The sequence below is a fragment of the Mustelus asterias genome, chromosome 4 (genome assembly GCF_964213995.1).
Source record: "Mustelus asterias chromosome 4, sMusAst1.hap1.1, whole genome shotgun sequence".
Taxonomy (NCBI): Eukaryota; Metazoa; Chordata; class Chondrichthyes; order Carcharhiniformes; family Triakidae; genus Mustelus; species Mustelus asterias.
In genome coordinates this window covers 59,435,058-59,507,146 of record NC_135804.1, presented here as the reverse complement: position 1 = coordinate 59,507,146, position 72,089 = coordinate 59,435,058, and positions in this window count along the sequence as shown.

Sequence of the window (72,089 nt, the reverse complement as noted above, 5' to 3'; positions counted from 1 at the left end):
TTGTTTAATTCTTTGGATAGACTTTGGTCGCAGTAAAGGTATAAAATGTATAACTGAGTGAATTTGTGATTATGAAACTGCAATTGTGTCTGTGATTCTACATTCTACATTCGATTGGCTTTTGTCTATATCTATGCATCCTACTCAATTTCCTAACTGTGAAGAAAAATAAACATCTTCGTTCAAAAAAAACAAAGAATAATTTAGGCAGTTACTTTCGACACGTCAGCCGGAATAACGGGATAATATCTACGGATATCACCGTGTGGTATTGAGTTCTCCTGAGAACTGCCAGGAAACTGCCTATCTCGCAGATAGGGCGTGTCCAGAAGAATATGACATAAACCCCGATTTGTGATTATGTTAAATATTTTTCAAATTATTACAACACAACTAAGTGTCCTTTTGTATCCATAGGTGCCCACATAGAACAATTCTATTTCTTACAGTTAATGGATACTATGGAGCGGATGCAGACAATGACCAGAGGATTTTTTAATTAATTCGTAGGGCATGGGCGTCGCTGGCTGGCTCGCATTTATTGCCCAGGCCTAGTTGCCCTTGTTCAGGGAACAGTTGCGAGTCAACCACATTGCTGTGGTTCTGGAGTCACATCGAGGCCAGACCGGGTAAGGACGGCAGATTTCCTTCATGAACCAGATGGGTTCTTCCACCAATCGACAATGGTTTCATGGTCATCAGTGGATTCTGAATTACAGATATTTTTTATTGAATTCAAAGTCCACCAGTTGCCGTGGCGAGATTCGAACTCGGGTCCCCAGAACATCAACTGAGTTTCTGAATTAATGATCTAGCAATAATACCACTAGGCCATTGCCTACACTGTCAGTTTAAATAAGTTATAGCGATCAACACAACATGCTTGAATTTAACAGCAATTTTAATAAGCAGCAGGATGGTTGTGGGAACAACAATCACCAAGTACGCTAATCAACGGTCTGATGCTTAAAGATGGTGTGCGAGCTGTTATCGAGTACAATATAAAGTAAATGCTATCACACGAAATATATATGTGTTGAGACTTCAACCTCAAATTTATTTCAAAGCCTTTTAGAAAAAGGCAACGCAATTTTCAATCAATCAGTAATGAAGCGACGTCCCCTGTACCCTTCGGAATCTTCTTCATACAGAGGCAGTATTATATTTTATTTATTTATCTGATCTAAGATTTATGGGGATCACTTGTTTGCAATTACCACCCATTTAAAAATCGCATCAGATTCCAAAGACTTAACCATATTGGAAGAAGGATCACTCTAAATGGCGAGTACAAAATGTTTATTAACTATGAAAAAGGTAAAATGTCAGAAAGATAAAAGGCAAAGTGCTAATTAATAGCAATGTGCTATTAGTAATGAGCAATAAACGGAGAGAGCTTATCTTTAACAATTGAAGAGACTTCTTGTCACCCTTCAAAGGCCATGTTCTGAAGTGACGACTCCGAAAAACGTAGAAAATAACTCTCAACGCCTAACCATCAAACGCTCTCTCTCTCCCTCGCTATCCACATATTTCAACATCTCCTGAATCAAGTGCCTATTCATTCTTTCTAGACAAGATTAACAAGTCATGTTATCTCTTTTCATTCTGCGGCCTGAGAAGTACACTAGATTTTTATTCCCACAGCACTTTAAGAAACTGTATTAATAATCAAGTGTTAATGATTTGTTCATAATTATAAAAGTTAGAAAGTTTTCTTTTCCAAATTACATTTCCAGTATTTCTAGCATTTCTACTAATGAACTAATTATTCCTTAATTGTCACACAATTAAGGCTGTCCCCTGAACTAACCTGTCTGGTTTCCAATAATCCTGGTTTTGCTTTTGTTAAATGGCTTCATCAATTTGAGCAGAAAATGCTTCAGAACATATTAATCAAACTACAAAAGGATAGTCTTATTACACTAATGATTATGAAACTAACAATAATTTGCCGAAAAAAAATAGAAAGCAGGAATACCGAGAATGCAAAAAATGCCTGTTGGAAAATTCAGTCAACTTCCAAAAATCGGAACGCACTGAAATGGTTGCTTCTGCAAATGTCGCGCGGTGAACAAGAATTAATTTGCTTTTGTAACAGGCTTGGATATTGAACTATACACTTTAGTTAAGCTTTTAAAATCCAGAAAAGACAATTGACTGGATAACTATAAAGAATATCAAGATTATGTTAGTACTATTTCTTTTGCCCTGCTAATGCATACAGATTTGACATGGACATTTGCCATTAAGTGTTGGTAACTAGAATTCTATCTCTAAATTTGGTGCTTGCTTTCTTATAAATATCCACTTTTATTCACCTTGGAATGTTCGCCTTTAGCTCTGAATTTTCTGTGGTCTGTTTGTTATTGTTAGAGATCCCCGTATTTCCCTTCATATTATTCAATGTAATAATCGTGCATTTCAACTGGTCAATGACTTTTTTTTGGTCAAGCCACGGTTTGGGGACATATTTTCTTTTTCCTTACTGGTTGATGGTTTGTTGCTCAAAACATCCATTTGCTTAAGATGGAATACTCGATCCATCTCAGCATAAACCAAAATGCTCCGGTGCCACATAAATGCAGGACAGCAGCTTCAAAGTTCCTTGGAAACTCGGCCTTACGTAAGCATACACATTTTCTCTCCTCGTCAGTATTATCTCCTGCAACTTGTTTCAGTGTGATAGAATTCAATACTTAACGCTGCTCCATTGATGGGCTGCAATTAAAACATTTTAAGTCAAGTGTTTAGGACATTTTGGCATCCGTTTGCATGATGCGAGCCAAACATTGCTCAGCATGAGCAGTACAGAGTGCGAAGACGGTGGCTTAGTGGTAATGTGGCTGACCAAATAATAAAGAGGACTGATTGTAACGATTTGGCAGCATTGGATCTAATACCAGCACGCCAGCTCGTATTTAAGTTATTGATGTATTTGACTGCAGCTATTTTATCCGGAATCTAAATTTACTATCAGTGATGGTGACTATCAACATTTTGTTTCAGTAATGCCCTTTAGAGAAGGAAATTTGCCTTATTGTCCAGTCTGGCCGGCACGTGATTCCAGATCTACAACAAAATGGTTGATTCTTGACTATGCTCTGGTAGGGCAATTCGGGATGAGTAACAAATGGCGATCTTTCCAGCGACATCAACATCCGTGAAGGAATAAGGGAGAAAATGGTGCAGTGACCATAAATGTTTCTCACCTATGACTGCTTTGCTAATCATCATAAATGTGCGTGTTTACCTTACAAATCCTAGAAACAATTTCTCCATTTACTTCTGTAAAACTACTCAAAGTTTCGAAAACTATTGTCAAATTTATTCTTCATTGTTTCTTTTCTAAAAAGAATGTTCCCAGCGTCTCCTGCCTATCTGCATAACTGAGTTCCGTGAAACTGGGCACAATCTCTCCCATTTCCGAACTCATCTTCACACCAAGAGGGTTGGCTCTCTCAGTTGGCTGTGCAATTTTTATCTCGTTTTTCACCATTCATCTTGGTGTTCTTCTCCCATAGCAGTAGTTAATCTTCGATGTGATCCAATTCACATCGAGGTACAAATCTTACATGGAAAAGAAAAAAAAAACAGGAAGCAAGAACTGGCGAAGGAAAGGTCGTTTTACGAAGCCGTTGCGGCCACTGAACACCTCATCTGAAATGCCACGTCTCTAATATTGTAGCATTCGCCTTGCAGAGCAATACCTTGCAGTTCAGATTAACTGTTGAAGCCTCCGGAGTGAGGATCCAACTCATAATCGACTGTGCTGGAAATGAGACACCAATGAGTATGTAGCACGCTCTCTGGTTGAATAATTGTATCCAAAAATTACTTTGAGAGGAAGCATGCGACAATAATATACAAGGCAATTTTCCGTGACGACGAACAGATTATACAGCTGTGTAGCAAAGTGTCTTTCTGGGATGCAGATTGGAAACAGTGCACTCCTTGAATGAAATAATTTGGAAATCTGTTGAGAAAAAACAGGAAATAAAGAGTAAGCGCACGTAGTCAAAATAAATGCCTCACGGTCTCGAATGCTTACTGTAATAATGGCATAGCATTAACCTTCGCATCCTCAATTCCAAAAGGATTGGCTAGGTCTTACAAACAACTGGTCTAACCATCCAGAGCCTCATCTGGTTAAATCAAGAGAAGCTTCCCAAAGTCTCACCGTTCACAGCCACTACTGCTCATTACTGGATAATTATGCTGGAGAGCAACGATAACTAATTATTTGTTCCCTTACACCCCCACTCCCACGCTCACCACAAGCAACCCACCACCCCGCACATTCACCCTCCCTATCCATCCCCCAAAACCAAAACCTTCTGCTTAAATCTCTCAACTTTCCTCGCTTAGCGAATATTACAAGAAGCTCAAGGAATCCCTCGTCATCAAATTATCTTCCAGCCAATGATTTCTGCTGCTTCCTTCTTTCCACTTATCCAGCGAACCAAATTACTACTCGGCATCCTACCATAACCGTGAAACTCTGTAACGCAGAAACATCTCGTCTTCTTCCCCAAACATACTCCAAATATTTATTATCCAAGAACCATTTCCTGTGCCATAATTTATACGCGAATGAACAACTTGTCGCCCACTTTTTCAGTCCCCATCATAGCTAGCATGCTAACTGGCGGCTTATCTGATGACTTTATGCCCATGGGTACCACTGTCATCACTCCTTCTCAAAAAACTCGTCTTCGACTGTGGTCTCCTTGGAAAAAGCCACCATATCCCCAACCTTCTGGTCCTCACTGAAGACAGTGCATATGTTGTCAGCTCACAGATCATGTCTCTTCATGAATTTGTCCAGCTCTTGTGCAATATAAAAACAGCCAGACAACCGTCCCTAATTACAATACGTCTGAATATGAACATGGTGCGTATTCTCAATTTATTTTCGTTCACAACCTCCCTGATGTCCATCGTGGTTACAAAACCATTACCTGTCAGGAAACAAACCAACCCCGAGAATGTTCGTAAATTCAGCGTTAGAAAATCTATATTCCCCTTGCTTTATGCTGCCCGTAAAACATGTCATTCCAGGGAATTTAATAGTTGCAAAAATTAGAAAATCTCACTTAAAAATGGAACTTTAGTTTCTGAAACCTCACTTTCCGGATGTTAAACGTCACTGCGACGCCTCTGGTGGAAAACTAACAGCAAGCTATTTTTAAAAGTTGTAAACTCGCAGTTACTACAGAGAGGCAACTGTTGTAAGCCTTGCAAATGATGACAACGATCATGGTGCTTCTGTACTTGATCCTCCGAGGAATTATTCATACAGGCACTAGTTTTTTACTTGCCATGTTACTTTAATTAATAACTTCCGAGGAAGTAGTTTTCATATTAATTTAAAGAACCTTATTTCCTCTCTCTAGATCATGCTTTCACTGTTCTACCTTTATGTTGTATCTAATGCAATTAACCTGTGTTTGTCTATCTTTCTGACAGCTGCGGACCACACTTCGTTCAAAGTGTCTCAAGCACCAGAAGAAACGACTGTATCCAGAGGGGGAAACATCACATTCTACTGCATATTCCCCATTTTTCAATCCCAAGCCTGGATACGGGTGTTATGGTGGAAACATGGTGAGAATGAATTCCTGCATTCAAGCCCAGACAAGAGAAAAAGGTTCGGTATGGAAAGTAAAGTGAGCGGTTTCTTTCGCTTACTAAATGTGACAGTGCAAGACTCTGGAATCTATCACTGTACGGTGATCCGTCAGGGAGTAGGTCGAGGAAATGGAACCGGATCACATCTAATTGTGCATGGTAAGATTGGAATACAGGCGAGCGAGATCGCCATAATATATCAAACACAAAAATCGGGGATGTGCATACTTTCTGTCAGTGAAATCATGTCTGTGAACATATTTCGCGATAAGTTAGTTGTATATTCGCGTCCTCTGCATTAAAGTGCTAATTATACCTGCAATGCCACTCGGAGAGTACTGAATATATTAGTAATATTTATCAAACACATCACAACGATAAAGTCAATTTATGCACCAGATTTACATTGGCGGCATTCAGAATGAATTCCTAAAGTAAAACTAACAGAAAATCTTTTATACTAATGCTCCATTCCCAAGATAAATATACAAAGCTTTTGGCTTAGTTTTAATAGTCCATGAATACAAGTATTCCTTAAAGTAAATTTCAAAGAACAATACGGCGCGTATTCAAATACTCAATGTTTGTCTAACTGTTGACCAAATCGATTTACTCAACAGATTGGAGTTTCAGACACAACATGGCTGCCAGTTCACTAATTTTCCAATAAATAAACAACACAGAGAGGCTGTTTCAGATTCCAGCATCCGCAGTATTTTGCCTAAAATTTAACAGAGAGGCTGTGTTGGTGAAACTTCGGCAGATTCAACTGAAAGTTATTTGTTTAATCAAATGTCAAGCTGCGGCGTTAAAGGAGCATTAAAACGCTCATTTCATCATCAAGAATATGAATATTATTCGTCACTCTGTCATGTCGTTGCACATAAAACACGTAACAACTCAGCGAGACGACTGTCTCATCAAGATTAAATTCTCTGGGCGATTTAAACAGAACGTTGATTAGCAAATCACTTCACCTTGTCCGACAAGGAATTCAAAAATTATTGAAATTGATCGAATGCCGGACTTTATATAGATTAGATCTACACTGATCTTGTGTGTAATATTCAAATACAGGAAATAGGAATTGCCAGTGAGTAGGAATATTAACCGAACGTCAAAAGTATATTTAATTTCTCCAAGCCGTGCACAGTACGTTGTTCATTTTCTGCTCCGCAGCGGCCCCAACCCCACTGAATCTTGTCTCCAGGACAACTGAAGGGAATTCGACTGCGCCTCTGACCCTCGTTTGTAAAACGGCTGCATTTTATCCGGAAAATTTCACCCTTACTTGGTATAAAAATGGCGTCGAAACTGCATCAGGAATACACACCAGTAAAGTGCAGAACAGAGAGGGACTGTATGAAGTTTCCAGCACTTTGGTTGAGATTCAGCCTGTACCGAAAGACGGCAATTATACATGCCGGGTATCTCATGTCGCCCTCAAGACTCCGGCTATTGTGGCGTACACGATTCCTAAACCGAACCGAGGTAGGGGAAAAACTGTTCTAAAAGGAAAGCCAGCTATAGTAGAATTCATAGTGAAATTTTTCGTAAGTTTTATGCATATTAATAATCACGGAAATGTCACGGGAAATTTCAACTTTAAAGTGCCTTTACACTGAATTTAATGCAATGTGTTGAAATCGATTTACATAGCCAGCCATGCACTCAGGCTGGTAATCAATCTGAGGACATGGATTCACATCCCACAAAGGCAGCTTCTAGAAACATAATTCAATTAATAGCTATGGAATATCAGGCTCGTCTTAGTAATGGTGACCATGTAACTATGATCGATTGTGGTAAAAACCAATCTGGTTCACGAATGTCCTTCAGGGAAAGAAATCTGCCCTCCTGACTCAGCCAGGTTTACATGTGACTTCAGAGCCAGGGAAACGTGGTTGACTCTTAACTGCCCCCTGCAACTCTCTAGCGGGCCACTCTGTTCAGGGGCAATTGGGAATGGCCAATGCTGGCTTCGTCAGCAATGCTCGCATCCCATACAAGAACAAAAATCCAACCGGATTTGCTTTCAAATTTCTCTATTTCTAACGGAACAATATTAAACAGCCGTTCATATTTTCGAGTGTAATATTTCTTAACCTGAATGTTATTAATCTTTTTCACTTGCTGTTTAATTTTTTTGAAAATGCTTTAAACTTGACCGTTGCGAACTCGTCTTGCTTGAAAACTATTATTATGATCTGCAGGTACGTTGTTCGCGCAAGGACTGATTGCCGTGGGATTTCCGATATTGTCACACGTTCGGTTACGTTCAGTGCAGAGTTTTGGAATAACCAAATGACCAACTTCTCATCCTACTTACAGATCATGACGGGTTTAACTGAAATCAGTCTTATAAATCTCATTTAAACTGTAACCGGAAAAAACGCTGTCTGTCCGGTTCACTGCATTTTTTAAAGTAAAGTCTTTCATGAGATGTGAAAGTTGCTGGCTAGGCCAACATTTATTGCTTATCCCTAATTGCCCTTAAACGGAGTAGCTTGTTAGACCCTTTCAGGCGACAGTTAAGAGTGAACCATTTGGTTGTTGTCCGATTAACTCCAATGGCATACTACTAATGGAAGATAGTGACGAGATTTTAATCTCACTAGACTATTACTTAAGAGGTGCAGGCTAAAGCTGTAAGGATATCGGTTCAAATCACATCATGACATTTAAAACCAACTAATAAGTACTGAACTAAACATTCGTTTTAGTAATGTGTCATGAAACTATAATTCAGACGCAAAAACAGATCTGGCTCTCTGATGACTTTTAGGAAAGGAAATCAGTCATCCTTTCCCAATCTGGCCTACATGTGACTCCAGCCGTTTAGTCTTCGTAGATGAATCAATAACGCGCCAAATGTTCGAGGAAGAAGATACTGCAGATACGTAGCTGCAAACAAGCTTTTTATTCAAACGTTCTCCTTCCGTTGAATACTGCGGGACTAGTGCAGCCATCTCGATAGTTTAAATAATAAACTATCTTGGAGACTATTTTTGTTGATTTAATATCCACTATTACCTCATGTTACAATTAATCTTGCAGAAAATATCCCGAAATTTCCTTACTATTGGATTCCAGTGTGCGCGTTGGTTGGATTGTCGTTCCTCGCGCTTGCGATCGTCATTACGAGGCGGCAACAAATGCTAAAGAATGAAGGTAAGATAACACTTGATTTTCGTACATACCCTTGGGACGACTGATAGTTTCCAGGGAACACAACAGAAAGAACAGTTCGGAATTAAAGTTGGAAAGAGTCGTATTGTTTTGAGGAAGCACTAATTGTTGAAAATATGTTTTAGGACATAGAGAGAAATAATAAAGATGAAAGCAGTTATCTAGATGTTTCCAAATACATTTCCTTTTGGAGCCAGATGAACGAAATACACTGTGACACAAAATTAGTTTCCAAACCGCTGCGTGGTGGAGTCACAATTAGCTTTAACTGTGGCTCTGGTCCGGGAACGGTTGTGCGCAGAGCTACAAAACAAACAGGAGCAGTAGTAGGCCAGATGACTCCTCGGGCCTGCTCCGTCACGCAATCTTACCATTGCTGATGTTCGGCACTTGCCCGCCTTCTCGTACAATGCGAAATATTACCGTAGTTTCCGCGAAATATTTTAAAGCACCCGGCTGCTGGTAAGGATTTCAATTATTTTCCGCACATTACGAAATTGGAAATCCTCTTGGGCATTTGACCATAGATGTAACTTTGCAATCTCTGATGTGAAAAATGACTTGAAAAACAAAAAATCCTGGACAAAGTCAACATTTCCGATAGCGTCTGTGTAGAGGCACACAGAGTTAACATTTCGGGTCCGTAAGACTCTTCTTCAGAACTTTTTTCTTTCAATATCATTAAATTTCACTTATTTCCAGGTAAAGACGGGCGTTTAACAGGAGAGAACCGGAGCGAGGAACTGGTACGTTCATTCATTTACAGGCAGTTTGCTGAAACACCAGGAAAAATTGATATAATGGAAACTTAATATAATCACGTCAGACAAGTTTAAGTCCACTGAACAAATGTACTTGTTTTGTCTCAGGAAGAGGTCTCACAACACCAGGTTAAAGTCCAACGGGGTTTTTTTTGGAATCACGAAGTCTCGGAGCGCTGCTCCTGCATCAGGTGAGTCTTTATCCTGGTGCTGTGAGACTTCTTACTGTGCCCACCCCAGTCCAACGCTGGCATCTCCGCATCTTGTTTTGTCTCAATGAGATTCTACATTTCAATCGGATGTGGAAATTTAGTTGCCACCGCGTGCTTTTATTGGCAAACAGTGATAAACACTTCGAAAAGAGAACTGCTTACCTCGTTGAAAATCCAGTTAGTACGTTTTCATCAATTCATTTATTCATTCAGATCGAAAATAAGTTGTACGTAATGAAGCTGCCGCCTGTTTCAACATTTGTGTAACAATTATGTCGAGTGAAATTGGCGGGTTTAAATATTTGGTATCGGAGTGTAAAGTCTAGGGTGTCTTCGGTAAATGTAAATTAATTATATTTTGCTCACGTCTATTCGATCCCAGGTTAATCCGCTCAATGTTTGACCAGAATTACTGTAAACTGCTGAACACATTGAACCAGCTGCGTAACAAAAAATTTCCGTTTTGTCCAAGCAGGAAAATGCGTCTGAATTTGTGCATTATGCCGCATTAGATTTGAGCAAAACTCCAAAGCATAAACGTGACGAGGTGAGTATGCTCAGGTGGGGCCGAGTAACCGATCAGGGAAAATAAGTACACCAGTGTAAGATCAACACCCATGCGACAAAGCAGTAAATATGTCTCTGTTGACTTCATTGTTCCCAGGAGCAGGCTGAGGGTAAGAGACTGGGTTTTCTGACTGTAATTAATTATTTATTTTTTCAGTTAATTTTGGGTTTAAAATCGGAGGTTTTTTTCAAAACCGGAAGTCGGGCCAGGAGGGGCCTGGGGAAGTTTTTGGAGGGTTTCAAAAGGGCTTACCTTGGAGGTTCAGCTTCATTGTTCCCAGGAGCAGGCTGAGGGTAAGAGACTGGGTTTTCTGACTGTAATTAATTATTTATTTTTTCAGTTAATTTTGGGTTTAAAATCGGAGGTTTTTTTCAAAACCGGAAGTCGGGCCAGCAGAGGCCTGGGGAAGTTTTTGGAGGGTTTAAAAGTGCACCAAAGTATACAGCGGGCAGCATCGTAGCGGGCAGCAGAGTGAGTGGGAAGTTGAGTGAGCTGTCAGGGCTTTGGCTCACAGGGCTTGGACGAGCAGGGGTGAGTTTTTGTTTCCTTACACTCTTATTAACTTTTCACTGTCTTACTTGACATAAAGTGTCCAGTATGAGTGTGAAACCAGTGTGCTGTTCCCACTGTAGGATGTGGGAGGTCCTGGAGGCATCTGGCCTCCCGGACATCCACATCTGTGAGGGGTGTGTCGAGCTGCGGTTCCTGAGGGACCGTGTTAGGGAGCTGGAACTGCAGCTCGAGGATCTTAGGCTGATGAGGGAGAATGAGGAGGTGATAGACAAGAGCTATCATCAGGTGGTCACACCAGGGCCACGGGAGGAGGCCAAGTGGGTGACGGCCAGGAAGGGTAAGGCTAGGGTGGTTGAGAGCACCCCAGTGGATTTGCCCCTACACAACAAGTACTCCTGCTTGAGTACTGCTGGGGGGGACAGCCCGCCTGGGGGAAGCAGCAGTGGCCATGTCTCCGCAGTGGAGTCCAGCCCTGTAACTCAGAGGGCTAAGGAAAAGAGGAGGAAGGCGGTATTAATCGGGGACTCGATGGTGAAGGGGACAGACAGGCGTTTCTGCGGAGGCAGGCGGGAGTCTCGCATGGTGGTCTGCCTCCCTGGGGCCGGGATCCAGGATGTCACTAGTCGCGTCCCGGAAATCCTGAGGTGGGAGGGAGAGGAGCCTGAGGTAGCGGTACATATTGGTACCGCTGATGTGGGTAGGAAGGGAGAAGGGGTCATGAAAAGGGAGTACAGGGAATTAGGGAGACAGCTGAGAAAGAGGAAAGCAAAGGTAGTAATCTCAGGATTACTGCCTGTGCCACGGGAAGGTAAGGGCAGGAATGGAGTGAGGTGGAGGATGAATGTGTGGCTGAGGGACTGGTGCAGGGGGCAGGGATTCAGGTTCCTGGACCATTGGGACCTCTTTAGGGGCAGGGGTGATCTGTATACAAAAAACGGGTGGAACTTGAATCACACGGGGACCAATATCCTGGCCGGTAGGTTGGCTAAGGCTACTGGGGAGAATTTAAACTAGATAGGTTGGGGGGAGGGGAGCTAGAAGAGTTGACTAGGATCAAGGAACTAATTGATGGGGGGGAGGATGCAGGGGTAAGGGGAATTACAAAATTAATGGTAGAGGAGAGGGTGCAAGTGAATGAAGGCGGTAATTTAGATAAGGGAGTAGAGGGAGAGGGTGTTCGCGACTCATCAAAGCGGGTCCAGATAAAAGCTGGAATAAGGACACTTTGCCTGAATGCACGAAGCATTCGGAACAAGGTAAATGAGTTGATGGTGCAAATCAGCACAAGTGGGTACGATCTAGTGGCCATTACAGAAACGTGGCTGAAAGGTGACCAGGACTGGGAGATGAATATCCAGGGGTATCAGGCGTTTAGGAAGAATAGACAGGAAGGAAAAGGTGGTGGGGTCGCGCTATTAATAAGAGATAATATCAGGGTAGTACTGAGGGATGACATAGGCTCTGAGGAACAAAACGTGGAATCATTATGGGTAGAGATGAGGAATAGTAGAGGGAGAAAGACACTAGTAGGTGTGGTATATAGGCCCCCAAATAATAATGTTGAGGTAGGGAGGGCTATAAACAAGCAGATAAGGGATGCGTGTAAAAACGGAACGGCAATAATCATGGGGGACTTCAACATGGACATTGACTGGCAGACTCAAGTCAGTAAGGGTGGAATGGAGGAAGAGTTCTTAGAATGCTGTCGGGATAGTTTCGTTGAACAGCATGTTACGGAACCGACGAGGGAACGAGCTATTTTGGATCTGGTATTGTGTAACGAGGTAGGTAGAATTAAGGATCTTATTGTGAAGGATCCTCTTGGGTCTAGTGACCACAATATGGTCGAATTTCTGATTCAGATGGAAGAGGAGAAAGTTTGGTCCCAAACCAGTGTCCTCTGTTTGAACAGAGGGAAATATGATAGGATGAGGGATGAATTGGCTAAGGTAGACTGGGAGAGCAGGCTGGCAGGTAGGATAGCTGAGGAACAGTGGAGGATTTTTAAGGAGATCCTTTTCAGTTCTCAGCAAAAATATATTCCAGCAAAAAACAAGGATTGTAAGAAAAGGGAGAACCAGCCGTGGATAACGAAGGAAATAAAGGAGAGTATTAAAATAAAAACAGCTGCGTACAGAGTGGCCAAAAATAGTGGAGAAACAAGTGATTGGGAAAAATTTAAGAAACAACAAAGAGAGACTAAGAAAGCGATAAAGAAAGGAAGGATAGACTATGAAGCTAGGCTAGCAATTAATATAAAAAATGATAGTAAAAGTTTTTACAAATATATAAAAAGGAATAGAGTGGCTAGAGTGAATGTTGGACCCTTGGAGGACGAGAGGGGGGAGTTAATAGTGGGAAATGAGGATACGGCTGAGTCTTTAAATAAGTTTTTTGTGTCGGTCTTCACGGTGGAGGACACAAATAGTTTGCCAAATATTAACGATAGAGGGTTGGCAGCAGGAGAAATACTTAATACGATTAATGTTACCAGAGAGGCAGTGCTGGGTAGACTAATGGGACTGAAGGTGGATAAGTCCCCGGATCCGGATGGAATGCATCCCAGGGTATTGAAAGAAATGTCAGAGGTAATAGTGGATGCGTTAGTGATTATTTATCAAAACTCGTTGCATTCTGGGGTAGTGCCGGTTGATTGGAAAACGGCTAATGTTACGCCGCTGTTTAAAAAAGGAAGGAGACAAAAGGCGGGTAACTATAGGCCGGTCAGCTTAACGTCTGTAGTAGGGAAAATGCTGGAATCCATTATTAAAGAGGAGATAGCAGGGCATCTGGATAGAAATGGTTCGATCAATCAGACGCAGCATGGATTCATGAGGGGAAAGTCGTGCTTGACGAACATGTTGGATTTTTATGAAGATGTGACTAGGGCGGTTGATGGAGGAGAATCGGTGGATGCGGTGTTTTTGGATTTCCAAAAGGCGTTTGATAAGGTGCCCCATAAAAGGCTGCTGAAGAAGATTAGGGCACACGGAGTTGGGGGTAGTGTGTTAAAGTGGATTGGGGACTGGCTATCCGACAGGAAGCAAAGAGTCGGAATAAATGGGTGTTTTTCCGGTTGGAGGAAGGTAACTAGTGGCGTGCCGCAGGGATCGGTACTCGGGCCGCAACTGTTTACCATTTATATAGATGATCTGGAGGAGGGGACGGAGTGTAGGGTAACGAAGTTTGCAGACGACACAAAGATAAGTGGAAAAGTGAATCGTGTGGAGGACGGAGAAGATCTGCAGAGAGATTTGGACAGGCTGAGTGAGTGGGCGAGGATATGGCAAATGGAGTATAACGTTGAGAAATGCGAGGTTATACACTTTGGAGGAAATAATAACAAATGGGATTACTATCTCAATGGAAACAAATTAAAACATGCTACCGTGCAAAGGGACCTGGGGGTCCTTGTGCATGAGACGCAAAAGCCCAGTCTGCAGGTACAACAGGTGATCAAGAAGGCAAATGGGATGTTGACTATATTGCGAAGGGGATAGAATATAAAAGCAGGGATGTCTTGATGCACCTGTACAGGGCATTGGTGAGGCCGCAGCTGGAATACTGTGTGCAGTATTGGTCCCCTTATATGAGGAAGGATATATTGGCATTGGAGGGAGTGCAGAGAAGGTTCACCAGGCTGATACCGGAGATGAGGGGTTTGGATTATGAGGAGAGGCTGAGGAGATTGGGTTTGTACTCGTTGGAGTTTAGAAGGATGAGGGGGGATCTTATGGAGACTTATAAGATAATGCGGGGGCTGGATAGGGTGGAGGCGGAGAGATTCTTTCCACTTAGTAAGGAAGTTAAAACTAGAGGACACAGCCTCAAAATAAAGGGGGGTCGGTTTGAGACAGAGTTGAGGAGGAACTTCTTCTCCCAGAGGGTGGTGAACCTCTGGAATTCTCTGCCCACTGAGGTGGTGGAGGCTACCTCGCTGAATATGTTTAAAGCGCGGATGGATGGATTCCTGATCGGTAAGGGAATTAAGGGTTATGGGGATCAGGCGGGTAAGTGGTACTGATCCACGTCAGATCAGCCATGATCTTATTGAATGGCGGGGCAGGTTCGAGGGGCTAGATGGCCTACTCCTGCTCCTATTTCTTATGTTTTTATGTTCTTATGACTTTGCCCGTATGCTGTCTATAAGATGATCTGCGTGTCTTTCTGATGAATCTTTTGAATAGCGGACTTGCGAAGCAACCAATAAACAATGTTTTCAAACATTGACCTTGCAGACACAACAAAGGAAAGTCGGTAATGACCTGATATACGCACGTGTAGCGTTGACTGGCTCAGACAAAGGCAAAGCCAACGAAAGGTGCACTGAATATGCCGAACTGCGGAGAGCAAAACAAAATGGAGTAAAAGCGACTGGCTATATGGAGGCGAAAATCAATTAGCCATTGAATTTCGACGCAGAATTCACTTCTCTGGTCGACACTGATCGCGTCCCTTTGCCCTACCGCGAGCAGGAGTATTTGTACTGTATGATACCGTGTCTATCAGATAATGCAGTACATGGTAGTCACTTGCTACTCAGTTATTTTAAGAAGTTTATTTTCGTTGCTTTAGGAAGAAAGTAACTTTCTTGTCATACATTATTGTTCAATGAGTATTTTTTTAAATAATGACAAATATGTTCCTTCGGCTACAACGGTACATTGTGTCTTGTGGTACCTAATTACCTGTATAGTAAAGTAAAATTTAAAAATCGGTTTTCTACGAATTCTTACAAATTAACGATCAGTGTTCACTTTGTTCAGTAACGCAGAAAAACCTGCGTGTAGATTATTCATACGTCCCGTTATCACGTTGAGTACATGCCAGTGCGTCACATCCAGCTCAGCTGATGCTCCTGATAGAAAAGGGGTGAAGCTGAATACTTGGATTTCCCTATTAACTTACTGAAAGTAGGTTCGGGTTTGTTTCTTGCTTTACAAACATCCATTTCCACATGACACCATGTCGAATTATGGAATCCTGCATCTGAGAAGGCGACCGTTTGATCCGTGCTGGCAATTTGACAGCATTGCCCAATTATTCCCACTCCTGATTTTTTCTCCAGAGCAATCAAAGTTCTCCTTTATGGGTATGCATCGAATTCCGTTTTGCAATAAAGTCCTAACATGTAATTTTCTGACCTGAAAAACAACAGTTGACTCAATGCGGAAACAAAGTAGTGTAAATAATTTTGATGCTAAATTAACCCAAATAGTGGCACCTCTACTTATGGTATGTAAAAGATTATTGCGTTGGCTCTTTATCTGGATAAGCTGATAACGTGCAAACCAATTGCTGGGGGTTTGTAAGTTTCTGTTTTGAGCTGCACTTATACATTGCTAAATAGTGACAAGGCGTATTGACGATTGGAACTTGGCAGTGGACGTATTTCACTCGGTCTTCTCGAAATGCGAACATGTCGGTTCTAAATGTAACAACATTGCAACACACTGTGGACGTATCTAGTATTCAATAGCAGCAGTTATTTTACATCGCGTTTCAATCTATAATTATAGCGACACACACGTGCAACGGATGTCCTATTTTACACGTCGCTGTACCTTTCCGAATTGCACTATCGTTACAACAGGAATAATCTAACTGTTTCGTCTATTGACATTTAATTATTCAATTAATTTCTTTCTATGACTGAAGGCATCTTCCTGCATACATTGTCTGTCTTTTTTTTACTAATGATTGCACAAGATTTAGGAAAGTTAAGTTTATATCTCCCACACGTATTGCATTTTTCCTATATGCTAAAATACCGTAACACTGACCTCAGTGACTCGGAAGTTACAGCTTCTGCATATTGTCCAAAATCAGCCATAAAAGCCAACTTTAAACACATTCTGGGCACTTGGTGAGGAATGTTCCTTATTAAGCTGATTCTTATCCTCCTACCGTATCCCCCATATCGTAAATTTGGAGATGGAAATGATGAAGAGTTTTGCAAAAACCATTACAACATTGAACAGAGCTAGCACATTCCCATTTGTAAACACACAGGCAAGGGACTTCCATTTTAAGTCCCTGCTTTTAAATTGATCTTTTATTGTCACATATATTAGTATACAGTAAAAGTATTGTTTGTTGCTCCTAGAGAGACCAAGCATAACGCTGCAGAATGTAGTAGAAACATAGAAACATAGAAAAACTACAGCACAAACAGGCCCTTCGGCCCACAAGCTGTGCCGAACACGTCCCTATCTTCTAGACCTACCTATAACCCACCATCCTATTAAGCTCCATGTTCTCATCCAGGAGTCTCATAAAAGACCCTATTGAGTTCGCCTCCACCTTCACTGACGGCAGCCGATTCCACTCGTCCACCACCCTCTGTGTGAAAAACGTACCACTAACATCTCCCCTGTACCTACCCCCCAGCACCTTAAAGCTGTGTCCTCTCGTAGCAGACATTTCCTCCCTGGGAAAAAGCCTCTGAGAGTCCACCCGATCTATGCCTCTCAACATCTTATACATCTCTATTAGGTCTCCTCTCCTCCTTCGTCTCTCCAAGGAGAAAAGACCGAGCTCCCTCAGCCTATCCTCATAAGGCATGCCACTCAATCCAGGCAACATCCTTGTAAATCTCCTCTGCACCCTTTCAATCTTTTCCACATCCTTCCTATAGTGAGGCGACCAGAACTGAGCACAGTACTCCAAGTGGGGTCTGACGAGGGTCTTATCGAGCTGCATCATTATCCCCGGACTCCTAAACTCAATCCCTCGATTGGTAGTGTTACAGTCCTATCTAGGCTGTTGAGAAAGATCAACTTAACATACGATAGGTCTATTCAAAGGTCCGATGACAGCAGGGAAGAAACTGTTCTTGATTCATTTGGAACGTGACCTTAGACAATTGTATCTTTTTCCCAATCGCTGTGGTTGGAACTCAGAAACAGGAAGGGTACAGTCACTATGCTGGGGGTGCACTACAGACCACCCAACAGCCCACGGGAAGTGGAGGAAAGGATATGTCAGGAGATTCTGGATAGGTGCAGCAAAAATAGGGTTGTTGTAGTGGGGGACTTTAATTTCCCTGGCACAGACTGGAAAGTGCTTAGAGCTGGGGGTCCGGACGGGGAGGAATTCGTAAAATGCGTACTGGAAGGTTCTTTGGAACAGTATGTAGATAGCCCGACTAGAGGGGGGGCTATACTGGACCTAGTTCTGGGAAATGAGCCCGGTCAGGTCGTCAAAGTTTCAGTAGGGGAACATGTGGCAAATAGTGACCACAACTCTGTTAACTTTAGGATAGTAATGGACAAGGATGAGTGCTGTCCTACGGGCAGGGTGCTAAATTGGGGGAAGGCTAACTATAGCCGGATTAGGCAGGAATTGGTGGATGTTGATTGGGAGAGGATGTTCGAGGGTAAGTCCGCGTCTGGCATGTGGGAGTCTTTTAAGGAACTATTGATAAGGCTGCAGGATAGGCATGTGCCTGTAAAAAGGAAAGATAGGAAAGGTAGGATTCGAGAGCCGTGGATAACCAGGGAAATTGAGGATCTGATTAAAATGAAAAGGGAGGCGTACGTTAAGTCCAGGCAACTGAAAACAGATGGAGCTCTGGAGGAATACAGAGAGAGTAGGAAAGAAATCAAACGAGGAGTTAGAAGGGCAAAAAGAGGTCACGAGATGTTCTTGGCAAGCAGGATTAAGGAGAATCCTAAGGCATTCTATTCATACGTTAGGAACAAAAGAGTTGTCAGGGAGAAAATCGGACCTCTCAGGGACAAAGGAGGGGAATTATGCTTAGAACCCAAGGGAATAGGGGCGATCCTAAATGAATACTTTGCATCGGTATTCACGAAGGAGAGGGGCGTGTTAACCGGGAGTGTCTCGGAGGGAGGTGTTGACCCGTTAGAGAAAATCTCCATTACAAGAGAGGAAGTGTTAGGTTTTTTAGGGAACATTAAAACTGACAAAGCCCCAGGGCCTGATGGCATCTATCCTGGACTGCTCAGGGAGACGAGAGATGAAATTGCTGGGCCTCTGACGGAAATCTTTGTCGCTTCTTTGGACACGCGTGAGGTCCCTGAGGATTGGAGGATAGCGAAAGTGGTCCCGTTGTATAAGAAGGGTAGCAGGGATAACCCAGGAAATTATAGGTTGGTGAGCTTGACGTCCGTGGTAGGGAAGTTGTTGGGGAGGATTCTTAGAGAAAGGATGTATGTGCATTTAGAACGGAACAATCTCATTAGTGACAGACAGCATGGTTTTGTAAGAGGGAGGTCGTGCCTTACAAATTTGGTGGGGTTTTTTGAGGAAGTGACAAAAATGGTTGATGAAGGCAGGGCCGTGGATGTCGTCTATATGGACTTCAGTAAGGCATTTGACAAAGTCCCAATGGCAGGTTGGTTAAGAAGGTTAAGGCTCATGGGATACAAGGAGAAGTGGCTAGATGGGTGGAGAACTGGCTTGGCCATAGGAAACAGAGGGTAGTGGTCGAAGGGTCTTTTTCCGGCTGGAGGTCTGTGACCAGTGGTGTTCCACAGGGCTCTGTACTGGGACCTCTGCTATTCGTGATATATATAAATGATTTGGAAGAAGGTGTAACTGGTGTAATCAGCAAGTTTGCAGATGACACGAAGATGGCTCGACTTGCGGATAGCGAAGAGCATTGTCGGGCAATACAGCAGGATATAGATAGGCTGGAAAATTGGGCGGAGAGGTGGCAGATGAAGTTTAATCCGGATAAATGCGAAGTGATGCATTTTGGAAGAAATAATGTAGGGAGGAGTTATACAATAAATGGCAGAGTCATCAGGAGTATAGAAACACAGAGGGACCTAGGTGTGCAAGTCCACAAATCCTTGAAGGTGGCAACACAGATGGAGAAGGTGGTGAAGAAGGCATATGGTATGCTTGCCTTTATAGGACGGGGTATAGAGTATAAAAGCTGGAGTCTGATGATGCAGCTGTATAGAACGCTGGTTCGGCCACATTTGGAGGACTGCGTCCAGTTCTGGTCGCCGCACTACCAGAAGGACGTGGAGGCGTTAGAGAGAGTGCAGAGAAGGTTTACCAGGATGTTGCCTGGTATGGAGGGTCTTAGCTATGAGGAGAGATTGGGTAAACTGGGGTTGTTCTCCCGGGAAAGACGGAGAATGAGGGGAGATCTAATAGAGGTGTACAAGATTATGAAGGGGATAAATAGGGTGAACGGTGGGAAGCTTTTTCCCAGATCAGAAGTGACGTTCACGAGGGGTCACGGGCTGAAGGTGAGAGGGGCGAAGTATAACTCAGATATTAGAGGGATGTTTTTTACACAGATGGTGGTGCGGGCCTGGAATGCGCTGTCAAGTAGGTTGGTGGAGGCAGGCACGCTGACATCGTTTAAGACTTACCTGGATCGTCACATGAGCAACCTGGGAATGGAGGGATACAAACGATTGGTCTAGTTGGACCAAGGAGCGGCACAGGCTTGGAGGGCCGAAGGGCCTGTTTCCTGTGCTGTACTGTTCTTTGTTCTTTGTTCAATGGAAAAATGTGGAAGAGAGTATATCCGGGGTGCATAGGGTCATTGATTATGCTGGCTACTTTTCCGTGGCGGCGGGACGGGCAGACAAAGTCAATGTATGGAAGGCTAGTTTGCGTAATGGACTGGGCTTCGTTCACGACCCGTTTTAATGCCTTGAGGTCTTGGTCAGAGCAGGAGCCATACCATGCTGTGATATATCCAGAAATATTGCTTTCTCTGGTGCATCTGTAAAATTTGGGTGAGAGTTGTAGCGGACATGCCGAATTTCCTTCGGCCCCTGAGAAAGTAGATGTGTTGGTGGACTTGCTTAGCTATAGCGTCGCTGTCAAGTGTCCAGGGCAGGTGGTTGGTGATTTGGACACCGAGAAATTTGAAGGTCTCAATCATTTCCACTTCATCCCCGTTGATGTCGACAGGGGCATGGTCTCCACTATGCTTCCTGAGGTCGATGACTCTCTCCTTCGCTTTACTAACTTTGAGGGAGGGATTATTGTTGTTGCGCCAATTCACTAGGTCCTGTATTCCGTCTCATCATTGTTTTAGATCCGACCACTATGAAGGTGTCATCAGCAAGCTTACAAATCGAGTTGGAGAGGAATTTGACCACACAGTCATAGGTGTATAAGGAGCATAGTAGGGGGCTCAGGACACAGCCTTGTGGGGGACCGGTGTTGAGGATAATCATGAAGGAGATGTTATTGCCTGTCACTACTGATCACGGACAGAATTTTTCTGTTAGGAAGTAGGCATCGCTGACCAGGCCAGCATTTGTTGCCCTTCTAAGTGCCTTACTAAGTCATATCAGAGGGCAGTTAAAAGTCAAATACATTGCTGTCTTTCTGAAGTCACTTGTAGGCCAGGCATGGAAGGGATGGCAAATTTCCTTCCCTGAAGGGCATTTGAGAACCAGGTTGTTTTTTTTACGACAATGCTTTCATGGTCATCATTCGACTTTTCAGTTCCAGATTTTTTCAATTGAATTCAAAGTTCCTCATGGGCCATAGTGGGAATCGAACCCGAGGCCGCAGAGCATTGCTCAGGATTCCTGCATTCCTAGTTCACTGGGCATCGGCCTTCCTGCCCGATCTCTCCATAAAATGGGACTTGGGATTAATAATACGCTAAAATATATTTCCCACTACATAAATGAACGAACATAAAATAACTCTTTTGAGAAATTTGCATTCCCTTTAAGAAACACACTAATGGTTATTCTAAAGATGTTCTGAAAAGGTTATACGCAAACAGATAAAAAAAGGAATTATGGTGACTCGAACGTACATGGCAATTATAAGTGGCTGTGAATGCTTATTGACAAAGTGTCCAACTTGGAATGCAAGTGGGAGCATATGTTGTCTTTCTGTCTTCAGGCAGATTTCTAGATTAGTATTGATCTAGAAAGAAACAGCAATGTACACTGGGAGTGAAAACCCTCAAATTGATCATCAGTAGTGCCCAGATTAATGTTTTACTCTGGAACAATCCCAGGAGCCTGACGTGCTCGCTCCACCGCAACGTTGGCTGTGAACAATGAAACCTGTCTATGATACCTTCCTCGGATCAGCAATATTTTTAACATTCAAAGTAGGGATTCATGAACAGCAATGGAAATGTCAACACATTGAAACAATAAGCTGAAGTGCTGGTGGGTTTGTTCTGCTATTACTAACACCTGTTGCTAAATATTGATACGGACGCGTGGGTTTCGAAAGCTAATTATGGAACATGGCTCTTTCGCTCATCTCTGCTACAGCAGAATACGTTTATCTGTTGAGTGCAACAGCCTGAAAACGAGCTAGCCTTGCATAACAACTGTTACAATTTCTCGAGTATCAGTGCTGGTGCAGCCTGATTAAAGTTAGATAGTTTCTTGTTTCCTTAGCTTGGAGCTCTACATTACGCAGGCGGAATGAGTTAGGGAGAGAATGCCACGATTCAGGAAAGTCACTAATGAAGACAGGGCCACCAGTACAGGACCATTTCAAACTGCGGATGCTGCAGAAACCTGAATTGCATGACATAAGTGCTTCAGAGGTTTATATGGCGAAAAGTATCAAATAACACCTTCATGGAATTAAAACAGTCAAAAGTCTCACAACACCAGGTTAAAGTCCAACAAGCCACATTGGATTTGGTACTGGGAAACGAACCGGGCCAAGTGTTAGATTTGGTTGTGGGAGAGCACTTTGGAGATATTGACCACAATTCGGTATCTTTTGTCATTGCAATGGAGAGGGATAGGGCCGTACGGCAGGGCAAGGTTTACAATTGGGGGAGAGGTAATTATGATGCGATTAGGCAAGAATTAGGGGCATAAGTTGGGAACAGAACTGTCAGAGAAAGGAACTAATGAAAAGTGGAACTTTTTCAAGGAACAAATACTGGGTGTCCTTGATAGGTACGTCCCTGTCAGGCAGGGAGGAAATGGCCGAGTGAGGGAACCATGGTTCATGAAAGAGGTGGAATGTCTTGTGAAAAGTAGAGGGAAGCTTATGTCGGGATGAGGAAACAAGGTTCAGATGGCTCGATTGAGGGTTACAAGTTAGCAAGGAATGAGCTGGAAAAGGGGCTTAGGAGAGCTCGGAGGGGACATGAGAAGTCCTTGGCGGGACGGATCAAGGAAAACCCCAAGGCTTTTTACTCTTACGTGAGGAATAAAAGAACGACCAGGGTGAGGTTAGGGCCGGTCAAGGACAGTAGTGGGAACTTGTGTATGGAGTCAGTAGAGATATGCGAGGTGATGAATGAATACTTTTCTTCAGTGTTCACCAAGGAGAGGGGCCATGTTTTTGAGGAAGAGAAGGTGTTACAGGCTAATAGGCTGGAGGAAATAGATGTTCGGAGGGAGGATGTCCTGGCAGTTTTGAATAAACTGAAGGTCGATAAGTCCCCTGGGCCTGATGAAATGTATCCTAGGATTCTTTGGGAGGCAAGGGATGAGATTGCAGAGCCTTTGGCTTTGATCTTTCGGTCTTCACTGTTCACGGGGATGGTGCCAGAGGACTGGAGAATGGCGAATGTTGTTCCTCTGTTTAAGAAAGGGAATAGAAATGACCCTGGTAATTATAGACCAGTTAGTCAGACTTCAGTGGTTGGTAAATTGATGGAAAAGGTCCTTAGAGATGGGATTTATGACCATTTAGAAAGATGCGGATTAATCCGGGATAGTCAGCACGGATTCGTGAAGGGCAAGTCGTGCCTCGCAAATTTGATTGAATTTTTTGAGGAGGTAACCAAGTGTGTTGATGAAGGTAGGGCACTTGATGTCATATACATGGATTTTAGTAAGGCGTTTGATAAGGTCCCCCATGGTCGGCTTATGATGAAAGTGAGGAGGTGTGGGATAGAGGGAAAGTTGGCCGATTGGATAGGTAACTGGCTGTCTGATCGAAGACAGAGGGTGGTGGTGGATGGAAAATTTTCGGATTGGAGGCAGGTTGCTAGCTGAGTGCCACAGGGATCAGTGCTTGGTCCTCTGCTCTTTGTGATTTTTATTAATGACTTAGAGGAGGGGGCTGAAGGGTGGATCAGTAAATTTGCTGATGACACCAAGATTGGTGGAGTAGTGGATGAGGTGGAGGGCTGTTGTCGGTGCAAAGAGACATAGATAGGATGCAAAGCTGGGCTGAAAAATGGCAAATGGAGTTTAACCCTGATAAATGTGAGTCGATTCATTTTGGTAGGACTAATTTAAATGTGGATTACAGGGTCAAAGGTAGGGTTCTGAAGACTGTGGAGGAACAGAGAGATCTTGGGGTCCATATCCACAGATCTCTAAAGGTTGTCACTCAAGTGGATAGAGCTGTGAAGAAGGCCTACAGTGTGTCAGCTTTTATTAACAGGGGGTTGGAGTTTAAGAGCCGTGGGGTTATGCTGCAACTGTACAGGACCATGGTTAGACCACATTTGGAATATTGTGTGCAGTTCTGGTCACCTCAATATAAGAAGGATGTGGAAGCGCTGGAAAGAGTGCAGAGGAGATTTACCAGGATGCTGCCTGGTTTGGAGGGTAGGTCTTATGTGGAAAGGTGGAGGGAACTTGGGCTGTTCTCTGTGGAGCGGAGGAGGCTGAGTGGAGACTTAAAAGAGGTTTATAAAATGATGAAGGGGATAGATAGAGTAGGCCTATTTGGTAGCACGAGCATTCGGAGCCCTGCTCGTTCAACAGGCAAGTGGAGGATTGGGTTCTCAAATAGGGCACATAGAGACACAGAATCAATTTGCAAAATAATGGTTGGAATGCGAGTCTTAGCAGGTGCAGACAATGCGAGTGGAGAGAGGGTTTAGTAGAGATTAAAGAGGTGTGAATTGTTTCAAGCGAGGACAGTTAACGAAATTTTGCAAGTCCAGGCACGTCGTGGAGGCTTACAGTTAGTGTGGCATGAACCCAGATCCCGGTTGAGGCCGTCCTCATGTGTGCGAAACTTGGCTATCAGTTCCTGCTCAGCGATTGTGCGTTGACATGTGTCTTGAAGGCCGCCTTGGAGAACGCTTACCTGAAGATCAGAAGCTGAATGCCCTCGACTGCTGAAGTGTTCCCCGACAGGAAGGGAACACTCCTGCCTGGTGGTTGTCGAGTGGTGTCCATTCATCCACTGTCCTCGTGACTGCATGGTCTCGCCAATCTACCATGCCTCGGAACACCCTTTCTTGCATCGTATCAGGCAGACCACGTTTCCTCAGTTGCAAGAGGTCGTTAATGAATGCATTGGTAGAGTTACATCCAGAGGTAAAAACGACACGGATGAGGATTTGGAAGCAAATCAGCTGGAACAAACAAAGAACAAAGAACAAAGAACAATACAGCACAGGAACAGGCCCTTCGGCCCTCCAAGCCCGCGCCGCTCCCCGGTCCAGGATTGAATCCTGAATCCAGGATCCCCGCCCAATTTTCCAGCCTATCTACATACCAATTTCCTATCCACCGAGCTGTCCCTCACAGCTACGATGCTTTGTTCATTACAACCTATTAACTTACCCCCACCCCCCCATTCCAGACCATGTGATCTCCAGGGAGAGGCGAAAACCCAGAGTGAAAAACCCCAGGGCCAATATGGGGGAAGAAAATCTGGGAAATTCCTCTCCGACCCCCTGAGGCGATCGAAACGAGTCCAGGAGTTCACTATGGCCCCGATCGGAAAATGCTTCCCAACCCTAGTCATTTCCACTTCCACGAACACCATATGAATTCCCTGCCCCCGAGACAGGTTCCCTGGGGCAGCAATTGAGTCAGGAAATGTCACGAGTTTAAATTGATGGCCTTATTGACGGCCTGGATTTCTGATCGGAAAGGCATTTCACGGAGAAATATAAGAACATTTTTTTTAGACATTCCTAATCAATCCTAGACACTTGCCAGCGAGAACGACATGTGGACGGATGGCGTGGCACACCAAATACAAACGGTTTGGGCCTCCTAATATTTAGTTGCAGGATTATTTTGTCCAGTACTGGAGGTTGTACAACCATTGTGACAATGTAGGGATGGGGAGGTATTGAGAGAGGCTGTGGTGAGGTACAGCTGTGTGTTACCAACCTAGATGTAAACACTGACACTGTATTAGGATGAGATCTCAGAGGGGAATCATATAGATGAGAACAAGCACAAAGCCAGAGTACCTTCTTTGGGAGACAATAGCAGCACTACAGGAACGAGGAGAGAAATCATTGATTGTTATTCACTGATTAGGAATCAATAATAGAAGAATGGAACCACGCAACTGCATAGACATTCATTTGGGCCATGGTGAGAGGCTGTAGAAGAAGTGTGGTCAGTTTCATCAATGCTTGTTGATAGATTGCAGATGTGTAGCAGGTTAGCCTCGGCGTGACATTGATCGGGAGGAGTGTGGAACAGGTCACGATCATTATGAGGCAGACCGGGAGGAGTGTGAATCAGGCCAGGATCACTGTGAAGCTGACCGGGAGGAGAACGACAGAGAACTAAAATCAGGCTGTGAAATCGCAGGATTGGCTTGTGCCCAGAAAGGGGCTTGCCTTCCTTTGCCTGTGCACCCGTCTCACCAGTTCTGAGAGACGAATGTTGGGCACGACAGTGGCTTTGGAATTATAACGAATGTAAGCCCCTCCGGAGTAGCAATCCGCCGGTGATTGCCACTCCAAGGAGCTTACATGCCACAGATCAATGCTTAGTGAACACAATGACACGTCTTGTGTGAACAGATTAAGAACATTTTCTCAAAAGTTTTTAAATTAACCTATCTCCCTACTGGACAGAGCGATGCAGAACTGCTTCTCAAAGCAGAAAATGTTGCCCCGACCATGAACTAATGCTGAAGCTACTTACATAATTAGCAGGCACACACAGACACATGGGTATGTGAAGATTTATCAGAGCATTCATCTGCAATTAAGCAAATATGGAGCGGCCACCACTTTTGCGAAGGAAACTCGTCTTAAACTAATCAGTTTTGCAACATGAATTTTTATACAAATGCACCTTGCAAAATTATCTGACGAAATATTTTCTCAGATCCTTAGGCTTTTTTTAACCAGTAGAGTCTTTCACCGTAAACGAGGACGAACTGTGCTTGTTGATACTGTGACCAACTACAGCACGTTATACTTGACACTGAGAGAAACACTAAGTGCATATTGTACCCATAATGTACTAATGTGTCACATAGAGCAAGATGGTCACTTTATCTAAACCCTGGCAATTGTACAAATAGACGGAAGCTAATAGTATTCTTCTGCCGATCGCAGATGGAGAGAAGATCAGATGATCAAATGCATTATTATCTATAATCTGAATATCCACCAATGGACTGAAGATAACAAAATATTATCTGTGTAGCGAATGCGTTGTCGCGAAAAGGAGACAAAAACTGGGTATCCATCCATGTGCACTGAAAAGAATGGCGTCAACAGAAAAATATTGTTACATTTTTCGGAACTGATCCCTTTTAATTCTCCCCTCCCCCATTTATTTTATCACCCCTCTCTCCATCAAAAGTCAGTGATCCATGCTAGACTTCTACTTTTGGGTCGGAGATTAATTTAATTTAACATTTCTTTCACTGTAATTTCTGTTTCCCTCTGTGCAGCGGCACTTGCTGTGCAACTTGGTCAGTGAAAGCTTCTGCCATTTAACTTATTCCAAGTCACAACTCACATAGTGAGCAATGTTGTTATTGCATTCTAACTGGCCTAACTGCGGCAAGGCTAATATTCAATTGACTTAAGGCGTGCTCTGGCTTTGTGCTTGTTCTCATCTATATGAGCGCCAGACTCGCTAAAATGTAAATTCACATTTAAGTATATTTAGATAAATTATTCAGCCTCTCGCCCTTTTCCGGGCTCGAACCGCCCATCGATGGACGGGACGGTCCTGTAAAATGCCGCCTGGAGATTTAGTGTGTGCCCAAAGTCTGAACCGAAATGCAAAAGCCCTAGTACGCTAGGCAATTCCCGCCCTGTCTTTAGGAGGAATTAATCTGCAATTTGCTGAAGATTTCCTGAGTTCATTCGCCAAACTATCTCGTGTTGCCTAAATAGTTAAAGTCTCAAATGAATACGAGTAGAATTTAAGTTCAAATAACACCTAGAACTTTCACCAGTGTCTGTTCATTTCAAATATAATATTAAATAAGAACGGAAAATGTAGAAATGTTAAGGGGCTCTGGTAGCATCTATGAAAAGAGAAACTGAGACAACATTTCAGGTCGTGATTATTCTTCAGATGTCGGATAATCGTTTTATATTTCCAGCATCCGCAGTACTTTGTATTTGGAGCAATTTTTAAAAAAAATCAGTCTGCCGTAAATACAGAGTAAAGTCGGGAAATGAAATGTATCTTACAGAGGTATGCAGAGTGAAAACTTTTATATATAGAAGTTGGCACATAGTATTCAGATATAACTTACACTGAGGTTGATTGCAACACGACCAGTTCGTTTTACCCTGCCCTTACGTCGACATAATCCCTTTAACCGAACGTTTGGGGAGCATACAAAACCACAAATAATTCATGCCATCAATAAAACTGACACTGATCCCTAATGATCTATGCCTGGCATTAATTTCCACCGGAAATAAGTCCCACTCCACTTGGTTACATTCAACCCCATCACAATATATGATGATACTCTTCTTCACCCTTGCTCTCCCCACAGCTCATTCACAATGCACTCTACCATCTGTAGCAGAAGCCTGAGTCGTCAGCACTTCGGCTGCAGTCAGTTATCTCCCAAAACATTCCACCTCATGATATAAGAAATGAAACATAGATGATGCTGAAAATCTGAAACGAAAAAAGCAAAATGTTGGACCTGTAGTGCAACCCGGGAGAAATTTGTAAGGGGAGAAATAGTCAGGCTGATGACTTACCACCAGAACACTGTACACACTTAAATGCTGAAAACAGCTGTCCATATTTTGTCGCCTTGCACACGGCATTGTGGAATGCTCATCATATTTATAAAATAAACGCCTAAATGAACCTAGTGTAGGATGAGATAGTAAATACAAAAATCACTTGAGCAAATACAAGTTAATAGTTAATAAGAACTACTATAATATGAATATTGCACATGTTCATTTTCACGCAAATTGTAATGGATATTTGCAACTCTCAGAAACCCGTTGAGCTAATCAAGAACTTCGATGGACACATGTTTCTTGGATAAAGATTTCAAGGTATGTGGCGCAACAATGAGTAAATTGGGTTAAGGCATGGATCAGCCAAGATTTAAGTTAACGTCAGAAACGAACTGAAAGGTTTAATAGCCGACAGTCATTACGTCTGTAGAAAAAAAAACAGATAAGCAATGCACTTTACTGTGATACTGTGACACAAACAAATGCTTTGCTTTTACACAGCATTCCTCTCTTGGGAGACGTCCAACGGCTCCTCATAATGGGTTAATCTGACAAGAATATACGGTCACCAACATTTCAGTGTGTATTTCTTGATTTTATTGAATTTCAACCAGTCAGTGGCGAAACCCGACAACTGGGTTTACACTCCTTTGAGACAAAGAGGCGGATACAAAGTTACAGTTTCCATCCTTGATCTTTCATCAGTGACCTGAAGTTGTAGGCCTCTGGTGAGGGTAAAATTTGTCTTTTGGTTGACCTCCCCAACGCACGCTGTGTGTCAAAGCCATATAAAAGTTTGATTGTACTCCACCCGAAATGTCTTTAAGGAGATGGGAAACATGGGTGAAAAATGTGTGGTTTTATTTATCTCTGCTTTTATTAAGAGATTATATTTAGCCTGTACTATATTACAACATGAAAATTTAGCGCAAGTTAATTCAGGAAACAATCGGGGAATCTTTCAGGAAGAGACATTTCGGGTCCAGGATAGATACATTTCAACAAGAGATTAAGACAGCCCAATGTTAAGCAGGGCTGCTGGGTGTTAGGAAGGCAGACGTTATGCTGAAACAAAACAAGTGCAAGATGCATGTCAGGTGGATTACTCAAACAAGAACCAGGGCAGATACAATAAGTTGAAAGGGGACGAGAAGAGGAAACCAAGACTGGAAAATACATAACATGAGAATAGAATAGCAGTTAGCATAAAACGGAATCAAAGATCTACTCCCAGGATGTCCATAGCAATCTGGTTGTGGGAGTGGTGTCATCTATTGAAACGAAGAATGTGATATATGTTTAACGCAACAGGTAGAACTCTGGATAAGTATTGTGTCTTAGTCTTAATGAAGGAAGAGGACGCTGGCAAAATATTGATGGAAGCTGACGTGTTGAGATAATGGGTCGGGTTTGAAAAATGATAGACTTTTTTGCGTCCCCTCTAAGGCTTGACTGAAACATATCATTCAGCACTAAATAAGATTAAATACTTGAAATTTGATAGTTGAAAAACTGCACAACTGCAGATTACAAAACATTTGCCACAGTAAAGGGGTATTGGTCCAAAGACTTACGACCGTAAAGTATAATAAAGATGTTGCTTTAAAATTATACCCTAATCACTTACCGGGGACATTCCAGAACATATCACAAACAATTAATTCTCTGTGGAGTGCAGTCATCGTAAAATATGCAATCAAATTGCGGAAAAGAGACTACATACATTCATTAATAAAGTTATTGATGATTTATTTTGTTTAAACGGCTGATTGTTGCGAAACTACAGATCGTGTTATCGGTAAATCTCGCTCTTCATATTCCAAACAGGGCCTGTGTTCATTTTTCCGGGCAATTCAACGGCCAGAAGCAGAAAAACGATTCTACGCTTATGACCTGGTGCAAAAGAGAGCAAACTAATAATGTAGCGTACCTTCAGAACTTATATCGTGACTGTGGATGGAGGCAGAAATACAGGAAGTGTGTGTTGTTTTTAATGGTCTTTTAACACAGCTCGTACTTATCATTCTCTGAACGGAAAATTGTCTGTGGGGCACTCCTATTAATATCAGTAAAACGTAAGACAACAAAAATGCTTGCACACTCAGAAGCGTCGTATTCACAAGTATCAAATAGATTTATTTAAAAATTAACATCACCTGGCGCCATTCATCCATCAAGCTACCTGACAGCCTGTAAAAAAAGAATCGACGTGGAAACGCAACCACAGCCCTCTCCCTCTTCATATTACAGCCGTTTGCATAGAATCAAGCTCATTTTCCATATAGAATTCAACCAGCAGTTAAGATTATATGATCTAATGTTAGAGGACGAATATGTCGTAAGATTCAAGGTGAAATAGTTGTAAGCGAATGCTGCACGAACCTTCGATTCTCCTCATTTGTGGCTCCTTCGTCTTGCTCTCAGCTTTTGAGTCTTTCTGCTCTCTGCGCTTCCAACTGTATTTGGAAGCATTTTCTTCTTGTTCAAACACTATGTGCACTCGTGGAATTATGTGCAGCAGAGGCAGAAATTATCAACTGTGGTAACTTAATAATTAAAACCAAAATTCTGAACTGTGTTTTTTAAGTAATTGAATTCGTTTATTATTCGTTAATCTTCACCATTCATAAAACACTCTGAACTATGTTTCAAGTACTGAATTGCTTTATTAACGTTTTCTGGATTCCATCCACACACACACTATGTTTTTGAGGTGGCAAGCATAGGCATCGTTAGATACACTGTCAAACTCTGCACGGCGTCAATATAATTAGACGGTCAGGCGCACGCAGCTGCATCCATATCAAACTCTTATTAACTTGAAAGGACGTGGGTTATTTATATCCTCTAATTGCCAGTGAGCAATAATTATCAACTTAATTTATGGCAATATAATTAAACTGGTTTGTTTATTGATCGGCTGATGACTATGGGCCATATAAAGAACCATAGGGTCCTGCTACAGTCTGCCAAAATTATTCTATTTTCGCGAATCACCCAGAAAGCAATGTTGACTGACCCCTGGCATCTTTCATCTGCTACAAACCGTCTCCATAAACCTTTATCTCTGCTCATGCGCTATCTCCTACAACAAGTCGGAGGATTGCATGGACTTTTCAGTGACTAAACTTGAAAACATCTGCTCAGCTGCCTCCGTCGCATTCTTTTCCCCATTGTTCTCTGAGGAATGCGCACCCCGCCATACCCTTCACCCCAGCCCTAAAATCACATTATTCTCCACTTTCCTTCCAGCTTCTCCACTTGCCGTCTTCGAACTCATCATGAAGCCAACCGCCGACATGCTTGACTCTATTCCCACTAAACTGATGATAACGCAATCCCTCATTCCTGCTATCTATGGTAGCTGATACAGTTGGAAGTTCTTCTCTATACGATTACACACTTCTGCCAATTTGCCAACATAATCCGTCTTCTCAAATGATCAATCCTTCCGCCCTTCATTCATGCAAACCACTATCCTATTTCCAACATCTTTGCCTCTCCAAAGTCCATGACCGTGTTTCCCCCTTCAATTTCCTATCCAACTTTCCGTGAAGTCCATGTTTCAGTCCCTAAATCAGCTAAAGCAGCATGGCTTTACAAAGGGGAAATTGGCATTCTTCGAGGATGTAGCTCGTAGAGTTCACCGACGAGAACCAGTGGATGTGGTTCATTTAGAATATCAGTAGGCTTTCGACAGCGTCTCAAATAGCAGATTACTATATCAAGTTAAAGCGCATGGGATTACAGGTAATTTCCTGAGATAGATCGAAAGCTCGTTAGCAGCTAGGAAGCAAAACTTTGGCATTAATGGATCTTTTTTGATTGATAGGCAATGACTAGTGGGACACCGCAAGGATATCTGCTAGGACTCCAACTGTTCATATTATATATTATTGATTTGGAAGAGGACACTAAATGTATTATCTCCAAATTTGTAGATGATGCAAAGTTGGGTGGGAGGTTGAGTTGAGAAGCAGAGATGCTTCAGCGTGATTTGGACAGGCTGAGTATGTGAGTATATACATGGCAGATGCAGTGCAATGTGGATAAATGTGGGATTGTTCACGTTGGTAGCCATAATAGGCAGACCGATTGTTACTTTAATGTGTGAAATTAACGAGATCTTGGTGTCCTCGTGCAGGTACATAAGGCAGTAGAGAAGTCAAATGGCATGTTGGCCTTCAGAGCGAGAGGATTTGAGTATGTGAATAGAGATTTATTACTGCAATTGCGTGGGGCGTGGTGAGGTCACATCTGGAGTATTATGTGCAGCTCCGGTGTCCTTATCTGAGGAGCGATGCCCTTGCTATAGAGGGATAACAGCGAAGGCTTATCAGGCTCATCCCTGGGAGGCAGGTCTGTCGTGTGAGGAGAGACAAAGTCGGCAATGAGTGTGTTCATTAGAGTTTTGAATTTTCAGGCTCTAACTGAGTTAGACAGGGTAGATTCAGAAAGAACGTTCCCGATCATGGGTCGGACAGGGTACATTCAGAAAGAATGTTCCCGATCGCGGGTTAGTCCAGAAATAAGGGTCATAGTTTGAGGATAAGGGGTAAACCATTTAAAACTGAGGTGAGGAGAAATTTCTTCATCCAGAGAGTGGTGAACGTGTGGAATTCACCGCCACAGAAAGTAGTTGCGGCCAAAACTTTGTGTAATTTCAAGAATAAATTAGATATAGCTCATGGGGCTAAAGGGATCAAGGGACATCGAGGAACGTTGGGATCAGGATATTGAGTTTGATGATCAGCCATGATCACAATGAATGGCGAAGCAGGCTCAAAGGGTCGAAAGGCCTACTCCTACTTCTATTTTTTATGTTTCTATGTTATGTTTCTGCTGCCTCACAGCGCCAGGGACTCGGGCTCAATTCCGGACTATGTGGAGTTTGTACGTTCCCCCGTGTCTCTGTGGGTTCCTTCAGGGGATCCACTTTCCTCCCACAGTCCAGTGATGTGAGGATTAAATGGATTGGCCAGTATATATTGCCCCTTATTGTCTCAAGATGTGCGCGTTAGGTGGATTAGCCCTGATAAATGCGTGGGAGAATGGGGATCGGGCAGGGGAATAGGGATGGCCTTGGAAAAATGCTGAGTCTGTACAGATTCAATGGGCCGAATGGTCTTCAGTACTGGAGAAATTCAATGATTCTATCAGCGGGTTTCTATGATGCGCGGTTGATCCTGCATATCTGTGAAATAAAGCTGAATACAACTTTTCTTTGGAAAACGTAGAACCAGTTTCACTGGATGCAGGTTCATTTGACAGAAGGAGAGGAAGTAGAGGATTTTGCGAATGTACAACTGCCCGTATCTAACTGTGATTTAGAAGTCGATACAGATGCTGCTTTGGTTTCTGGCTTAGTCGGCAGGCGGGACAATAAATCCTGCGAGGAGAAGGACTCTCTCTGCATCTCAGCTGCGTAGGCCATCGCCTTACAGTTAGATATGCTGCAGTCTCCATACCACGTTGCTCCTATTGTTTGAAAAGTATGTGTTCTGTACATGTCATTTTATCTATATGCATTAAAGCAGTCAATGGAATCTCTAAAATTTAGGACACCTCGGTAAGTATGGATGACGCCATCTATACAGCCGACGTGCTGATATTTAGGTCTAATAATGATGGACTGGATAAACAGTACCCAGTCCATTCCCTGGCAAGTTTACATCTGCGATCTGAAATGCAGAGCTCACCTTGACGGCAAAATCATGAAGTAAATATCTTCTGATAGTGATGAGTGAGAAATTCAGCGAGTACGCGATGAATTAAGACAGAATGAAAGAATGAATGTTGCCATATTTTTGTTTTCCAAAACGGCAATCGATTATCTTTGATATGCTCGTCTTTCTCATAGTGTACGTATTTTAATTATCTGGGACAGATATCTTTTCACTGGGCGTGCATACTGTCAATGCATTTCCCGTCTGTGTATTTTTTCACTGCACTCTGCGGGTACCTTCTCATGCGTGTGTGTTGAGCAGTATTCGCCTCTCTTTGTGAGCACGAACGTTTCCATTGTCACGACCGTAGCAAATTTCAGAGGGTTCTTAAAAGAAAAGGGCAATCTTCCAAACCATACAGGACTCCTGAGGGTGAAACAGGGAATTATGGATACATTGACAGCAGCTTTGAATCGTTATTTATACAAGTTAAATTGTGGCTGAAAGGGATTCTTGAGCATGAATATATTCAGTAACTTCCCCGAATGTGACATCACAATTACCTTCGAACCTGTGCAAGGATCACGCTGCGGATGAAGCTGAACAGCAACACATCCCATCAGGTATTTTTTCACACAATACAGTGCTTGGGCAACATTAGTTGGCATTCGTAAAATTTGTTGTAATCGAAAGGCGATTGAATAAAATTTGCACAATTCCAACATTTTATTGTCATTTGAAAAAAGGCGGAACGCTGGCACAGTGGTTAACGCAATGCCCGGGGACCAGGTTCGATTCTGGCCTTGGGTGACTGTCTGTGGGATGCCCTGTCGGAGAGTCGAAGCAGACTTGATGGGCTGTTTGGCCTCCTTCTGCACTATAGGGATTCTATATATTGATTGCAGACTTAAAAATCTATCTGATTTTGGCTTTGGGTGTCTCTTTCTCGGCCAGCATTTACCGCCCATCGCCAGCGACTCCTGAGAAGGTGACAGTGAGCTGTCATGGGAAACCACTGCAGCCCCAGCATGCCCACAGAGCAGTTATGGAGGGAGTACCAGCATGTTGACCAAGCGACGGTGAATAAACGGCGATGTATTTCCAAATCAGTATGATGAGGACTTGAAAAGGAACTTTCAGGCGGTTGTGCTCCCAGTTCCTGCAATCCCACTTATCTATAATTTGATCATCATTACAACATTTCAGTGCGTTACACAAAGGCAAGTGTCACGAGTTTAGCAGATGTATGCTAATAGATATGTATAGAGAAACAAACAAACAACCTAAAAATGTATTTAAGAACATACTCCTACATGTAGCATAATATTAGAAATTAAAAGATGAGAAAAATTAATGGGTCTTAAAGCGAACCGGCTGAAGCTTCCATTTGTTCGTGAGTTAGGAAAGTTTACAATGGAAAACATGGTGTAGAATTTAATCCGAACATTGTCTGTTTCTGCAGGTAAGCAGAACCGCGATTATATTGATAGGTAACACGAGGTACATTTTAATGTTGTAATCATTAACATCTAAATTTAGAAAAGCATTACCGCAGCGACATGAGGCTAATGAGCATTTTCTTTATTTAGTTTTATAAACCCGCCCATGCGGTACATATTTCGCAACAATTGTTAATATAGTAAAAACACAAGCGGTGCGTCGCTGCAACGTGTTAATCTTCTCAATGCTCTCACAAGTGTGTTATGCTTCATCTCCTAAAAAATGCATCAACCACAGTTAATATACATATTGATGTTTCAATGTTAAGTCCGGAAATTCGGGTGGCTATTGTAACTGAAATTTCGTTCTGTCGATTTTCACTAAACTACAGTGTTACAGTTAGAACACAATTCCAAGCAATTTCAACATCTTAGACATGCAATGCCAACTCGCCAAAGCAACGCTCCGATAATTGTATGTAATTAGTACAGAACTGTGTGTCGTTGACACTACCAATGTAATTTTCAGTATTTCTTTAACCACCTGCACCTACATCTCAAGAAGTACCAAATGCTTATCAAAACAATATTTTAGTGGACATGAAAGAGAGATAAAGACCTTTTGTGAAATAAGTCGGAGTAAACAATTTTCATTTCCACAAAATTTATATAAATTTTAATCCTCTTCTTGGATAAATTATAAGAATTTACCAGCTCACGGTCCAGTATTGTTACATTTTCATACCTAACCGGATTAATGGAATTTAAATATATTTCATTATCATGATATTCAGTCAGTCTCCATGCTTGTGCTTTCCAAGGAATTTGTATGACGGGGGAATGCAGCGCACAGAACAGTAGAGCTTTCCAACCATGAAGAAAATTATCAGTTGATTCTGTTGATAACATCTAAGGATAGAATTCAAAGAGACACCGGATTCTGGCTGCAAAGCAGTCAGCGAAGAGCAGTAATGGGAAAGATGGCTGGATATTAAATCACAAAGGCAAGACACTCTAATATAGATTAAACAAGCAGGAACCAATGTGTAAAGTGGACCAATAATATTGTGAAAAATGTTTGTCTCATCTGCTAAAAACAGTTCAAAGAGCCACAAGATTTCTTTCCCATTGTCAGAGTATTGAGTTATGTGGACACCCTGAATATATTTGTAATCTTAAACTGCAAAGGAAGCGATTTTTTTTGGAAATGCACGAGAATGCAAAGAATGCAAAAAACGTTAAACCACAGAATTTTGTTTTATTTATTCTTTGGACGTGGGCAACACTGACGCAGATACTTATTCTCCATCTTTCGTTGGAGAGACGTAAACTGCTTGCACGGCCAGTTCAAAGGCCTGTTAAGAGCTAACCATACTGTTGTAGGATTGGAGTCACATATAGATGGATCGCGATAAATCGAGTTTTCGGTTCCGAAGTATATTAAACGGATACCTAACATGTTATGCTAATCACTCAAATCACAAATCTTTTACTGATCAAATGTTTTATATATATATATTAACTGAATTCAAACTCTCACAATCCCATTGCAAGTTTTACCCCATTTGCTCGGCATTACGAATCCACATCTTTGAACTATTGCTGCAGTAATATAAGCACGACATTTCCCTACAAATATAGTATGACATGTGTAACTGTGAGTGCCAGTACAGAGATCATTGGTAAAACAAAACAAAAATTATCATTTTACTAATAATACCCGGAGATCGTTTACTTTCCACAGAGAAAGATATGTGGAATAAACTTTTATGTAGACCAGTGTGTGAAGCGTCTTCAGATCCCATAAAAAAGAATCGCATTCTACATTGAAGTGAACAATCCACATTTCGAGGTGGATCAAGTAGGATTACTATCAGCAGTGATTTTGAGGTATTAAATTTTCTTGGCTTTGTTGGAAATCCGAATCGATGAATTCATCAGCATTCGCGTACAGCAACTGGAAAAGACATTGACAGCATTTTACTTAAAAACGTCATTGGTGTTGTCCAAATCATGTGATGCTTTACAATTTGTGGCAGTTCTTTCATTATAACATTCTGAATTCAGCTGGAGTTTGAGAAAAAGATTTCTTTTTTTGCTTCAAATAAATATTAATTGAATAGTTATCGTGTGGGGCTGCTCAGGAAATTCACAAGAATGATTCTAAGGAAACATGATATGAGCATAGATTGTTTAAATTGGGTCTGTTTTCCTTGGAAAATAGATGGCTGAGAGGAAGGTTTATAAAGGTATCCCAGGTCCTGGGAGGTATGGACAGGGCAATCAGTGGGAAACTCTTTTCCCTCAGGTGTACATCAAAAACTACAGGGAACCGTTTCAAAATAATAGGCAAAGCAATAGAAATTACGTGAGGATTTTGTACACCCAACGGGTGGTTGGAGTCTGGAACGAATTTCCTTAAAGGATGGTGGAGGCAGGTTCGATCGATGTATTCGAAGGGGAATTTGATTGATATCTCAAAAGAAATAACATGCAAAATTACGGAGAAAAGGGACGGAGTGGGGTTTAGTAGAATGTACTTTCAGCGAACCAATGAAGTCTGGGTGGGCCAAAACGCCTCCTTCTGCATTCTAAAGACATGTGGGATTACGTGAGGGCGCCCTTACGATCGCCCTGAAGATTTATCTCAAAATGAAAATTATGGATTACCTTTATTCTTCGAAATCAATTTCGCCCCAGTGATGATTATAAGCACCAGAAACACCAATCCACCCATGACACACCTAGAAATCCAGAGGTAATGACATCCACCATCAGCATCTGCAAGAAGAAATGGTTGGGTCTGTGATTTAATTTGTTTCTGCATTACCTATTCTTGACTCTCACGATAATCGATTGGGTAAACTACTGCTCATATTTACAGCAGCTATGTACGGCAGCCCTAGGAGAAGGACGTTTAAAAATTACCCTAAGTCATTTTTCTAGATATGATGTGGAAAAACTACAAACGAGCAGCCGGATTATCTTTGTCTCCCAATCATTTTACATGTAGTATTTCTAATTAAAGACTTAACTCCAGAACTCCGGGGGCCATGACATTTACCGTCATAAGCTGCAAGTAAAAGTAACTTACTTTAACAAAGAGTGGCACAAGGCCATAATTATCTGCCAGGGAGATTACCAGTTTCGGATGTTCTAATCATTGGCGCGAGAGGGTTAACGTTCCGTTTGACAGAAGGACGTTTTCTGCTACTTCAATTTTCTTTGCCTCTTCCACTCTTATTTGATTAATTCGCGGCAAATTAGAGAGACTTGGACTTGCCAAGGCTGAAAGGGGTACTTTTTTTTCAATTCAACAAAATAAATGCTCAATTGTCTGCAGTTTATTAACTGCAGACGGTCACTACATCGGAAAGGAGATCGCTGTCAAAGTAATGTTTACCTTTCACCCTCAAATTAAATTTCGGTTATTTATTAATTAAACGGAAATAGCTATCATTAATCAGACGAGTTTCAGTTACATTTAATGGAAGCAAATCACAGTTAAAGTCGAAATGCATTTTATGAAATGCCTCCCCGCTCCAAAACACTGCATAAGGAAAAACAAAAATAGAAAATGCTGCAGGTCCGGCAGCATCTGTGGAGGGAAACAGAGTTAACGTTACGGGTCGAAATTACCTTTCTAGAGAAACAGGCCCAATAGGAGTTATCTAAAAGGCTAACTTCTGACACTTTCACATCAGGCCAATAAAACAAAACTGACGCTTTATTTTCTGTAAAATCGTGTGAGGAAAACTAATGCTGGGAAAATAAAATAAGAAGTAACTCTATGTCTAATAATAGGTACATAGTGTAAAATAATTGGATGGGAGAGAAAACCCACTTGTTCTTTTTTTTATTTTCAAGCAATTAAGAACCTGCTGTAATACACCGCTCAGTCGGAAGTCAGTACAATTACTTAGGTTTGACAAGATATTTGTCTCAATATATCTTGAATGAAAACATAATATTTCCTTAGATTGGATATTTCGGGATATTATTTTAAAATTAGACGCATCATTGCCAATGCCAATAAACTCCAAGAAATGCCCCTTACTGAATTTGGAGATTGATTCTTGGCCTGTCGGCAACATACCTGAGCAGGAGTTGGTAACGGTGTGAATGGCAATGGCGGGAGTCCGGAGGGAGATGTGAATTACCAAACAGATGTAAACAGCTTCGTTCCGCACAAAGTGCGGCTCTTCAAAAGAGCTGAAAACTTCATACAGTCCTTCTGCGTTCTGCTGTTTGATCGGATTTCCCACTGTTGCGATGTTCACGCCATTTTTATACCAAAGGAGGGTCAAATCACCCGGGTAAAATCCAGCCGTCTGACACACAAGAGTCAGGAACGTAGTTGAGTTGCTTGCGGGATGCTTAGCGAAAATCTTCAACGGAGTTGGTGCAGCTGCGAACAAAACATGGGGAAAGTCAGGTTGGTGAAGAAATGTTCAGCGGAAGGAATGAGAAATGAATTATATCCTCATTCGCTTCCCTTTATGTTAGTAAGAAGAGATCAGTCTCCAGCGTCCGCAAGAGAAAAACAATCTGTCCGACACCGGTAATAAAAGCAAGGTTATATAGATTTATGGAAGCTCATACAGGCGAAAAACGAAAAAGTTAGAATGAAGTGATGTCATTGGAACATTCAAGATTGTAAATGTGCTTGACAGGATAGATTCGGCGAGGTTGTTTCCTCTGGCTGGGGAATCGAGACTACGGTGGGCCAACCTCGGACTAAGAAACCTGATGTAAAAATTACATTTTGAGATGAATCAGGTAACATTTTACTCAAAAAGTTGATAGACCTGAGACTTTAACTTTGCCTCTCTCTTCGCAGACATGCCCTGAATTGCTGAGTATTTCCAGCAGTTTGGAATAACACAGCAAATAAAATGTCACATTCCGCTGCGTAATTAGCAGTTGTGCACAGAGCTTTACAACATCAAAGGCAGCACAATAAAACAATGGCAAAACAGCGTGCTTGAGGTTCCCGGTCATTTCAGTCACTTACCGCAGACAGTTAAATTTGATCCTGTTCCATTTCCACTATTTTTTCCCTGACGGATCACTGCGCAGTGATAGATTCCTGAGTCCTGGAGAGTCGCGTTTCGCAGCTCAAATGAACCACCTCCTTTAGTTTTGAAATCGAATCGTTTTCTGTCATCGGTTCCATTTGTCATATATTTATTCTCACCCTGTTTCCACCAAAGCACCTCGACATCCACATTGTCATGAGAAAGGGGGATTATGCAGTAGAATCTGATATTTGTCCCCCTCAATATAGTTACCTGTTTAGGACTTTGAGACACCCTGATCGAAGCTCCTGGATTACCTGTTAGAAAATATATTCAAGGTTTGTATTAATTCACTGTATTCAATGTGAAACCAGAGACTTTGGTACACATTTCTGCATGGAAATGCAAAACAGAAAACGATTACAGACATACGAATTACATGATGTGAGAACTGTGGAAAAATGTTTTATTTAATAAGCCATCTGGGATAGAGAATATCCCTATACCTGTTAAAATGATCATCGGGAGAGACAGGAACATGAAGAGAAAGATCAAATTCGGCAACATTGCAAGATAAAGCTCAACTGATGTCTGGCTGTATTGACCATGTGTTTGCCACTATGCAAATTGTCTGCTGAGTATTGAATCTGAGACTAGAGCAGTGACGTTTGACATCCTATGCCCGTTGGTAAGAAAATACATTTTATTTGTAACCATTCTGCTCTTCCGCAACTTTTGGAATGGCTTGTAGCGCGACCGGCAACAGAAGATGAAGGATGATTTACAACATCATTTTGTTTTATTTCGCGCCTGTGAAGCAATGAAATGTTTAATAGCACCATGGTAATGTAAAAATTGACACCGAATCGCAAATGAGGTATCTTGGGCGATAAGATTTCATCAAATAGGGAAGTGTTAAGGTGTTTATTAGAGGAGGAAAAACGCGGGGTGGGGGGGGGGGGGGGTAAGGTTTTGGTGCTTGGTGCGTTGAAAGCGGCGGGTCGGCTGCCAATGGCGGAATAATGGAGTTTTTGAATCCTCAAAGAGCCGTAATTTGGAGTGTGCGGTACAGCCGACGGCTCTATGGCTAGAGAACATCACAGAGATTGCATGGAGGCTGTGTAAATAGGAAGGATAAGTATTTTAAATGGCATTGCTTAATTGGGAGCAAATGTAGATCAGCGAACACATAGGTAATGGATGAAACGATTTGAATAGAGTTTGGGGAATTGCAGCAAACTGTTCGGTAACTGTATGTTTACAGAGCGTTCGGTGTGTGTGGCTGGCCAGAAGTAAATAAGGGTCGTAAAACTTGGATGTTGCAAACACATAGGTGAGTTTTCCAGGGAAGGAATTTACTATATTGCAAAGATAAAAGTAAACAAATTTCGTGCAGTTGCAAATATATGGCCAGAATATCATCTAAGAATCAAACATAACATCAATATTGCAAACAGCCTGATTCTCCCCAGATATTTGTCAGGGAGGGGATACAGTCGATGGTTAGGAAATATTTTTTGACCTGAACGGTTAACTCTATTTTTCTCGCCACGGATGCTGCCAGACCTGTTGGGTAGCTCTAACATTTTCTACCTTTATTTCAGATTTCCGGCATCAGCAGTACTTGCATTTTGTAGGAATGCAATGGATGCTAAAATGTTTAAATATGTAGAAGGATGGATGAAAAGGAAGTTCTATGATAGGGTGGAATACGATGGGGTGTGTAAGTTGAAGTTTCTCAGCCACCAGATATTTCGTTAAATCTCTATAATTGCAAGCATGAACACTTAGACTTATATCCCGTATCAAGGAGAATGAGTGGGTGGATGTCTTGTCCATGGAACGCAAAGGATAACAACAAATGTACAGCGGGTTGAATTAGAATGGTGCGAAGAGTAGCGTGCCTTTCAACCTTGAAAAGGGTGTCCTTTTCTCGCCATTTATCTAAATAAACTTACCACGTCCATTTGCAGCTAACCCCTTCCTCTGGGTCTTAAAGCCATCCGTAAGCTCCATCTTTTGACCGTTTTTCAATTCTTGCTTTTCTTCGCCTTTCCTGTCTTCAGAATCTTTGAAAAAGAACCCGAACTGTTTTTTTTCCCAATCATTTTCCGTTATATATAATGTTCGCCAATCTGAATAGCTGGGCAATGGAAATATCACGAAGCATTATTTTCTCTTAGCAAGAATTATAATATCGAACAAACTTTAATAAGCTGATGGTCCGACAAGTAATTGACAACTTGGAGGCTCAGTCAAGGAACAATGAGACATTATATCAATAGATGACCATCGCACTCGAGAAACTGATTTAAAACTAACCATGCCCACCTAGAACAATACATTGATCAGCCCCTCCTTAAGGCAACTAAGAATTAAGTTCGCCTCATGAAAGCCAATTACAATTCAGTAACAGCATTGATCCCGCTGTGGGTTATGGCCTAAGATGAGTTGGAAAGCAGACATTTTCAGTGAGCAAGTTGAGCAGCAAGTGACTGCTATTCAGAGGGAAGCAGAAGTTACGGAGAGAGAGCATACACACCCTTCTGCCTTGCGGTGGAAAGCCAAGAGCCGCCAGGGATTCCTTACCAATTGACTGACCTGCGTTGAAAAATCCCGATTAAACTCCCGTTTGCTGCCGCAGCCTTCATTCTGCAGCGACAGTGCGACGCAAGAGGAGAGCAGCCAAGCCCCCGAGGGACGGAACGGATTGGGAACGCCCATAAGTTCATGCTTTGAACTCACCAGCGACCTATACAATTGCATATACTATTTCTCTACTCAAATCCTCTCGCTATGCAGGCCAACATACCATTTGCCTGCTTTACTGCCAACTATACTTGCGTGTTTACTTTCAGCGACTGATCCATGAGGACGCCAAGGCTCCGCCGAGTATCTCTCACGTTACACCCCTTCGAGTAATAATCGGTCTTTCTATTCTTGCTACCAGAGTGGAAAATGTCGCATTTATTCAGGTTATACTGCATTTGCCATGCATATACCCACACACAGCCTGTGCAAATCACCCTGAATAATCTCTCCTGTATCCTCCTCGCAGCACACCCTCCCACCCAACTTTGAATCATCTGCAAATTTAGAGATAATACATTTAGTCCCATCTTCCAAATCATTAATATATAATATGAATAGTTGGGGTCCTAGCATAGATCCTTGCAGTATCCCACTCGTCACTGCCTGCCAAGGAGAAAAAGATGCATTTACTCTTTGCTTCCTATCTCCTGACCAGTTTTCTATCCATCTCAAGATATTATCGGCAACCCATGTGCTTTTGCTTTACATAATAGCGAGACATTGTCGAAAGCCTTCTGAAAATCTAAATAAACCACAGCCCCTGGTTCTACTCGGTCCAGTCAATTAGTTACAATCTCAAAGAAGTCCAATAGATTCGTCAAGCATGATTTCTCCTTTGTTAATCTATGCTGACTTCGTCTGATTGTAGTACTGCTTTCCAAATGTTGAGTCATGAAATCCTTGATCATGGATTCTAACAACTTCCCCATTAGTGGCGTTAGGCTCACTGGTCTATAGTTTCCTGTTTTCTCTCTGCCTCCCTTTTTGGGTAGCGGGCTTACATTAGCTACCCTCCAATCTGTTGTCCCAAGAATTTTTGAAAGTAACCATCAATCGATCTACTATTTCCAGGGCCACTTCCTTAAATATTCCGGGATGAAGATTATCAGGCCCTGAGATTTATCCACCATCAATCCCATCAATTTCCTCAGTACCATGTCTCTACTAATGCTGATTTCCTCCTCACTAATACTTGTTTCTCTCAGAACGTCTGGTACATTGTTCATGTCTTCCTTTGGGCAGACTGAAGCACACTACGATTTAATTCCTTAGCCATTTATTTGTTCCCCGTTATGAATTCTCCCATTTCTGACTGTAAGTGTCCGACATCCATTTTTGTCAATCTTTTTCTGTCTACATATCTAGAGAAACATTTTCAGTCAGTTTTCATGTTCCCCGCTAGCATTCTTTCAAACTCCAGTTTCCCATTCTTACTCAATCCCTTGGCTCTCCTTTGATGAATTTTAAACTGTTCCCAATGGAGGTCTATTGCTTTTTCTTGGCAATTTGTATGCTTCCTCCTCGAGTCTAATAGTATCTCTAATTCCACTTGTAAGCCATGGTTTGGCCACTGTTCCCTTACCGCCCTTGTACAAAACAGGAATAAACAACTTCTGGAGTTGACATATTTGTTCCTTAAATGGTTGCTTTGCTTGTCCACTGTCTTTCCTTTCAGTAATGTTTCCCGGTCCATCAGTGCCAATTCATGTCTCATACCACCACAGTTACCTTTGCTGAGATTCAGGACACTGATCTCAGGATCAATTGCATCACCACCCACCTTGAGAAAGAATTCTATCATATTATGGTCACACGTCCCCAAGGGTTCCCTCACACCTAGATTGCCAACTAATCAGTTCTCATTGCACTGCCCAGGATGGCCTCTTCCCGTGTCGTTTCCTCAATGTATTTCTTTGGGAATCCATCCCATCGCCACTCCAGAATTTCCTCCTCTTTCGTACTGTTGATTAATTAGAGTCTCCCAATCATTCTACAGATTCAAATTGCCCATAATTACATATGTTCCTTTAAACATGCATCTCTGAATTCTAGTGTAATGTTTCCCAATATTACCACTACCGCTCAAAAGACTCTACTATCTTAAAGGCATGTTGAAGTTTATCTGTTGAACCATTAATCCTATTGTCATTTATTCATTTAAAGTGTATTTTTCTAATTTATTTTTATGATTAAGGATGATTATCATGGCTTTGTTACTTGTTTTAAATCTGTGAAACTACTATTGAAATCCGTGGTATATTACTATATAACTTTACATGTGACACGCTTAAATGTTTCTGTCTGTTCTAATTTACATTATGGAAACTAAAAATGCAATTGCGAATAAGAAAGATCAGGATTTCTCAGACCATGATTTTGATACTTTATTGGATGAGGTTGAGAAAGGAGAGTTCACATTCTGGGCCCTGGAAAATCTGAAAATAAACTTAAACAGTGAGTTTGGATGGCTGAATGGGGGCAATGGCATGTTGGCATTACGGATCACGGAAAATCCCATGGCATTATGTATGTATATAAGGAGCAAGAGGGTAGTTAGAGGAAGGATAGATTCACTCAAGGACAAAGGAGGAATTTATGCGTAGAACCAGAGAAAGTGGGTGATGTGCTTCACGAATATTTTGCATCCGTATTCACATAGGAGAAGGACATAGTGGATGGCGAGACCAGAGAATGTCATGTTGATATTCTAGGACATGTTGATTTAAAAAGGAACAGGAGTGGAATATTTTGAAAAGCATTAAGTTAGACCAGTCCCCTGGACCTAACAGGGTCTATCCCAGAATACTGGGGGAGGAAATTTCTAGGGCCTTGTAGGAAAACGTTCTCTCCATTTTAGTCATAGGACACGTGCCAGAGGACTGGAGAATAGCCAGTGTTGATCTTTTGTTTAAGAAGAGCAAGAGGGACAATCCAGGAAATTACAGGTTGCTGAGCCTTATATCAATGGTAGCGGAATAATTGGAGAGCATACTTAGCGATAGCATTCACTTGCATTTGGAAAAAGATAGACTTATTAGCAATAGGAACATGCTTTGTGCTGGGGAGATCGTCTATCATAAACCTGAATGAGTTTTTTGAGTAAGCGGCAAAGGTGATTGAGGAGGACATGACTACAAGGAGTTTAATAAGGCCTTTGTGAAGGTACTTCATGGCAGGCTGATACAGAAGGTGCAGCATGGGATCTGTCGTGTGCTGGTAAGGTGGATACAGAACTGCCTTCATCATGGAAGACAGAGAGTAGCAGTGGAAGTGTGTTATTCTGACTTGAGTTATGTGACCAGTGGTGTCCACAGGGATTGGTGCTGGGACCCCGCTGTTTGTAATATGTATATAAATGCTTTGGAGGAGAATGTCGGTTTGTGGACGACACAAAGATTGGAGGAGCTGCGTGTGGATAGTGAAGAGGATTGCCAGAGGATACAGCAGGATATAGATAGGGTGGAGACATGGGTGGAGAAATGGCAGATCGAACTTAACCCAGACAAAGGTGAGGTGATGCATTTTGGAAGGTCAAAGGCAGGAGGGAAGTATACAGTAAATGGCAGAACCCTGAGAAGAATTAAAGTACAAAAGTATTTAAGCATACAGGTCTCCAGTTCCCTTCAAGTGGTAACACATGTGGATAAGTTGGTCAACAGGGTCTATGGCAAGCTTGTCTAAATGTGGAGATGCCGGCGTTGGACTGGGGTAAATACAGTAAGAGTTTTAACAACACCAGGTTAAAGTCCAACAGGTTTATTTGGTAGCAAATACCATTCGCTTTCGGAGCACTGCTCCTTCGTCAGATGGAGTGGAAATCTGCTCTCAAATAGGACACAGAGATACAAAATCAAGTTACAGAACATTGATTAGAATGCGAATCTCTACAGCCAACCAGGTCTTAAAGATACAGACAATGTGAGTGGAGGGAGCATTAAGCACAGGTTAAAGAGATGTGTATTGTCTCCAGACAGGACAGCCAGTGAGATTCTGCAAGTCCAGAAGGCAAGCTGTGGGGGTTACTGATAGTGTGACATAAACCCAAGATCCTGGTTGAGGCCGTCCTCGTGTGATCACCAGGTGAGACTGTTCTCTTCTTGTGGGAGAGCACTTCAGCGGTCACGGGCATTCAGCCTCTGATCTTCGGGTAAGCGTTCTCCAAGGCGGCCTTCACAACACACGACAGCGCAGAGTCACTGAGCAGAAACTGATAGCCAAGTTCCGCACACATGAGGACAGCCTAAACCGGGATCTTGGGTTTATGTCACACTATCAGTAACCCCCACAGCTTGCCTTCTGGACTTGCAGAATCTCACTGGCTGTCCTGTCTGGAGACAATACACATCTCTTTAACCTGTGCTGAATGCTCCCTCCACTCACATTGTCTGTATCTTTAAGACCTGGTTGGCTGTAGAGATTCGCATTCTAATCAATGTTCTGTAACTTGATTTTGTGTATCTGTGCCCTGTTTGAGAGCAGATTTCCACTCCATCTGACGAAGGAGCAGCGCTCCGAATGCTAATGGCATTTGCTACCAAATAAACCTGTTGGACTTTAACCTGGTGTTGTTAAAACTCTTACGAAGCTTGCCTTAAGCAGTCGGGGCCTAGAGTATAAAAACGTGGAAGCCATGTTGCAGATGTACAGAATTTTAGTTCGGTCACATTTGGAATATTGCATAAGGTTCTGGCTGCCACACTATCAGAAGGATGTGGAAACTTTGGCGCGTGTACAGAAAGGTTTACCAGTATGTTGCCTGTTTTGGAGCGTATTAAGTATGATGAGACACTGGACTAACTTGGTTTGTTTCCACTTGAACTTCGAAGGCCATCTGATAGTCGTTTACAAAATTTTGAGAGGCATGGACAGTCAGTCTTGTTCGCAGGGTAGAAGTTTCAATTACGAGTGGACATAGCTTTCAGGAAAAAGGGGGCCAGTTTAAAGGAGATGGGAGAGGTATTTGTTTTACACAGCGGCTGATAACTGACTGGAATGTGCTACAGGTTTATTTGGTAGCAAAAGCCACACAAACTTTGCTACCAAATAAACCTGTTGGACTTTAACCTGGTGTTGTTAAACTTCTTACTGTATTTACCCCAGTCCAACGCCGGCATCTCCACATCATGGAATGTGCTGCCAGAGGAGATGGTAGTGGCAGAAAAAAATAGCAATATTTAAGAGGCATTTTGGCAGATACATAAATAGGTAAGGAATAGAGGGATACGGACCACATATAAGCAAAAGTTCTTTAGTTTAGAAAGGTGTCATGTATCGGGGCAGGCTTGGCGGGCTGAAGGACCTGTCCCTGTGCTATACAGTTCGTTGTTCTTTGTAAACCACTATGTGATTATCATTGGTATTCTGCTCCCTTTTTTTCTCTCAATTATGTTCTTCATTTGCAATTGTCGCATATTGAAATGTGTTTTGATGTTTCAATAAAGCATTTGTAGAATTCCATATTAAGTGTTGCGTTTTGATGTTTGAATCAGGCATCTGCAGAATTTTGTAACGTTTAATGGAAAGCATTCATTAACAAAAATAATATTATGAATGCCAAACTTTGATACCATGTCAACATTTAACTAAACATCTAACTTTAACAGCTGCAGGTGACATTTCGTTTAATTAGCTCAACTTTTCCAAATTGCTTTTAATAAAAAATAGTTTTTCACTTCAACACGACGATCAATAAAATATTGCTCACTTTTGCAGAACGATCAATGAAACATTTTTTTACTTTAACACAATTGGTGTGTTGTCTTTCTGTAAACAGAGTGGTAAGGGAGGGATATAAAGGGGAGGAGAGGAAACAGGAAAGGAGGGGAGCGGAAATGAGGGGAGGGGTATAAAGGGGAGGAAAAGGGAGGGAAATGAGGGAAGAGGAAGGAAGAGGAGATGAAGGGAGTGTAAATGAAGGGAAGGTTTGGATATATTAATTATACATTTTACAGGTAGACTGACTCTTCTCTTATGATCTCTGTGCCTGCGTCAAAACCTCAAAAGAATTCAGTGATTTTAAGAAACCAAGTTAAAGTTGTGATGTGCCAGCATTTTTGGAACATTACTTGCAGGTGTTCAATCTACACTAGATTCTGCAATACCTGTCAGAGACATAGTTCACATTACCTTCTCGAAGGCGTGAATATATCAACTACGGCAATAAACTTCCCTACATCATCTGAAGTAATCACTGAGGTTTGTAAGGATCAACATTACATCAGGAATGCACTTAAACAACACAGTATAAAATACATTATAGTTCCGAACAGCTACATGACAAAGCGAACTTTTCAAATGCATAATATGTATCTTTCTTTTGCCTTGTGTGGTTTTTAAACATTAAAAGATTAGCCCTCTAACCAATCCTCTCAAATATTGTCATGCCTCTGCTCTCTGACTCAGGAGGGGAACAAATTATCAGGTGTTAATACTGGTTGTACGTTTTCAGCATGCATGACCATGTGTCGGGAGTTCCGTGTTGTCCTGACACCCATGTGCTGCATGCAATCTCCATACACTGACATTCTGTATGGAATGCATGGCGCTACTTAGAGTCAACCTGTACCCAAGGCTGATCAAAAAATCAAGAGCCATACTATGGCAGTCAGGTCCTACCTTGTTTTTAATATTTGGACATCTGCAATTTATTAAAGATTTTCCAAGTCATTTCACCAATCTGTTTCATTTTGCCTAAATGGATAACGAGTAATATTTGAGTTCAAATAATACATAGAACTTACGGACTAGCTTGGGGCGGCATGGTGGCACACTGGTTAGATCTGCTGCCTTACAGCACCAGGGTCCCCTGTTCTGTTCTGGCCTCGGGTCACTGCCTGTGTGGAGTTTGCACATTCTTCCTGCGTCTGCGTGGGTTTCCTCCAGGTGCTCCGGTTTCCTCCCACAGTCCAAAGATGTGCCGGTTAGGTGGATTCGCCATGCTAAATTGACCCTAGTGTCGGCGGGTTAGCAGGGTAAATATGTGGGTTTGCGGTAATAGGGCCTGGGTGGGATTATTGGCAGTGCAGACTTGATGGGCCGAACGGCCTCCTTCTGCACTGTAGTGATTCTATGATCTCTGATCTAGCTGATGTGCTTTTCTAGGGAACGGACTAGAGCTCAAAGCTGTGATCATACTGTCCCTTTAAAAAAGGTATTTATATCATTCTTCTTGTGAAGGGTATGCTTAAAATCCAACTCCGCATTACCTCGTGCTGATCTGTCATCATACCAAGCAGGTCCATGCTGAGAATGGAGGAGAATAATTGATCCTACATAATGGGGCGTTTGCTTTTATCCGAGCTAATTAATTTTTGATTATGTTGTTCTTCCCCTGGGCTTCAGAGTAGGGATTGATTAAGTTGATTGACAGAGGTAAAGGCATGTGAAGGAGAGGAGCTGAGTTCACAGAGGAAAACAGCTGGTTTCTTCGTGGCTTTGAAAGAAGCAAGCGATTGATTAGTGATACTGTCGGTAAAATATTAATCCAGCAGCGCATTTAAAATGCTGGCGTCCCGAGTTTGAATCCAACACAGCAGGCGGAATTTTAATTTAATAAGAAAGAGCTGGAATTAAGAATCTATTGATGACCGTGAAACCATTGTCGATTTTTGGTAAAAACAATCTGCTTCACTAAACTCCTTTAGGGAAGGAAATCTGCCATCCTTACCTGGTCTGGTCTCCATGTGACTCCAGACCCACAGCAATGTTATTGACTCTCAACTGCCCTCTGAACAAGGGCAATAAACGCTGGCAAACCAGTGGTACCCATGTCCCACGAATGAACAAAGAATAACTATAAAGAGATCCCTCTCTCTATGGAGGCTGCTGTTTGAGTATCAGAAGACAGCTGTCTTTCTATCTTTCTATCTCCAGAAGCATTCAAAGGTTTGAAAGCTAATTCATTCATCATATTTAGACTGTATTGTTAAAATAAAGTTTGTTTTGTTAAATCTTCCTCGTCTCGCAATAGAATCACACCTGAAGTTGAGCAAACTGTCCTCACACTAATACGAAAATAAAAATAGTTGTGGTCTAGTCTAACTTCAAAATATACCTTGGGGATTCTGCTCTGGTCCCTAACAAAATTGGGGGCTTGGTTGAGATTAAAAATTATAATTCTTTGTTTTTCTGAGGATTATTAAACACGAAGACAGTGGGCGTTAAGTATTGGTAGGTTTTTTTTTAGATGATGCATACAGTTAGTATAAATAGGGAGTGTTTTGTGGAATAATAACTCTTTCAGTGGCTGACGTTTTCCTGGGTGTGGAAGAGGTCACTCGGAGTGGTTTGCCAAAACTGTTGAAACAAAGCTTTTGGAATTGGCAGTGCAGCTGGGATTGACTATATGTGAAGTGGTGGGGAATGCAGAGATAATTTCAGTGACAGCTCAACATTTGCATCTGCCAGCAACACAGTCTAATTCATTGGAAATGGCTAAAATTCAATTATAATGAAACAGCTTGACCAGAACTAAGAACTGAGACAGTTACAACATGGGAAGGAAATGAGACAGTTTGAATAGCAATTTTAATAAAAAGATAGAGAGAGAGTGGCAATTCCAGGGAAGAAAATAGAGAGATGGAAGTCAAGGAAAAGGACCGAATAGCCCTGGCAGAGCAAAAATGAAAAACACGGAGTAGCACTGCAAGAGGAAATAGAACAAAGAGAGAGCATTAGGACATCAGCAAGTGGAATGAAAATTTGAACTTGAAATGTTAGAAATCAAAATGAGTAAAACTGCAAGAGTAGAAGCAAAAATGGCAGATAATTTTCCATTGTTTCGTGAATGAATGTTTATTTTTTGACAAAGATTTTAATCTGCGTGGGATAAGAACTGGCAAAAAGAGAAATTCTCAGGTGGCGAAGGCAAAGGAGATCTCGTTGGCGATAGTAAAGATAGCCTACCTCAGATTATATAGGAAACATATGAGGATAGAAGAGAAATGAAAAGCCGCAGATGTCTCGTAATAAATTTGGACACACAAAATAACAGTGTTGGTGGCTTAAGAACAGCTTTGGGAAGACAGATGTGGGAAGGAAATGAGAGTTTGAATCGCAATTTTAGTAAAAAGATGGAGGATAAGTCAGTGGGTTTTGTTAAAGTGGTAAAGGAAATCATGGTTGAAGATAAACAGGTGAAAAATGATGTAAAGCATGCTCAGGGGTTGGTTGATAAGCGAGTACCAGGTCTCCTTGAATAATTTACTTGAGTGTACAAGACTTATTTATCTGTACAAGAAGAAGCATGTAAATGAGTTCAGGTTTTAAGAGATACGGGACAAGTCAATCTTTAATGGTGAGTGATGAGCAGAGATGTAGTTTAGAAGGAGTATTGCCGGGAAAGTTGGTTATATATGGAATTCATTGTGAAAAGAGTTGTGTTCCATTGTTTAAGTTAAGCTTGGAAAGCCCGGTGAAAAAAACTGAAGTGCTGACATGAGTAACAAAGAAATTATCCTTTTCAGGAATACAGTTTATGCTGCCTAACGATGTAGCTGGGGGACAGCAATGCCTACTGTAGTTGAAAAGCCAGTGGAAAATCAAACTGAGCTGTTGCATGAATCATATGATGGGATGTTTCCCAACCGTGTGATAACAAGGTCACAAAGTCACATTTTGAGGCAGGAGGAGAAAACACAGTTACGATAAAGATGTTGAAGTCAAGAAGTAATTGGGGGGCGGGGGGGAGGGGGGGGGATTCTCCCAAAAGTGCTGAATTGGTAGGAAAACTGTTCAAAATCACGGCTGCTTTGTCAGTTCAGCTTCTCACTTGATTCCCCGCAATCTGCTCACTGCAGAGGTCCCAGTCGTGAATCTCATTAAAAACCCAGGGGGGCGCGGCCTGTTCGCGCAGGAATCTGATAGCTCCAGAACTCAGCGAATTCGCAGTGGTCCCGATCTGTCAGACTCCCCGTTTGCTGGCCAACACGATCGCTGGCCAGTCCGGGACCTCCGCAGTGCTACCCCTCCAATTCCCCATTCCCCCCATGGCCCGATCGTGGCCCTCACAACAATTTCCTGACCAGTCCGGACCGTCCCCCCTTCCGCCCCGCCCCCCCCCCAGCGCCCGATGCACAAGCCCCCCAGCAGTGGCGATCCCCCAACCCTCCTCACCCCGGAAGACACTCCCGACCCCCTCCGGGGTCAGGCCCCCACCGGAGACAACCCCCCCCCCCCAGCAGAACACGCCCCCCAGCTTGCCCCAAACGCTGCCCTCCTTTCATCCCAGACCGATCCTGTCTGCAGAGTGCGACAGGGACCCCCCACCCCATCGATCGCCCTTAGGCCCCGCCCAAAATAGGCCCCTCTCCCTTGGCACTGCCCAATGCCCAGGCATGGGTACTTTGTCCCTTGGGCAGTGCCGGGGGCACAGGCTGGCACTGCCAGGGTGCCCATGTCCAGGTGCACCTCCCCACCCCCCCCCTCCCCCCGCGCTGCCCGACCGCCTGGGGGGTCCCGCGTTTTCCCCCTTCATTCCGGCGGGGTCTCCCGTTAGTTCCCCGAACGTGGGGAGCTAGTCTGAACCCCGCCGGCATCAAGTACTCCTGGCGGGTAGGAGATTCGATCGGGACCTGAACGGTCCTGATAATGAACTAATAAACATATTTTAAACATATTTCATAAATATTTAAATTACTTACTTGCCTTACCGCGGTCTGTCCTGCGACTGCTCGCCGGCTCTGGGAGATGCGCATGCGTTCCCAGCACATGCGCAAATTCCTGTTCAAGGCCGGTGACGCGCATTTCTACGGCCCGACAGAAAAGCTGCGGGTGGCGATGGGAGAATCCAGGCCAATGCTTGACCATAAAAAAAAGTAGATACGGAGGTCGAAGTAGATAACTTTAGGTCAGGGATGTTGGAGGAATTGCAATAGAAAGATGTAGAGATAAGGGAGCTGCATGAGAACGCATATACATAGGAAGAATCTGAGTGAATATTAGAGTGTTATTACATTAAAAATTAAATGTTGATGAGGAAGTGGAGAATTTTACATATTCAGGGAGATGAATAATGTTTATCAAGTTGTATTACCAGTAAGTTATAGAAAGGAGGTGTTGCAGATAGCACAAGAGGTACCAGTAGGAGATCGTTAAGGAGTGAGAAATACTCAAACAAAACTACAGAAACGTTTTTATTGGCTTAGCTGAATTTTGCATTGATGTCACACATGTCAGGTAATAGAAAAACCTTAAGGGGTAATCAAGCCTCGACGCCCATTCTGACAATTGAGGAACCTTTATGAGGATCCTAATTGATTGCGTGGGACTCCCTCCCATCGAAAAGAAAAGGTGGGAATTAATATTTCTTGACCATAATGGATGTGCCTACGAGATTTCTAGAGGCCATTCCATTATGTAGTATTACAGCTAAAAGGATTGTAAGGGAGTTACTTGTTTTTTTTACCAGATATCGACTACCCAGAAAAACCTAATCAGATCAATGGTCAAATTTTTTGTCGAAGATATTCAGGGTGCTATGCATAACTCAGGAGTAAAGCAGTTTAAATCAATTCTGTACCATCCAGAATCACAGGGAGCATTGTAACGGTGGTACTAAAGTTTAAAGACCACGTTGAGTGCCTTGAGTCAGGTCTGTTTAGAGGATTGGGATGAAGGAATTACAATTATCATTTGTGCAATTCGGGATAAATCTTATGAATCAACTAAGTTCAGTTTTAATTTCAATTTTGGTCATCAGGTAAGAGAACCATTTAAATTGATAAAGGGGAAATTGATGATTCGGTGTTTTGAGACCATATTTTTGGAGTACGTGTCAAATTTCAGAAAAAAATTCACAAGTGTTGGTGATTTGGCTAGACAGCATTTTAAAGTGGCACAGCATGAAATAGGAAACCGAAAAGAAATCAAAAATTGGTAATACTGCTCATGGGGGACAAAGTACTAATATATTACCAGTGGTAGGTGAGCCATTAGAAGCAAGGTTTAGTGGGCGTTATCAACTACAGAGAAAATTGAGTCAGGCGAATAATTTAATTTGTACACCAGATAGAAGGAAGACTCACAGAGTGTGGCATGTGAATATGCTCAAAAGGCATGTTGAGAGGAGAGGTGAGAAGAAGGAGGATGTAATATCCAATATAGCTTAGGGTGAAGAAACCATCCCAGGTGATTCTGAATTCTGCCTTCCTCAAAGTAGATTGAACAATAAGGGAGCATTCAAAATATATAAAAAATACTATGAAGGCATGTTCCCGAGAAAGATCAAAATGATCTCAAAGTGTTATGACAATTACATGGTGATAGATGTGGGAATAAACAAAGAAGTACTAAAGTAATTGTGCATGGGATAGATGTAGGCAATGGTATCATTTTTAAGCATCCTTTCAATCTGCTTTTGAATGTATGCCAACGTTAGTGGATTTAGTCTAGACAGATGTTGCTTAATTGGAACAGCATTTCCTACATTGCGTTGTGTGTTGTAGTGAGTGGAGCTCCCCCATCGTGATGATGCCAAAACCAGATGGTACCAAACGTTTGTGTGTCGACGATAGAAACATCATGCAGATATGAAGTTACATTTGTATCCCATTCCTCGATTGAAAGACTGCATTATGAAGGTGGGACAAGTGAATGGCATCCCTAAACTTGACTTACTTAAGCATACTGGTAAGTATCATTATCCAGAAGAGTGAAGGAGATTTCAGCTGACGTGACAGCAAATCATCTGTGCTAGTTTGAAGTCTTGCCATTTTGGAATGGAGAATGCATCAGCATAATTCCAAAGACTATCCAATAAGGTCATTTCTGGACTAACAAATTGTGCAGTATACATAGATGATCTGGTGCTTTTCAGTCAGACTTTGGAGGAACTCTTGGAACATCTAAAGGAATTGTTTGATCAACTTGAAGAAGTGCACTTGGTGGCAAACGTGGCTCAGATTGTATTTGCAAAAGCCTAACTCATGTTCCTATGACATAAAATCGGATAGATAGATAGATGGCCCTAACAGAACGTAAGAGCAAAGGTTATGGGGGAGTTCTGAAAACTGTCGATGAAAAGGGAAGTACTGCAATTCCTGGGTCTAAGTGATTACTACAGGAAATGTGTGCCAAGTTTTAGCATTGTGGTTGCATTGAAAAGCTTTCAAAAAACCCTGAAATTTGCTGTGGATGGCTGAGCGTCAGTAGGCATTTGACACACTGAAAGTTGTGATCACAACTGCACCTGTATTGACAACACTGAATTACGCAAAACCCTTTGAGGTGGCTATTGATGGGGGTGATGTCGGCACTGGTGCTGTACTATTCCAAGAAGACGATGAAAGGATAGAAAGGCCTATTGGGTATTTTTCCAGAAAGCTAAATAATCCTCTAAAGAAATATTTAACCACTGAGAAAGAGACGTTGAACCTGGCATTGGCATGGCAACATATTAACATTTATATTGCCATCAATTCATCAGAGACAATTGCTTTCACTAACAATAATACATGGGCGTTTCTGGAGAAATTTAAAGATGAGAATGCAAGACTTTGTCCATGGAATTTATTATTTTAGCCACTTAATTTGAAAATTACGCGTGTGACAGGAAGAGAGTCTGCTATTGCTGATGCTTTATCATGACTTCGATGAAAGGAGAAGGAATGTCAATGTTGGAAAATATTCACTGAACTCGATTATACCACTGTTATTGTGGCATGGTTCGATTTAATAAAATATATATATTGTAGAGAACTGATCGTATGAAACTCGATGTTTTGAAAAAGAAGCCATCTTTTAACATTGTTGGGTCATTTTATAAGGGATTGTGTGATGATACTGTACCTTTAAGAAATTGATTTACGTCATCTTTCTTGAGTTGGGTATATTTAAAGTTCAGCTATGGACTGGAAAAATCAGGTGGGCTTGGCTTGGCTTTGAAAGAAGCAAGATAACTCTCTGTTTCTCTCTGAGGCTGCTGCTTGAGTGTCAGAAGACAGGTGTAATTCTGTCTCTCAATCTGCAGAAGTCTTCAAAACTTTGAGGCTGGGCAGCCAACCAACCAGCTCCTAAGCCTGCAATACTGCCATCTGATTTTAAAGAGGCGTTTAAGTCTGTGAGGAATCCTTTTAAAATTGGAACAAATAGATATATGTTAGCAGTTAAGAATTGCATCTTGCCATATTTAAATATTTCAGTTGGTAACATTTAAGCTGATTCATTCGTTTTTTTTTAAATTCTGTGTTTTTACTCCATTCTTAATGTTGCAAAGTCAATGCTCAGAGAAGACCAGACAGACCAAAATCCATTCCTTGCTTGCTGCAAAAACCAAATGAGAATCCGACTGAATCCAATTCATGGTCCCCACAGGAGAGACAAACCACGTCCAAGATGAAGCATTGAACCTTATCTTTCGCTTGATCTGACACTTGGGGGGCGATCATACCGTTGTGCCCCACAAGCCGGTGGGCGGAGTGAACAGGTAAGATTGCGAGAGAGCCAGGAAATCAGGTTTGCGCCCGATATCTCGCCAATATCACTTGCAATTATACTGGCACCGGATATCCGGCGAGGTCATGCTCTTGCCCATTTCCGCTGCAAGGGTGAATAAATCATTTAAATTAAATGATAATGCATGTTGCATTGAATTAACGAGCCCGGACGTTATCATTAGGTACCTCTGTGGTCTCGCTGGGAGTGCATCTCTCCAGCGAGAATCACAGCTGGTCCCCAGATGCGAGGTTCACGCCGATGGAACTGGAGGTCACTGAGGCGCTGTGGGGCGTCTAGGGGCAAGGGGTTGTTCGTTTGGCAGCAGCAGGCACCAACTTCCATAATTTTGAATCATTATCACTAAAGGAAGGGTGATAGTTCTCAAGGTGATGTGTGACTTGCAGTGGAAATTAGAGGTGATGTTTTTCCCACACATCTATGTTCCTTGCCCTTTTAAGTCGAATCACTCTTGGCAATTTGTTGTAATGAAATGTACTTGCTTTTAGATGGTGTACGCTGCAGCCATATAAATTAGCTGCCTGCTTGGTCCTGGTTGCTTACAACCTTCCTATATATTGTTGCGATACAATTGTCCACGCACTCAGAGCATTCCACCATGTGTCAATTGGTATTGTTTACGGTGGAACAGATTTTGGGGAGGCGAGTTACCCGTTGCTGATTTACTAACCTCTGGCATGTTGCTGTCGCGATTGCATTTATATGAGTGGTCTAATTAAATTAATTTCTGAGTAATGGGAACTACAATCCCATATGATCTCGCGATTTTAATGGTGGGGGCTTAATGATGGAAGTCCCAATAAATATCAAAATGAGAGAGTTGTCCTTTTTCATGTGAGAGATTGTCATTGCCTGGCATCTCTCCGGTGTGAATATACGGAAGTTGACGAGGCCTTGCTGCATACGTCCATAGGACTTGCATTATACGAGGAACTGCGAAGAAACATTAGTATTTAACAAGCATTAGCGAACATCATTATTCCTAACTTTACAATGAGGTGAAGGTCATTGATAAACAGATAAAATGTTCAAGATGGCTGGTCATCGAGCCTGACGAATTGCCGCAGCGTTACCCAGTGCCTGGGGCGATTGACCCCCTGTCTGCAATTAAAATCATTGATATGAATGCGCCAGTGGAGAACGAATCTAAAATCATTAACTTAAATTTTACTGATACTCCTTTTTGTGCGCTATGTGTTCAAAGGCGGTAGGCTTTTGCATTGATGAGAGCTCTGAAGGATGACGGTAATCCACATAGTATCTGCTACAGCCTCCCATTATGGTACCGTTGTCAGTTCACCCTGTAAAACATGACCCGGAGTTTAATGAAGACATTTGTTGACTTACCCAGCGCAACGGGAAGATGAATGTTGCAGCAAACATGTACTCAAAATTTGAAATAAAAATGGAACAACCAATCAGAACACAAACCTTTCCGTTGTTAAATATTTACACAAAGTAAACACCAATGAAAATGTATTTAGACGAAAATTTAAGACTTTCTGACTCTGAGATCGGCGGCAAGGCAAAGGTAATAAACGATGGCAGGAAGGAACCCACATTTGCATCCAAATGAAAAGGAAGCTTGAAGACACCAACAGCAATGTTGTGTGTTACTTTTACGTTCATCAAATAAACAAGTTCAAGGATCAATTAAAAGGCAACCCATGAGAAGGGTATTGCATCAACGTTATCAGGTATCAAAGAGGAGGTAATGTGATTAAAGGGATCGATCGGTAAAACACCTCAGTCCCCCGGTGCCCATTGAGTGCAGAAGGCCTCAGTGCTGCCGGTGGGCACGGTGTGCTCCATTTTCAGGGACACCTGACAGCGAAAATAGCCACGGTAGAGGAGCAGACTGTCGGGACAGACGATCCCTCGGCCGCACACTGCCTGGATTTGATAATCGACAGCTTAGTTAGATCCAGGTGCTGGCCCTTCTCTCTCACCGCCCGCACGAAAACGGACCCAAATGGAAAGAATAACAAAATTAAAAAACCAGCACAACTGACCAGCAAAAATTAAATCTGGCAGGTATTATCAAATGAACGAACAGAAAGCAGTGGATTAACAATTGTGTTCAAAACTGAGATCGCAAAAAGTGTTACTCTTGATGTACAAAACTCGGGCGGCACGGTGGCACAGTGATTAGCTCTGCTGCCTCACAGCGCCAGGGACCCAGGTTCGATTCCAGGCTTTAGTTCACTGTCTGTGTGGAGTTTGCACATTCTCCCCGTGACTGCGTGGGTTTCCTCCGGGTGAACATAGAACATAGAACAGTACAGCACAGAACAGGCCCTTCGACCCACGATCTTGTGCCGACCTTTATCTGAAACCAAGATCAAGCTCTCCCACTCCCTGTCATCCTGGTGTGCTCCATGTGCCTATCCAATAACCGCTTAAGTGTTCCTAAAGTGTCTGACTCCACTATCACTGCAGGCAGTCCATTCCACACCCCAACCACTCTCTGAGTAAAAACCCTACCTCGGACATCCTTCCTATATCTCCCACCATGAACCCTATAGTTATGCCTCCTTGTAATAGCTCCATCCACCCGAGGAAATAGTTTTTGAACGTTCACTCTATCTTTTTTTTATAGAAACGCTACAGTGCAGAAGGAGGCCATTCGGCCCATTGAGTCTGCACCGACCACAATCCCACCCAGGCCCTACCCCCACATATTTACCCGCTAATCCCTGTAACCTACGCATCAGGTCTCTAAGGGGCAATTTTTAACCTGGCCAATCAACCTAACCCGCACATCTTTGGACTGTGGGAGGAAACCGGAGCACCCAGAGGAAACCCACGCAGACACGTGGAGAATGTGCAAACTCCACACATACAGTGACCTGAGCCGGGAATTGAACCCGGGACCCTGGAGCTGTGAAGCAGCAGTGCCAACCACTGTGCTACCGTGCCGCCCCTATCTATCCCCTTCATCATTTTATAAACCTCTATTAAGTCTCCCCTCAACCTCCTCCGCTCCAGAGAGAACAGCCCCAGCTCCCTCAACCATTCCTCATGAGACCTACCCTCCAAACCAGGCAGCAACCTGGTAAATCTCCTCTGCACTCTCTCCAGCCCTTCCACATCCTTCTTATAGTGAGGTGACCAGAGCTGCACACAATATTCCAAATGTGGTCTCACCAAGGTCCTGTACAGTTACAGCATAACCCCACGGCTCTTGAACTCCAACCCCCTGTTAATAAACGCTATCACGGCTCTATCCACTTGAGTGGCAACCTTCAGAGATCTATGGATATGAACCCCAAGATCTCTCTGTTCCTCCACAGTCTTCAGAACCCTACCTTTGACCCTGTAATCCACATTTAAGTTTGTCCTACCAAAATGAATCACCTAGAATCATAGAATCATAGAAACCCTACAGTGCAGAAGGAGGCCATTCGGCCCATCGAGTCTGCACCGACCACAATCCCACCCAGGCCCTACCCCCACACAGTTAACTGTGTTAACAGTTAACAGTTAACAGTTAACTGACCTCACAGTTATCAGGGTTAAACTCCATCTGCCATTTTCAGCCCAGCTTTACATCCCACCTATGTCTCTTTGCAGTCTGCAACAACCCTCCACCTCATCCACTACTCCACCAATCTTGGTGTCATGAGCAAGTTTACTGATCCACTCTTCAGCCCCCTCCTCTAAGTCATTAACAAAAATCGCAAAGAGCAGAGGACCAAGCACTGATCCCTGTGGCACTCCGCGAGCAACCTGCCTCCAATCCGAAAATTTTCCATCCACCACCACCCTCTGTCTTCGATCAGATAGCCAGTTACCTATCCAATCGGCCAACTTTCCCTCTGTCCCACACTTCCCTACTTTCATCATAAGCCGACCATGGGGGACCTTATCAAACACCTTACTAAAATCCATGTATATGACATCAACTGCCCTACCTTCATCAACACACTTAGTTACCTCCTCAAAAGATTCAATCAAATTTGCGAGGCACGACTTGCCCTTCACGAATCCGTGCTGACTATCCCAAATTAATCCACATCTTTCTAAATGGTCGTAAATCCCATCCATCAGGACCTTTTCCATCAACTTACCAACCATCGAAGTAAGACTAACCGGCCTATAATTACCAGGGTCACTTCTCTTCCCTTTCTTAAACAGAGGAACAACATTCGCCACTCTCCAGTCCTCTGGCACCATCCCCGTGAACAGTGAGGACCCAAAGATCAAAGCCAAAGGCTCTGCAATCTCATCCCTTGCCTCCCAAAGAATCCTAGTATATATTTCATCAGGCCCAGAGGACTTAACGACCTTCAGTTTATTCAAAACTGCTAGTACATCCTCCCTCCGAACATTTATTTCCTCCAGCTTCTTAGCCTGTAACACCTTCTCTTCCTCAAAAACATGGCCCCTCTCCTTGGTGAATACTGAAGAAAAGTATTCATTCATCACCTCTCCTATCTCTACTGACTCCATACACAAGTTCCCACGACTGTCCTTGACCGGCCCTAACCTCACCCTGGTCATTCTTTTATTCCTCACATAAGAGTAAAAAAGCCTTTGGGTTTTCTTTGATCCAACGCCAAGGACTTATCATGCCCTCTCCTAGCTCTCCGCAGGCCCTTTTTCAGCTCATTCCTTGCTAACTTGTAACCCTCAATCTAGCCATCTGAACCTTTTTTCCTCATCCCTACATAAGCTTCCCTCTTCCTTTTTACAAGACATTCCACCTCTTTTGTGAACCATGGTTCCCTCACTCGGCCTTTCCTCCCTGCCTGACAGGGACATACCTATCAAGGACACACAGTATTTGTTCCTTGAGGCTCCGGTTTTCTCCCACAGTCCAAAGATGCGCAGGTTAGGTGAATTGCCCATGCCAAATTCTCCCTCAGTGTACCCGAACAGGGGCCGGAATGTGGCGACTAGGAGATTTTCACAGTAACTTCATTGCAGTGTGAACCTAAGCCTACTTGTGACTAATAAATAAACGTTTTTACTTTAAAGCAGAGAATGCACGATGTCTACTGTTTGGAACAAATTCGCACTGCGGATACGTTCGTGTTTTCTTTATTCATTCATAGGATGTGGGGGTCGCTGGCTGGGCCAGCATCTATTGCCCATCGGAGGCAATTTAAGTGTTAACCATATTTGTAAGGGTCTGCAGTCACATGTGGACAAGACCAGGGGTGGAACGCAGATACCTTGCGCTGAAAGACATGAGTGAATCAGATCGGTATTTACGACAGCGAATTGTAGTTTCCTGGTCATCACTGATTTTTTAATTCCAGACTTTATTGAATTCAGATATCGCAATCTATTCCGGTGGGATTTAAATCCTGGTCCCCAGATTATTACTCTGAGTCTGCGGATTACTAGACCAGTGGAAATACCATTCCGGCACCGCCTCCCAGTTCTGGAGGGGAAGGATTTGGAGAGGAGGATGGGGGATCGAGGAGGGGTCTGTCGTCCATAACAAAGATATCAAGCATGATCGCCGATGATAGATTACAAAGAAAAGTCAATATATCTTAACCAACATCAACGATGAGTACACATTAGGGACTGGAATCGTGTGGTCTGTGCGCCGGGTAAACAATGTTAACGGCTTAGTACCTCCCAGAAGAGATCGAAACTTGTTTCGCCAATGTATATGCATTTATCGGGACTTGACATTTGCGGAGGCGCACGATGATACCTTTTGGGACAGTCTAAAAGTGACTACACCTTCAATTAAAATTGCGACAATCATGTAAAAAGCGAACACGAAATTCCCGTGAGAGAAAGCAATACTGAGAAAAAATAAGTAAGAAATTTCACAACACCAGGCTAAAGTCCAACCTGACGAAGGGGCAGCGAGCGCTCCGAAAGCTAGTGGCTTTTGCTACCAAATAAACCTGTTGGACTTTAACCTGGTGTTGTGAGACTTCTTACTGTGTTTACGCCAGTCCAATGCCGGCATCCCCACATCATGGAGAAAAAATAACAGAGGACAATCGAAAGGTTGCTGGAATATCAGAAATAGGCAACTGGAAAGGCTTCTGTGTAAAGCATGCCTACTGCAAGTGAGGGCCAACCGCCTTGTAAGCGCCAGATTTCTTTACATTCTTTCATGGGAGCATGGGCATCATTTGTTGTGTATCTGTAATTGTTCAAAAGTTGACGTTGTGCCGTCTTCTTGAACGGGTGCAGTGCAACTGATGAGAGTATACTCACAATGCTGTTAGAAAAAAAGTTCTTGGTTTTTGGCCCAGTGACAGTGAAGCAACGGTGGTGTTGTTCCAAATCAGGATACTGTGTGGCTTCGAGGGTAACATGGTGTGCCCATCCGCCCACCGCCCATATCACTCCAGGATGTACAAGTCGCGGGATTCGCCAGGACATCACTCACTTGCATTTGTAGTTACCTCCAACCGTGCAAGAGCAGCATAGGAGCAACGTGTGCAGCTCCGCCGAACCTTCTCTGCAGAGTCTGAGGCAAAGTCATGAGAACAGAATGTTCCTTTTAGAGTCTCACTTATGTACGAATCCGTACTGTTTGACACAGCAGGAATGAGTGACTGACAAGTATTGTGTTACTACAAAGTTTTTAAAATATTGACTAATGATATTACTAACATTGTAATTATAATTTTTAATATGTATATAAAGCATATAAAAGAAAGATAAATATATAAAAAGGAAGAAAGGTAATTTATTGAAAGAAAGAGCTTTGTAAATATCTGAAATAAGTAAGATACACAGATGTTTGTTTATGCACAATCAATAACCCCTAATTTGTTCTGCATCCCTATCGTTGGTACACACATTATCGTTCGCTCGGTGTATATATCAAGTCGCTAAGTAATCCCAAAGCGCAGGCACTAGTCAGTCACTCCGTTTCCGGCTCTTCCTTCCGTTCTCCGTGGTTGACCATTCCACATGGTTGCAACGGTGAGTCTCTAAGGTAAACTCTGTTTAAATTTATTTTTTAACGACATTCCATTCTCTGGAAGCCTGTTATACAGTCTTTCCCAAAACCAACTTCAGCTCTTATCAGTTCTTCTCACAGGGATCACAAAGTGAAGCAACGATTGCAATATTCCGGCTAATGACGTAGCACTTGATGGTGTCTTCTCATCTGCGATCAACCAGGTGTTATGTCCATCAATCACACTCCACCTTCTGATGCTTCAAAGGCCAATACATGTGATATAACCTTAGTCCATGGATAAATATTCACATTCATTCCCCAATTTCTCAAATCCTCCCATCATGTGGTGGTTTTGTTATCGTTAATTGTGTTGCCAATATACTCATTCTGCTGCCCCACGCATAACCTCCCTCCATTGTCATTGAGTGAGCTAACTCTACGCTTTGTGAGTGAGATATTGCCTCCCCAGTTGTTCTCCAGCTCAGGTCAATCCATCCGAAGTTTGGTCAGCGATGAATATGCTGCTGCACACTATGAACCACCAACATAAGGGTGAAAGGAGAAAAGTTTAAAGGGAATATTAGGGGGGGCTTCTTCACGCAGAGAGTGGTGGGAGTGTGGAATGAGCTGCCGGATAAAGTAGTAAATGCGGGGTCACTTTTAAAATTTAAGAAAAACTTGGACGGGTGCATGGATGAGAGGGGTGTGGAGGGATATGGTCTAAGTGCAGGTCAGTGGGACTAGGCAGAAAATGGTTCGGCACAGACAAGAAGGGCCAAAAGGCCTGTTTCTGAGCTGTAATTTTCTATGGTTCTATAAACAAGCCTTTTCTTTCTGACCCATGCAGTAGCAACGTTTGAGAACGAACATGTTGTTGCATTAGATCTCAGCAGAACCAGAAAGGCTCCAAGACATAAATTTAATGATGATGGGCCTTCTACGCTCAGGTGGGACTGAGTAACAAATTAGAAAGTAACATAGAACACCAGTGTAACATAAACCATCATGCGAGAATAACGTTTATACTTTTCTGGAAGATTTTGTCGGAGTGTTTTATTCTTATTTATTAATGGGATGTTGGCTTCGCTGGCTGACCGGCATTCATTTTTCCTCCCTAATAGCCCTTGAACTGAGCGGCTTGCCAGGCCATTTCAGAGTATATTTGAGAACCAGCCACATTGTTGTCGATCTGGAGTTACATGTAGCCCGGAGCAGGTAAGGCTGGCAAATGCCCTTCCACATTAGTGAACCTCATGGGGTTTGGTGATAATCGAGAATTGTTTCATGATCGTCGTTAGACATTTCATTCCAGATTTTATGGGATTCAAGTTTTACCATTAGCCTGGTGAAATTTGAACCAGGTTACCCAGAGCATTGAGGATTTAAGGAGATAAGGATTTTTATGTGACGTTTTGATGGCTGTTTGATAATAGCCTACAGGACCTCCCAAATTGCGTATTCACAAAATTTTTAGATATCTATTACTGACTCAACAAGGACGAGACGACCTCACTTCCAGTTGCTGTACCGAACAATCAGAATAAATGAACTCAAGAAAAAACTGATATTTTACAAATCAATAATTCGTGCTCCTTTTTGGCGACTCATACTGTAAAAGCTGCGTGTTAATTTATGGCTCCTGTTACTGCAGTATAACGTATAGTCAAAGTGCACACGTGATTCGAAAAGGGTGCAGCTTAATTCAATGAATTTGTCCATCGAAGTACTGAAAGAAAGTTACAGGTATGTTTATGTCACACACATCTGCATCGACCCATTTGGCCCAGCAAAAGCGTTGCAACTTGCAACACGGAAGAAAACCTGCACCCTCTTGCGACAGTGCCAACGTTTTGAAAGATAACTAGGCTCACTTTTGCACTCTTTCCCAAAGTCATGAATTTTTCTCCTTCTCAACAATATATTCAATTCCACTTTGTTGGTTCCCATCGATTCTGTTTCCAAGATTCAATATCCTGCGGTGTGAGCTTTCAAACAAAAAAAAGCTCCATGGGCGGAAGTTTACAGAAGCATTTTAGTGTCCACCTCGCGTGAAAATGGAAGAGTTCCAGATCAGTTTTTTGGGCGAGTTTTTGCCCCCAATCTGACGGAGTTAGACATTGAAAAAATGGGCTAGAACGTTTCCAGCCACGAGATGCAGTCGGCGGGATATTACTCGCCAGCCAACCTGCAGCTCAAATCGGAGCTACAAACTGCGCATTTGCAGAAAAATCTCTAAAACATAGGCCCACCGGGACCGAATAAGGCCGGCCTCCCCCCAACGGCCACCGAGGACCCCCCAATATTTGCAACCCCCTTACCCACCCACGCCACTCCACACCCTCAGCCGGACCCCTTTGCACATGGCCCCCTCATCAACCGCTGCTTTCGATCGCTCAGTGACACAAATCTTTCTCTCCCCTGCCCCCAACATCACAGAGGCACATTGCGCCCCCACCCCCCGACTCCCTCCCCGCCCCCCCCCCCCACCCACCCTCCCCTTCAGCACACCTGCAAGTGCTGACTTGGCTCGCCCTCCATGACAACAACGCAAAGCGCATTAAACTCGCTGGAATTCTCTAACGCGCGCCTGATTCGCCCAAACTGCAGCTGATCTGTCTTAACAAATTAGAGCTCCATACAAGCCCGCAGGGTGGACAGACAGGCAGGCAGATGGCCTCAAGGAAGACAACCCGCCGTTTGTCTGATAGACCTCTTGCCAGGTTGCTGGAGGTGATAGAGGCTGGAAGGGCGACCCTCTCGACCCCGCCTTCCCCCGCCAGCAGATTGCTGCTCCAGGGGAAGGGATGGCAATGCAGACTGGAAGACGGTGGCAGCATGTGTCAGTACGAGGGCACTGGGAAGGAGGACTGAAAAACAGTGCCAGGAGAAACTGAATGCCCTAATCTGGGCAGCAAGGGTGAGTGGTAAACCTGTCCGAGTATCTTTCCTCTCAGTGACCCCAAGATCCACCCCACCCCCGGCACACTGCATTCTTCAAGCCCCTGACGCGCTAGCGCCTCCCTCCAACCCCAGCGTCCCCAAAAGTCTCACACCCTTGTCCTCTGAGGTCTACGTTTGACACCATACAGGATTCCTGCCATCAGAATTTATATGGCTCCTTCTGTCGCCACAGGAGAAGAACGCCCAAAACCGCTGTGAGAGGGTAAAAACAGGAGGTGGTGTGCCTGAAGTCCAGGTCCTCACCGCACTTGAGGAGTGGGCACTGGAGCTGACTGGAGAGGAGAGGATCCACAGCAAACGCAACAGCCAGGTTGGGTTGGAGCATAGAAGTGAGCACCTGCTAATCCTCCTCGTTGGAGATATCTGAAGTGAATTGCATTCAGCCCAGATCCCTGTCCCTCCCTTACACTCAGTGTTGCATGAAGGGACCCAGGTCCACCAGGCCCATCTGTCCCTGTCGCCACCGCTCCTCCCCCCCATCCCCTCCGCTGCTCCACCCATCCTCCCCAAGACAGTTCGGAAGACTCCTCAGCAGAAGCGATGATGGGACCACCAAGGCCAGCACCAGCTTCGCATCAGCTTCCACCTCGCAGTTCACCATCCCAGAGGCTCCCACATCGATGGGTCAAGCTAATGCATCTGGATCACTCTCTCGCGCACACCATACTTCTGCTGATGTACATTGGGTGGAGGAGGGAAAGTCCGAGGTCTCTGGCACACGGGACCTGCCAGAGGTGAGACACAGCTGGCCCCAGGCTACATGCTTAGCTTCTGTGATCACTTCTCGTTTAGCTGCTGAGATGCAGCAACCAAGCTAAGGAATGCAGGAAGAGATGACAGTAGCACTGGACCAACTGTGAGGCTGTTGGGAGGAATCCCAAAGCTGTCAGGTGGATCAGCTATTGCCAGTCCTGTGTGGTTCCCAGGCCATCACTTCATGGGTGGCATCCACGGTGAACCTGGGCCAGGAAATCATCAACATGAGTGGCTGAGTGGAAGTGATGGCTTATTGACAGCAGGGCACTATGGAGTCCCAGAGGGCCATGGCTGAGTCACAGTGGGCCACGGCTGAGTCACAGCAGGCCATGGCTGACTCACAGCAGGCTATGGCTGAGGGCCTCAACAGGCTTACTGAGATTTTGCATCCTACGGCTGAGAGGCTCGAGAGCTTGCAGGTGACCCAGCAGGATATGCTGAAACACAGTACACTATGAAGCAGCCCTTGAGGATGTGGCCCACTCACCATGGCTGAAGAGCTGAAGAGCGTAGCTCCATCTCAGAGGGCACGTGGTGTTGTCACTGGCAGATGGCCCCAGACTCAGAGGGCCATTGCTCAGGGCATGCCCACCATGGCAAGAATGCAATTGGTCCTCCAGGACTGGCCGGGCCATTTGACACCGAATCCTGTGGAGCTCACTGCAGAAGCACTGCCATCCCATGGAGTGAACCAGGGCCCACAGGAACCCCGAGGGAGGAGGAAGGGTTAGATTCGGTGTCGGGGCCTTCCACCCAGAAGACTGCAGCAGTGACTACACATTCCGACTCCCCCCCCCCCCCCTTCCTGATACCAGTGCATCTCAAGGGCAGTGGGATGAACAGAATGGCATGGATATGTACGTGACACCTGGAAGCTGGCTGGGGCCCTCAAGGTCCAGGCCCTCCAGCGGACGATCGCCAACATCATCCCAGGCCAGGGGCAAGGTAAGCAGCCGGACACCTCCGCCTTCGATGTACATCGTGGGGGGACACTGAGATGCAGTGGCAGGCCACATACAGATAAGAAGTTGAAGTGGCACAAAGATGGCAAGGGTAAAGGAGAGCATCATTAAGGTCGAATAATTAGCCACTATTAAGTTTCACTTGCACTTGTTATATATGAGCAGTTAGTTTGATGGCACTTTTATGGGCACTAATATATGTTGTTGCACGCCACAGCTGTGAGTAATCTGTCTCTGATTAACCTCCAACAGGGATGTACTTACCCGATCTTCACTGGACGCACCCACAAGTTTATATCCATGTGTGAAGGCCCTCAGTGCACTGCTAGTGTGAAAATCAAGATGCTCAAATCATTCACTGGCTACAGAGGGTGGCATGCAGTGGCAGCGACTTATAACATTTGCCACGGCATCCCCAGAACCAGGGGGACGCTCCCCCCACCCCACCCAGGCCCTGCATTGATGTATAGTGCTCCCTTACCCCACCTAGATGAGGGCCCAATGTCATCGTGCACGCCGACTTCAGGTAGGAGTCAGACTAGATTGCACAGCACAGCATTATCACAACAGTGCATAGTGAGCCGTCATCACTTCCTGCCTGCCACAGGAATTCGATAAAAAAGTGTACCCAGGCCCAGTACTCTATTGTTACAGTGGTGTAGGAGATTGTAGGGGTGGAAAAGCGAGGGGATTGGAACCCACTGCGCCAACAGAAGCCCCCCAGTTCCCAAAAGCCATGTTGATCAGGGCCTCCCTAACCACCCTCGCATGCCTGACCCTTGCTGCCACCAGCGCTCGAGAACCTGGGTGATGTTGATCGTCGCCCTCATCCTCTTCCACGCCCTCCTAGGTGGCATCCTCCCTGCGTCGCCCGAGAGGTTCGCCTCCATCTCCTCCTCATCCGGAATGTCTACCCAGTGCTGTGCCAGGTTCTGCAGGGCACAGTTTACCAGCAAAGGGCGCAACAATGTTAGGGGGTTATACTGGAGGGCCCCACCAGAACGGTCAATTCACCTGAACCGCATTTTGCGGAGCCCAATGCATCAATCCATGATTAACTGGCTGGCAGCGTGGGCCCCATTACATCAGCTCTCCATCTCAGTCTCTGGCCTCTGCACAGGCGTCATCAGCCAAAGCAGATACCTTTTGACCCCCACAAGCCATCCCTGAACCCTAGGCTCCTCCGCTGGGACATCTGAGCTCCTCAATATAAAGCTGTCATGGACGGTGCCATGGTATTTTGGAGAATACTTGGCAAGTAATTTTTAAGGAGCTATGAAGTCACCTCGCTCCAATGCATCGAGACATTGAACAGAGGCAAGAGATGTATTTTCAGTTGCAACATCGAGTGAAATTAAGACAGTTTTGAAACGTGGAGATGATTGCATTCTCTTTAAAAATGTATTGTCTATGATTTTACAAAAGATGTTTGGAAAGCAATTCGCAAACTTACAAAATAAAAGCGGCTATACCAAGCAATTCGTACATCGCAAGTATCTTGAAAACGTAGCTATCTTCGATTGTTAATCGGAACATTTCTTGGCAGTTTCCGTGCAGCCAGATGTGTAGATGATCAGTATTGTGCTGCTGTATTAATATGAAGGAAATAACTGCGGTAAATCAATTCTTTCTGTGTTTCATTTTTACAATTATTGCAGAACCAAAAGAAAAATATACAGAAATTGGATAACCATTTCGAGGACTCAAATACTTTCTATTTGAAGCAGCAGCAGCTGATTTCACTGCGATGCATCTGTGAAGCTGAGAGCTCGATGGAGAAGATTTTTGTGGAGGTGCTCAACTAAAGCTCAAGAATAGGCAGAGAGAAAGGCTGACAGTGAAGAACGACAAAACAGATATTGTGGAATTCCCATGAATTTATCTCGATCTCCAATGGGTATTCAGTTCTCAATATTGATAAGAATGATGGTTACACTACAAAACGCAACCAGACGTCCATTACAGAGGAGATGGGCCACACTTATAGGGTAGGAGGAGTAATATTCAGAAAGGCTGGGTCAGCGGAAGAGGCATGCAGCTCTCCGGCCTCAAACGCGATTCCGAGTTGATATTCTGCGCCCCTCCCTCTCTCCACTTCCAACCGTTGCTTCCAGAATCAACTCCTGCCAGTGTTCAAGATGTCACTGAGTAGCAACGTGGTATTATGTATTGAGAGAGCAATTGGCCAGAGGTCGTAGCCCATTATAGACCAATGAGGGATTGAGCGCACTCTGAAATCTGAAGCCAATTAGCACACCTCACCACATCATCTTTTGGAAAACACCTCAAGCCACACGCAGATGTTCCCCATTTCTACTCTTATTAACATGTCACACCGGGAGGAAACCAGAATTATTACATTTGTGGTTCTATTTTTCCTCCGTAGATCCTGAAAATCTAACCGTAAGCCCTCAATAGCGGACCTCTCCACTTCGTTGGTCGCAATATATACGGTACTTCAGGCACTCGCTGAGTGGATTGTCCTGCACACCCTTTACGATGTCCTTTACCGCGGCACCAGGGAGAGAAGACGCCCCTCATATCGCAAGTTGATGGGTACAAAAATCCCTTCCTGTTCCTTCCTGCATTTCTATTCATTAATGTCCCTCTTGATCAGTTCCTTGCTCATTGTTGCCTTGATTTATGTTGCGCTGCTG